A 72,089-nucleotide genomic window follows, 5' to 3' on the forward strand; every position below is an offset into this window, starting at 1 on the left:
TCACCCTCACTGTCAAAAAGTTTTTTCTAATATCTAATCTGTAACCTTTTAGTTTCATTCCATTGCTTCTTGTGTTTCCATATGGAAATGATAATAAGGATGATCCTTCTATACTGTGACATCCCTTCAGATATTTGTAGACAGCCATTAAGTCTCCTTCCTCTTAGCCTTATTTTTTGCAAGCTAAAAATTCTCAGATCCTTTAACAGTTTCTCATAGAACATACTTTGAAGTCCACTCACCATCCTTGGATGTCCTTGTAGCGGGGATCCAGCGGGCTGACCACCCAGTAATCAGCACTGGTAATCTTGGCAACTGGGTGCTCATTGCGCAGGCACAGCAGAATGTATTGGCATTGGCATCGTGTGCCCAGAAGCAATGACTAGGTTTCCTTGGTGGGCGGTGTATGGTCTAGGTCCTCTATATTACCACGCTCAAGCTGCTTAGAGTGCCACCCTGCTGTGAACACGGTGCCTCCTCCTCATCCCCCAAAACTGTCCCCTGCCTCTACAGTAGTGTGCCTGGCTGCTGTTGGTACAGGAACCCACCCTAAAAGCCATGATAATGCTATGAATGGTCCCTCTTCCTCCTGCTCCTCTTCCTCCTGTGCCACCACCTCATCTAGCATTGCCTGAAGTATTTTTTACAGTAGGCATAGAAGTGGTATAGTAGCACTCATGTTGGCATCATTAGCGCAGGCCATGTTAGGCTACTTTCACACATCAGTTTTTTTGCCTTCAGGCATAATCTGGAGGATCTTTTTTTTTTTGCTGGATCCGTTTTTGTTTACCAGGGAGAGAGAGAGACTCCAGAATGGAGAACAAAGCTACGGGGCATGCTCATTGTAAAAATACTGGAATCAGTAGACGGATTCACTAGTCTCACCTCACGTTCCATCCGTTTATCGCTGGAACCGTCGCTGTGCGTTTTTTCTCTGCACAGAAAAAACGTTCCTCTGTACGTTTTCTCCATCCGCCGGAAAAATAATTTTTGACGGATCCGGCAAAAAAACAGATGAAACGTGTGACCATCAGGCACAGTCCAGCACTAATACAACTCTATGAGAAAAAAACGGATCCATTTTTTTTTTCAATATTCGCCAGATTGTGCCTGACGGCAAAAACCTGATGTGTGAAAATAGCCTTAGTGGAGTATTCCAAGCACACATGTCCCACAAGGATGCCCACTCACTGGTGGTGAAGCGGTGTTGTTCCGCATAGCGATTCACTGTGTGTGCTGCATCTGAAACACCATTACTGCCTGCTGCTGCTTGCACAATCTCTCCAGCATATGCAAGGTGGAGTTCCACCTTGTTGCTAGGTCGCATATGAAGCGGTGTGCGGGAAGGCAGAAGTGACGCTGAAGCGAAAACAGGCAAGCAGCAATAGGGTGAGAACACTGAAAGCGGCACACACTGCCCACACTTTCAGCAGCAGCTCTGACATATGTAATTTTTCAGGAAGCTCTGCACCATCAAATTCAGCACAAGGCCCAGGCAAGGGATGTTTGTCAAACCGGCTAGGCCCAGAGCTGTTATGAAATTTCGGCCATTATAGCACACCACCAGCCGGGGCTTGAGGTTCACCATCACCAACTACTCATCTATCTGCTGTTTGATCCCCGTCCACAGCTCCAGCGTGGTGTGTGATTTGTCCCCAAAACACATGAGTTTTTGAACAGCCTGCTCTTGTTTCCCCCTGGTTGTACTGAAGTTGGTGGTGCAGGTGTTTGACCGGATGAGGAGGCGGTGGAGAAAGTGGAGTAGGAGAAGGAGGCAGCCTGCACAGATAAACATCCAGCAATCCACAGTGGTAGTAGGTCATGTGCTAGAACGCCTTCCGACTCTGTCCCAGCCACCACTACATTTACCCAGTGGGCAGTTAGGAAGATGTAACTTCCCTGGCTGTGCTTAATGGTCCACGTGGTTATGTGGACCTTGCCACTGATGACGTTGCGCAGTGTACACCTGATTGGGTCCACAACATGTGGGGTTTTTTTAAACTGTCCATCTCCACCAGCCCGAATGGCAGCATTTCAAAGGTCAGGAATTTGAAAATGCTATCATTCAGGGCTATGGCTTGTTGGGTATTTCCCCTTCCTTTCTTGAGGGTATACACTAGCATAAAATAATTTCTAAACCAAAACCATACAGTTAGAATCTTGCCAGACCAAGGGTTTCGTGCTTTCACTTTTTCACCTTTTACTTGAAGAGGAACATTTTAGGTGTTGTGAAGAACCACTAAGTGTAAAGATGTAATCCAACCTCTATCCTAATGAATGCTGCCTGATTATAAATACTGCAAAGCATTAATACAGAAAATGGGGGCCTGTGAGTTTTTTATGACTGTGAAGGGAGAATCACAAGATCAATTTCCCTCTAGCCAAGAAAAACTGATTATTCTGATCAGAGTGGCATCAGTTTTTCTCATCGGAGGAGAGAAAAAAAGTTCTCCACCTTCTCCATTCAAGAAGCCTTAGGGTATGTTTCCACGTTCAGGATTGCATCAGTCTTTGGTCAGGATTTTATGCAAGTAAAATCCTGACCAAAACTGCACCTGAGGTCACTGGCAGGTCACCTGCGGTGTACCTGCGTGTTTTGCTCATAGTAGCAACATGCAGCGTTTTGAAAAAACGCACAACGCATGCGTTTTCACGGCAAAAACGCATGCGTTTTTAAACGCATAGTGGAGTCTGGATTTCATAAAATCCCATCCACTATGCTGTAACATCTGGACGCTGCGTTTTTGACGCAGCAGAAAAACGCAGCGTCAAAAACGCAGCGTTTCCTGAACGTGGAAACATACCCTTAGAAAATCAGACCACACTCTGATGTCATTCGAGTGCGGTCTGATGTTTTCCATGGACTCATATTTTCCATGGACTAGTAGACTGGCACTGCAGATATTGATCTGAAACTCGGAATAAAATCGGACGTTTCTCGGATTTTTTACTCAGACCATTTGAGAATTTGGGACTATCTTAAGCATCAGTTCCTATTACTAGTCATTTCCTATTCCAGCTTTGCTCTTTAGTGTCACAAATTAGCCTTAATCCACAAGGGAAAATCTTTTGAAGTTAGTTGTTGGGGTTTCTCGTGAATAATATAATAGCCAAATGTGTTGTAATTACAGCTGATTGTAGTATTATATCCCAGGACAAGTATTATTTTCTCAAAATAGAAGGGCTTTACCATATCTGGTAATATAGCTGTGTCATAGAATAATCTGGCTTTGAGATCTTCAGATGAGTAACTGGCTATTATTTCTACCGCAATGTGTTATGTAGATAGTATTGCCATAATCCATTTAATCCCAGATATGGAGCTCCTGATCTGATAGGTGGATTTACGCAGACTTGTTGCTGAAAATTATCAGAATGTATAAAATACCATTTCACGTGTGTGGATATGCGGCACCTCTGCTTTTGGAGTGATTACATCATGTCCATTGGTAAAGAGACTGCTGCGACCAATCACTGACCCCAGCAGTCCCATGCCAAAAATAAAAATGTCACTAAAGTGCCCTGCCATAGCTATACTCAAGGTTGTAGTAGTGCGCCACTGCTGCCAGTGATTGGCGGCAGTGGTCTCTGTGTCAAACTGTTTTTGCTGCAGCAGGGAATAGCGATTGTCAGGAAACCAAAACAGGAGCTCTGGGAGATCGGTGTGATGAGAATTGCTTCTTTTTTTTTTAAACCCTATTTTGAGCTCATTTTTTGCTAATTAAATTGAGATAGTTGGTAACACATTTATTGTGGAAGAAATAAATAATGAAATTACCAGAGAATGGAGGAGAATGGATATGTTCACTATCATCATAATGAACATAAATTCTGTCACGCCTTCTAAACAACGAGGCGTCCCTGATGGTCTATATGGGTGCACTATGGTTGACCCTGCTGTAAAGTTTTAAGAACCTTGTATTGTCACATTTCAAAATTGTCAGCTAGTAAATTTATGCCACAGATATCTTTTCGGAAGTGAGAGGCAAATTTACAGCATTTTTGCAACAAAATCCAGATCAGAAAGCTCCTGTGGGAACCTGTCTTCAAGGTCATGTAATAGCCTACATGAAATAATTACCAGTAATCAACTGGCAACTACCAATGTAATCCTGTTTCTTAAGATTTACACCTATAGTTTAAACTTTAAAGCGGATCTGTCGTCTATTTAACCCCTCAGTGACCGAGCCAATTTTGACCTTATTGTCCACGCCAAATTTTACAATTCTGACCACTGTCACGTTATGTGATAATAACTCTGGAACACTTCAATGGATCCCACTGATTCTGAGACTGTTTTTCTGTGACATCTTGAACTTCATGATAGTGGTAACATTTCTTTGCTATGACTTGTATTTATTTATTTATGAAAGAAAATAAAGAAATTCGGCAAAATGTTTGAAAATTTTACAATTTTCTAATTTTTATGCCCTTACATCATTGAGTCAACTCACACAAAAAAAGTTCATACATAACATTTACCACATGTCTACTTTACATCAGCACAATTTCAGAAATATACAGTGGGTACGGAAAGTATTCAGACCCCTTTACATTTTTCACTCTTTGTTTCATTGCAGCCATTTGGTAAATTCAAAAAAAGTTCATTTTTTTTCTCATGAATGTACACTCTGCACCCCATCTTGACTGAACAAAAACAGAAATGTAGTAATTTTTGCAAATCAAAAAAGAAAAACTGAAATATCACATGGTCATAAGTATTCAGACCCTTTGCTCAGTATTGAGTAGAAGCACCTTTTTATGTTAGTGCAGCCATGAGTCTTCTTGTGAATGATGCAACAAGTTTTTCACACCTGGATTTGGGGATCTTCTGTAAGCAGGTTGCGGGATGCAGTGACAGACAGAAGGCAGAGCAAGGGTTAACAAATGTAACAGTTTTAATTTAACATGGGGTTAACTCCTCGCAGGGAGGTACAGGGTTAAATGGGGAGAATAACAGTCCAATTGAACGGATATGCAGAGTTAAGGAACAATGAATCAGATAACAGCAGTCCTTGTGAATGCTGCGGGGGAGTCAATAGCGCTGCAACGGTTGGCGCGGTGCTTGTACAAGAAGGTTCAGCTGATAATGGTGGTCCGTCTTCTGGCAGCAGCGGTCGGTATCCGGTACCTTCAGCTAAGCCCCTAGTCCATGAACATATGCAGCCAAAGCAAACAAGGCCGCAGCACAATCAGGGTCTCCCGTGGGCGGGAAGGTATATGCTGGTAAGGTGGGCTGAAAGCGTCTGTCCCTTACCCGGTTCTCTCTTTGCGGCACGTACACTGCACTCATGGTCACGAAGCACACGGCACCTCGCTCTCTGCCAGCTACTGGGCACGCTGCACTTCTCTATGTTGCACGCTGCCTGTTCCCGCCAGGTCTGTAGCGCCGACAACAGCTGGCGCGATGTTTCTCCAAAAAGGTCCTGTAGACAATGGTCTGATGAGGGCAGCAGCAGACGGTCCTGAACTCTGCCCGGGCTCTTAGGCTGGCATGCGGCGCTTAACTGAACAGGGCTCCCAGCTCTTTCCTTATTACTGCGGTGAGCTCCGGCAGTGTCCCGGCATCGCATAGGCCGCGTGTTGTTGCAGCCCGGCTGCACACCCTCCCGGAGCCTGCTGCACACGCACCTTGCCTCTGTCTCCACTGGCGGGAAACTGACGCTGTGCGCGCTCTTACTTAAAACCGCAACCCTAGCTTCCGGGTCAGGGAACCTGTCTGGGACTTTTTGCCTTCCCCCGGACAACATGGGATGCAGCCTCAGCAGTTTCGGACCTGGTCTGGCACAGTCCGTTGGTGGACAGCTATTTTCAGGTCTCTCAAGAGATGCTCAATTGGGTTTAGGTCAGGGCTCTGGCTGGGCCAGTCAAGAATGGTCACAGAGTTGTTCTGAAGCCACCCCTTTGTTATTTTAGCTGTGTGCTTTTGATCATTGTCTTGTTGGAAGGTGAACCTTTGGCCAAGTCTGAGGTCCAGAGCACTCTGGGAGAGTTTTTCATCCAGGATATCTCTGTACTTGGCTGCATTCATGTTTCCTTCAATGGCAACGAGTCGTCCTGTCCCTGCATATGAAAAACACCCCCATAGCATGGTGCTGCCACCACCATGTTTCACTGTTGGGATTGTATTGGGCAGGTGATGAGCAATGCCTGGTTTTCTGCAAACATACCGCTTAGAATTATCACCAAAAAGGTCTATCTTCGTCTCAAAAGACCAGAAAATCTTATTTCTCATAGTCTGGAAGTCCTTCATGTGTTTTTTAGCAAACTCTATGCTATATGGTTTTCATATGTCTTGCACTGAGGAGAGGCTTCAGTCGGGCCACTCTGCAGTAAAGGCCCGACTGGTGGAGGACTGCAGTGACAGTTGACTTTGTAGAACTTTCTCCCATTTCCCAACTTCATCTCTGGAGCTCAGCCGCAGTGATCTTGGGGTTCTTCTTTACCACTCTCACCAAGGCTCTTCTCCCACGATTCAGTTTTGCTTTACAGCCAGGTCTAGGAAGACTTTTGGTGGTCCCAAACTTCTTCCATTTAAGGATTATGGAGGCCACTGTGCTCTTACGAACTTTGAGTACTGCAGAAACTCTTTTGTAACCTTGGCCAGATCTGTGCCTTGCCACAATTCTGTCTCTGAGCTCCTTGGCCAGTTCCTTTTACCTCATGATTCTCATTTGGTCTGACATGCACTGTGAGCTGTGAGGTCTTATAGAGACTTTCCAAATCAAGTCCTATCAGTTTAATTAAACATAGCTGGACTCCAATGAAGGAGTAGAACCATCTCAAGGAGGATCACAAGGAAATAGACAGCATGTGACTTAAGCTACGTTCACATTTGCGTTGTGCGCCGCAGCGTCGGCGACGCAACGCACAACGCAAACAAAAACGCAGCAAAACGCATGCACAACGCTGCGTTTTGCGACGCATGCATCCTTTTTTTGGTTGATTTTGGACGCAGCAAAAATGCAACTTGCTGCGTCCTCTGCGCCTGGACGCGTGCGCCGCAGTGACGCATGCGTCGCAAAACGCAAGTGCAACGCATGTCCATGCGCCCCCATGTTAAATATAGGGGCGCATGACGCATGCGGCGACGCTGCGGCGCAGACCGCAAATGTGAACGTAGACTTAAATATGAGTGTCTGAGCAAAGGGTTTGAATACTTTTGACCATGTGATATCTCCTGTCCTGTATATATGCACTGCATAGTGCCACTCTTCCTGTCCTGTATTTAAACACGGCACAGTACCACTTCTCCTGTCCAGTATATATACACTGCACAGTACCACTTCTCCTGTCCTGTATATATACACTGCACAGTACCACTCGTCCTGTCCTGTATATATACACAGCCAGAAAAAAAAACAGAAGTATTCAGCTCACCCATGAAAGTCCAAAAGCTGTGGTGAGAGCATCCGAGCAGGGAAAAGACGTCTCCGCTGTGACGTGGATGAAGCACCAAACAAAGCAAGATTTCCAGCTCCAGGACGTAAATATAAAAATATTATATCTTTATTCCATACTTTAAAATAGCAAAGGCTGACAAAAAAACGGAGAAAAGATCACACGGCAGTCATAACTGAACGCGTTTCGAACACTAGGTTCTTAGTCCTCAGTACCGATATATACACAGCACAGTACCACTCTTGTCCTGTTGTTGGAGAGGCAACATTGGTCTTTGGAAGGGTTAATATTGGTTTATTATTTTCAGTATTCCTATGGAAAAATTAAAAAATATATATTGGAAAACCCATTTAAATGGATTATGCCAAATAATCCCCTATCCTGAGAACTTTGTAGTCACTGGGGTCCAACCGCTGGGACCCTCATGATCCCAAGAACCGGCGCTCTAAAGAACACCAAGTAAATGGACCTGTGGTCAATCTTGCGCACTGCAGTGCCATTCATACATGGCTCTTCAAATAAAGTCTGTAAGGGTATGTGTCCACGTTCAGGAAACGCTGCGTGTTTGACGCTGCGTGGGGCCGCAGTGTCAAACACGCAGCGTCCAGATGTTCCAGCATAGTGGAGGGGATTTTATGAAATCCCGTGTCCACTATGCGTGGAAACACGCATCCGTCGGCCCTGCGTCTCCGGACATGCTGCGCGTCTTTTAAGATCGCAGCATGTCCGTGTTCTTTGCGGCGACGCTGCGCCGCCGCAAGGAATAACACAGGGCCCTATGCGAGGGGTGCGATGATGCCGGATGTGTGCAATGAACACATCCGGCATCATCGCATCCCAGAAGGGGGCGGGGCTTAGCGCAGAGCGGGTTTGCCGCTCCGACGATACCGCCGGCCATCCTGAACGTGGACACGTACCCTTAGAGGAGTGTTGAGGGGCACAACAGAGTATAGCAAAATCCACTTATTGGGTGTAGGTGGAGTGTTATAGTGTGAAGGGACAAATTAAGAAAGATTCTCCATTTTGTGCTTTTCGACTCCATTTTGCTGTTTTAAGATAAATTTTGTTACTAGGCTAAAGTTTACAGCTGTTATGAGACCTTGATTGTTGCAATCTGAACACAACATGAGACTGAGGGTGTATTGTTCTACGAGACTTTGACGTACAGATTGTTCTTACATTCTTATAGGTTAAGAATTGTGAGCGTGTTCTTATGCTGATTGGTTGAAGTATAATTTCTATGACTATGAAAAGGCATACACAATAAACGGGGGCGCAGAGATCTGCTTGATCCCCCCAGAGACACACGTCTCCGTCTGGTCATTTTCAGTTGCCGGCAATGCCCTGTAGATTAATTTGGAAATCACTGAGTTAACCGTGAAAGATCACTTTAGATCCTCCCTCAACAATAGTATGTGGGCTGGTGGGGTTTGTGTGGCGTGGCTGCTTTTCTATCCCAGTCCGGCCCTGGTAATAGGCTCTATCACAGTGATCAAAATGAACCAATAGCGAAAATAACCTATTGGTACTGGCAGTCAGATCTCAGTGGGCGCCCTGCCCATGCGCAAAGCATTTTTTTCTGGGAAGATGATGCGGAGAGCCATATCAGAGGAAAGAGAAATTAATTTTAAATTCCCAAAATACAAAAGCAGAAGTGGGTGATAAATACAGAAGTAGTGTCGTGTTTCTATGCTTTTCCTCTGATTGTTCCACTCTTGGTTTTGGCTTACAAATACTGAGGTAAAATACTGACCAAATACTGAATGTGTGACCGTGGCCTTATGGAACAGAGCTTGTGCACCTCCAGCAATAAATGCAATACATAGTTATCAAATGCTGCAGGGATCCCAAAACTGTACCAATAATAATAACAAAAAAAAACAAAAAAAACCTGAATATCGGCTATTCCACACCTGTTCCTGCACGGAAGAGTTGAGCACTCAGTCCACAGAAAAATCGATGAATCCAGCAGGAAGGTAGTAAAATCAGTAAATTTATTTCATTTTTTAAAAAAGGAAATGGTTGTAAATAAGTTATAATTTCTTACAGCATTATGCACACATTGCAGCGTTCTTCCGATGCATTTTGACTAACGTCTTAATCATGGTGAGAAAACTGTACCAATAATAATAACAGTTCTTCATGCTAAAAGCACTCTGACACCGCTCGATGAACAGAAATATTAGTTATGGTTTTTTTCCCCACTTAGTTCAGATTTTTTTCTTATTCTTTATTTATTCCTTATAAGAAACTTATAAAGACAATATAAATAATTAACCCTAATATTTCCCACCCACCCTTAAAAAAAAACCAGCCTTTTTGTATCAATTTTTTTGCAATAAAGGGGTCCACATCCTACAACATGTTCTTGACCTCTCTCCCCACACGATCTGCTCAGGACTGTTCGGATGTGGTCGCAATGTTCATCTCATCTTTTGCGCCTTTATTGCCTATGACGGGCGATCTGTGTCCTCTGCTGTTTTTCGGGGGCATCTCCATGTATATTTTGCCATTTATCGAGCCCTCTATAGCTGGCGAATTCTATTTCACCACAAAAATAATAATAAAAGAAAACAATAGACGTTTGGGATCGCTGTGATCGTACGGCCCGGAGAATCATTGTTACCACACACTGAGCACAGAAAAAAGCAAAACCCAAAACCCAATGGGGCAACTGTGCTTTCTTCACCGTTTTACCCCAACTAGATATCTTTCAGATTGTTTTGTACATTTATGGTAAAATGAATGGCGTCATACAAAACTACAACCAAGAGAAACAAAAAGAAAAACCAGGAAGGGTTAAACCCCGCAATAACTGATATCCCAGCACTAATACTCATTCACACCTTCCGCTTTCTCCCCCTTTACAGCAGAGAGCACAGTATGCAGTTAGTGCAATGACTCTACAATAGGCAGCATGTTGTGCGGTGATATAATCAGTGCGGCCCCCAGCACCGTCCTGCCAAGTACCCCGTCACGTGACCGGGAGAAGGTAATGTCACCGCCGACCTGCCTGTCCTGGAGGGGCGGGGCAGTCCGCTGTACCTGCTGCCGCCCTGCCCTTGGATCAGCCTACTGCGCATGTGCGCACTCCTCAATCCAGTAGCAGCGCTGAGATAGTGCGGAGATTGGCGGATGCCGGCAGAATACAGCAGCGGCTGCTGGAGACGGAGGCTGCGACTACATTCCCGGGCTGAGGAGTACATGTACCGGACACCTCCACTGAGCTGCAGGTAGGAAGTCGCTTTCTGTAGCAGTCAGAGGTGCCGTCCTCCCGGGGGATGAGACAGGTGCACCTGCAGTCATCTCTCTAGTGCTGGAGATGCAGCAGAGCCGAACTTGGCATTTGTCACAAGCTATAGAAATAAGTGACGAAACGTAATTCTCCCTTATTAGAGAGTGGTCCTCCTGTGCTAATTAAAAGTGTGGGGAACACCCCCATTATCAGGACTAATAGACCGGGGAGTGACCACTTCAGCTCTGCTACATCTGTAGATCTGGTTGCAGCTTGCACTTCTGTTACTAATGAAATATTGATGTCCCATGAGTGCTGGCTGATGTCTTGGCTAATATTACACATGTGTTGTTTGTTCTGCCTGTCCGCTGTGCATCGTGCGTGGTGTCGCCGTGCATCGTGCTTGGTGTCGCCGTGCATCGTGCGTGGTGTCGCCGTGCATCGTGCGTGGTGTCGCCGTGCATCGTGCGTGGTGTCGCCGTGCATCGTGCGTGGTGTCGCCGTGCAGCCTCCAGTATAGTATAATGACTTATTGATTGAGGCTACACCTCTGCACACAGGAGTTTATCAGGCGTGTACATAATGTGCAGCTGATGAGCACATCCTCTGGTAGGGCGGTCATACATGTTACCACAGCGGGGTCCTCACTGATGTCATGCAGAGCTGCTGCTGAACTTCCTTGGTTTTAGTCCTATTCTGGGATATTGAACAGTTCCATCTACAGCGCCCGGTTACGTGCTGGGACTTTCCTTGATTATTACGGCGAGTCCACACCATTCCGCAGCAGAATACAGTGCTAGGAAAGTGAGTCTGGAAAGTTTATGCACAGAATTTGACCGGCCGTATGGATTTCACAATCCGCCTCACATCCCTCGTTTTGACAGTTGATCCCCTCCCCCTTGTCCATTCGCATAGAGTGTATTTGCTGCGAACTGTGGTGTGGAAAGTTCTGCATCCATCCCATTCATCTGTAATAACCCCGCTCAAGTAACTGGAACTGATTTTTCAGCTGCAGAATTTCCTGCATCAAAATCTGCAGTGTGGGAACTCTCCCTAATTAAAGTAGGAATTGTTGCAGATTTTAAAGCCATTTACTTCTTATTCCCATCACACTTCAAGCTTTTAAGGGGAAATCAAATGAAAACAGATTTGCCTGGTAATTTTCTGCAGAAATAGTTTCCACAAAATCCTAAATGTTTTGAGGTTTCCCGTAAATGACTACTTGTGGCAGATCTGTTGCTGACGTTTCAGTGACTGCTCCTTTTCTCTGGACCTGCTGTGGACACAAGTCTACTAGTATCTGTGATCCGTGGCTGTGCCGCACACACTGCTGTGGTATTTGTCTGGCAATGATGTTCATATTGCTGAATCCTATCACATCTTGTATTGTGGGCACTTTTCTATAAAGTAACGCTCAGAATATAGACTGTGTCCAGCATGTCATTGTGTGTGTGTTGTGCCATTGTCCCTGGAGTTCACACACTCTGCGGTCAGTGATTGATACCCTTTGCATGCTGGAGCTTTGGAGTCCTGGAGCCATGGTTGCAAGTCTTTATTCCCCATTGATTCCAAGTATGAGCTATAAACTCCCATTATAACTCCCAGCCTTGGAGACTGAGTGGCTTTGGAGGGGGAGGGACGCTGGGTACTAACCGCCACCCAGGATCATTCAATGGGAGCGCTGACAAGTGACATCAAATAAGGTTTGCATTGTAAAATAAAGGGAGGGGACAGTGGAGAGTGTCCTGGGTGGGAGGAGGGCTGGGGAGGCTGATCTCATCCCCACACGATCACAAGCATTACTAATTGGTTTTCCCAGGGAAGCTGTCAAGCAACCTGTTGTGTTGCCTGTGTCTGTGCAAAGGTGACTTTTCCATTTCAGTAGTGTGGAGCAAAATAATTGGGGAACCTGGGGTGCCTGACATGTCTCAGGATGAAATTGGTGTAGAAGTGCGGAGATACTTGTGGTCCGTGTAACCCGTCAGTGAGGTACGTACGGCTCTTCTTGGGCTACTAGTACTGTCCGTATTGTGGTAATGTAATTCATACATCTTCTGTGTTCAGTGTGTAGCCTCGCTCAGCCCAGATTATGACAAGTTTACCTTTCACTGTTTTTATTGTTCTGCCGTTGTGTAGCGGAATTACAAAGTGGTTACACATACATTAGTCTGAAATGATGATAAACGATAAATATGTAATATGAGCAGATGAAAATGAGCTTTTTGTCTGGCCTCCCCAACCTGTGACTCTGGAGCCACCTGTGGCTTGTAGGCCCATGATGTGTGGCTCACAGCTCTCTGCCAGCTTGGTCTAGTAACTAGTTATGAAGTGAAGGTCTCCAGATGGTGGCCTTTGTGAGTTGCCCTGCACAGAAGAGTAGATCTGGGTGTGTATGTATTGGCAGTCAAGACTGGGAAGAGAGTTGTTGTAAGCTGGAGATAGGATGATACTGATGGTCACACCAGGGACGCGAAGCTTGACTGGACGGCTATAGTGTGGCGAGTGTGTGAGACATGGGAATACCGAATGGGTGCGAAATGGGAACCCTTGGAGGTAAGTACACTGCCTATATGGGAGGGGAACACAAGGTCTTAATTTGCTTTCTCTGGGGAAGCATCATCACATCGGTCATGGTGGGTTCTACTGTTGAAGGCTGGATGTGTCTCACGACCATCTCTTAGAGTTCAATGTGGCTCCCAAAGTAAGAAAAAAGGCTTTGGGATCGCCTCTTTATATTGACCCTTATCATATAATCTGCACGTGTACTGAGGAAGCCTCGACGTTAATTTACTATACAGATACGCTGGTCGTGGGGCTTCTCCTAATGATCATTTGTAGACGGATCTTTAGTATCATTAAACCAAATATTAGAAACCTTGAAATCTCTATGCCTAACTCTTAACAGGTGAAAGTTAGCAAGTATCCTCCTGTCCTGTAGGAATGCAGTGTTGCTGTATAGAGCAGACACATGGTGGTATCGGCGCAGTCATCAGGAGTGGGCTTTTATATCAGGCATGTGTTATGTTCAGATTGGATGTAATTGATTGCTCTCAGAGAAAGTCTTCCACACGCACAGCCTGCTTCATCCACGACCTGACAGCATTGTTGTCATTAGGCGGTTTTCCATGTTGTGGTCGTGTGTGGGAAGCCTTCCGTCTGCTGTTTCCAGTCTTTATCACACATCTTTTACATTTTGTGCTGGGGCTCTGGTGCACGCGATGAGTGCACCGATGTAGTTACATTCGTTTGCATGCTGTCGGGTTGAATTTATTCCTATGGGGTTGCATGAAATTGTGAGATTCTATGCATAATAATGCGACTGTAATTTAATGACCATGAAGCATTACCAGTGATGATCACAAATAGCTTACAATTGTTTCTGCCATAGAGCAATCATATTATATTTATGTTTCTTCAGAAAGCTTCACCACTAAATTGCAAGTAAACATTGCAAGTATTTTTCATGGGAGATAAGTTGCCTTAGAGGCTTTAAAAGGGGTTGTCTCAACTTCTTCTTTTATTAATAAATAATCCTTTCCATTCTCAAACAGAGGGATTTTTACTGTTATTGTTTACAAGTCACTGTCTAGGTTACTAGTTACCGCTGCAGCCGATCAGTGGTGGCCAGTCTCATTGGTAAAGAGGGGCAGAGCTTGTAAGCGCTGCTCTCAAGCTGGATCCAGCCATTACCTTCATGTCTCCGATGCTGCAGAAGTAAATCTTGCAGCATCGGAGAGAACACAGTTCGGAACAGCGGCACAACCATATTGCTGGTCCAAACTGTCAGTAAGCGCCAAGCTGGGAGGCTGAGGAGGAGTGTGCTCTTGATGGCACGTGGGACAAAAAGGTATTTTCAGTTTGAGAACCCCATTTCACATGATTGGTTCCACTGAGATTGGTTGAGGTCAGGGACAATTTTATGTGACATTGCAAAATGACTGTACCCAATTTTTGTCTTACAAAATGACAAACAAAATCTAGTTATGGAGCCATTTAATTAGCTCCTATGAGAGGCGCTGTGCTGCAGCACTGAGAATGGTCACTACACTGTCTGAAGCTATAGAAAAATTCCAATATGCATTTTTGGTGGTGGACAATAATTAACACAATGAAAAGACCATATATGTATATCTATATATAGCTATATACATCGACATATCCATATGTCCAAAACACCACCTATGCATGGATATAAGGATAACTGCAAAACACAATTCAATAGAAAGAAAGCAGCACGCAGTCATAGAATCCAAAACCAAATAATATTTTATTTAAACTAGACACAATAACAAGCCAGACAAACGATGCTAGACAGGGCTAAAAGATGACAAAGAAAGCCATCAGCAACATGTTTAAGCCCAAGGTACGGCAATCCCTAAGTAGAGGTAAACTCATATAGGTGAGCTGTAAAGTGCAGCGTGCAGTATATAGCAGCAGTTATAATTACCAATAGGCAAACAGTACAGCCAATATCACTAACTCCTCAAACATACAATAATCAATAAAGTGGCTGTGAATATAAAGAGAGCAAAAGCGTGCACATCACCTGATGATGATGATGGTAAATAACGTAGGGACACCGGTCCACCATCGGTGTCCCTACGTTATTTACCATCATCATCAGGTGATATTGGCTGTACTGTTTGCCTATTGGTAATTATAACTGCTTCTATATACTGCATGCTGCACTTTACAGCTCACCTATATGAGATTGCCGTACCTTGGGCTTAAACATGTTGCTGATGGCTTTCACTCTGAAGCTGCGGTGCCCTGGCACTGTACAGTGTAGGTCCTGCAGAAACTGGATGTAAGCTGATGTTTTTGACGGTTGTCGAACTGCCAATAATCTGATGTTGATGATGTATCCCAAGGATATGTCATTAATATCTCAAGGCTCCCATACACTTCAGGTATGTCGACTGAACTTGATTTCTGCAGGAAATCTGTCAACCATCTATGACAAGTCTGACCAGTTCATGAGATATAGCCATCTAGCAAATGATCGCTCAGCTGACAACTCTCTGATGTTCACATGTCCAGTAGTGATAAGTTAGGACAGATCCAGCAGCAATCTGTTGGCAAAAAAGTTGTGCAGACACTACTCTAGTCCCTTTTTTAAATTACTGATCTCTGCTGAATCTGCAGGTTTTTTTTTTTTTTTTGGGGGGGGGGGGGTTTAACATTGAAGTCTTTGGAAAATGGTTCTTACTGGATACAGTAAGCAAAAAAAAAAGGATCTATTACAAATGAAAAAAAAAGACGGATGGCTAATTAACAGATCCATTTTCCATAGCCTTCAATGTTAACAAAATGCAAAACGCCATCTCAGAAAGGAAGAGCGCATAAACTCTGGTCACGTATTGGAGGTAGCTAACCTAATGGTCCATATCAAGCCAGATGACTTAGGATAAGAAGCTAAACCAGAAAATCTATTTGCATATTTAATTTTCCAAAGGAGCATTGCATGATCAATTTCTTGCTATACCAACTTGGCGTTTTCCACAATGAGAAACTTAACCTTTGGATCCTCTGTCAGCAGCTTTTCAACCAGCAAAATCATTTCTGATGCTTTGCACTGATGAGGGGCAAATGCCCAGAAACACATGTCTGCAAATTGTGTTTCTGGTTTGGATTCTTATCCTAAGTCATGTGGCAAAGACTTTAAAGGGTCAGTTTTGACTTTTACGATTGCTACATCCAATAAGTAGCAAAAGTTACTATCCTCTTCTCTGAAAAGGCTTTTTGCATGTTTTAAATCCCCCCCCCCCCCCTGGAACATTATATGGCCCATAATTCTCCCTATGCTAGCTCTTTCCACAAGGAAAAAATGTACCCCTGAGGTCGAGTTTCTTCATATCATTGAGGGTGACCAATTTGGGTGGGTGTCAGATCTTCAAAAAATAATCATGACTGTGTCCAACATGGATTAAATAACCCTATTAGGCTACATGTTTGTATAACCAATGATTTACTGTTAATCTTGTTGTACATGGTACACGGAAGACAAGGTAAAGGTGCCCAGAAGGGTTTCCAGCTCTGGCATGTTCCGATTACCATGCTCTTTATGTGATGGTACAGGTACTCTTATGTAACCCACGCTAAATTAACATTGAGGTGTCATTTATTAAAAAGCAGGGAGATTATAAAATGTGCTGAAATATCATAACAAAACCTTAGAAGCCCCTCAGGCGAAAACAAGTGGCTTTATTTTATGAGCGTCTGTGTGCTTTTTTTGATGGATTTCATTAATTTCTCATATTAGCCGTTTGTGGCATTGTTCGTTCTTCACAACTTCCATAGCCATGTAATCACAGAAGGCTTTAAAGACTTAGCATTTGTTTTTCAAGTGTCTTCTTGATGGGTTTTTCCATTGTTTGTTCCACTCCCTGAATCAGCACTTCTTTCTTATCTGAAGGCAGGATGTTATAGAATTGATTTGGGGTCCTGGATGAGAGGTTTTTCTATACCTATGCTATCACTTTTCTCAGGATGTAGCCATGATTGCAGAAGTGCCACAATGCTTGATTATAAAACCAGAGGGTTAGTTAAACATTGCCCTATACATCAGTATTGTCTTAATGTTTGACATTCATCGGATAGATTTCAATAAACCCATTATAGCTTTTATGATTCGAGATTAACACAGAAAATCAACAGATTGGCACTTTTAACCCATTTCTTGGATATTAATATGGTATCTACAGGACAGATTTTTAACTTTTGGCCAACCCTTACAAATATTTAGGACTAAGGCTATGTGCACACTTTGCGGATTTTGCTGCGGATCCGCAGCGGATTTGACCGCTGCGGATCCGCAGCAGTTTCCCGTGAGTTTACAGTACAATGTAAACCTATGGGAAACAAAAAACGCTGTGCACATGCTGCGGAAAAAAACGCGCGGGCTCACAATCTAAATTCCCTATCAGTTTGTCTTTGGAGTGTGGGAGGAAACCGGAGAACCCAGAGGAAACCCATGCAAACACAGAACATACAAACTCCTTGCAGATGTTGTCCTTGGTGGGATTTGAACACAGGACTCCAGCGCTGCAAGGCTACAGTGCTAACCACTGAGCCACCGTACTGTCCTAATGCTTGTGATTCAGAATATGTAACCCACTAAGACAATAAAATCATTAAAGAGAATCTGTGACGCCCAAAATCGCGGGTGAGGTAAGCCCACCGGCATCAAGGGCTTATCTACAGCATTCTGTAATGCTTTAGATAAGCCCCCGATGTATCCTAAAAGATGGGAAAAAGACATTAGATTATACTCACCCAGGGGCGTTCCCGCTGCTGGTTCGGTTCCGGCACCTCCCATCTTCATCAGATGACGTCCTCTTCTGGTCTTCACGCAGCGGCTACTGCGCAGGCGTACTTTGTCTGTCCTGTTGAGGGCAGAGCAAAGTACTGCAGTGCGCAGGCGCCGGGTCTCTCTGGGCGCCTGCGCATTGGTCATACAGACAAATTTCTGGTTATACAGAGAGCATATCAATGGCATTTAAAGACAATCTACATTCTCTAAAAGGAATCGGTGTTCAAACTAAGTCACACCGCTTGGTGCTTCACAGTGGGGCCAACCCCTTAAATACACCTTCCCTAATGCTCAGTTACTGTCAGTGTGGGGCTGCGGCTACAGCCACCACTCTCTATAAACAAAGTCAAGTCTGAAACCAGAACGCTACTTGGAGGAATGAAGTTAATTTTTGCCAGCGCTGGGGAGGTTCAAGAACCTCTATTAACCTACAGGTTAAGGCCGGCCTCACACTCAGCGTATGTAAATACGGTCCGTTTTTTACGGCCGTAATACGCAGAAAAGTCCCCAAAATAGTGATCCGTATGTCATCTGTAGGCAGGGTGTGTCAGCGTATTTTGCGCATGGCATCCTCCGTATGTAATCCGTATGGCATCCGTACTGCGATATTTTCTCGCAGGCTTGCAAAACCGACATCTAATGGATTTATGGGCTCAAATGTTCGTTAAAATATATATATATATATATATATATATATATATATATATATATATATATATATATATATATATATATATATATATATATATATATATATCCTGTACTTATATTTAATTCAGCACGAGATATGTGAATAGCCGGTAAGTCAATTGCCGGCTTTTCATTTCTCCTTCCCAAACCCGACAGGATATGAGACATGGTTTACATACAGTAAACCATCTTATATCCCTTTTTTTTTGCATATATCCACACTACTAATGTTAGTAGTGTGTATGTGCAAAATTTGGGCACTGTAGCTTGTAAAATAAAGGGTTAAATCGCAGAAAAAATTGGCGTGGGCTCCCGCACAATTTTCTCCGCCAGAGTGGTAAAGCCAGTGACTGAGGGCAGATATTAATAGCCTAGAGAGGGTCCATGGTTATTGGCCCCCCCCTGGCTACAAACATCTGCCCCCAGCCACCCCAGAAAAGGCACATCTGGAAGATGCGCCTATTCTGGCACTTGGCCACTCTCTTCCCACTCCCGTGTAGCGGTGTGATATGGGGTAATGAAGGGTTAATGTCACCTTGCTATTGTAAGGTGACATTAAGCCAGATTAATAGAGAGATGTCAATTATGACACCTATCCATTATTAATCCAATAGTATGAAATGGTTAATAAAACACACACACACATTATTACAAAGTCCTTTAATGAAATAAAGACACAGGTTGTTGTAATATTTTATTATTCTTTTAATCCAGCTGAAGACCATCGTTCTGTAACAAAGTAAAAATAACAAATCAACAATATCTCATACCTTCCGATGAGCAGTCATGTCCCACGAAGTAAATCCATCTGAAGGGGTTAAATCATTTTACAGCCAGGAGCTGTGCTAAAGCACTCGCTCCTGCCTGTAAAGCCCCGGGTACTGAATGGAAAGCAGTTTGATCTGTACTTACCTTGAGTTGCGGTGATGCGCCCTCTACTGGATGTCCTCATATGAACTCGAGCGTGGGAACTTTTCCAAGGCTCCAGTTCATGAGGACATCCAGCAGAGGGCGCATCACCGCAACTCAAGGTAACTACAGATCACCCAGCTTTCCATTCAGTACCCGGGGCTTTACAGGCAGGAGGGAGTGCTTTAGCACAGCTCCTGGCTGTAAAATGATTTAACCCCTTCAGATGGATTTACTTCGTGGGACGTGACTGCTCATCGGAAGGTATGAGATATTGTTGATTTGTTATTTTTACTTTGTTACAGAACGATGGTCTTCAGCTGGATTAAGAGAATAATAAAATATTACAACAACCTGTGTCTTTATTTCATTAAAGGACTTAGTAATAATGTGTGTGTGTTTTATTAACCATTTCGTACTATTGGATTAATAATGGATAGGTGTCATAATTGACGCCTCTCCATTATTAATCTGGCTTAATGTCACCTTACAATAGCAAGGTGACATTAACCCTTCATTACCCCATATCCCACCGCTACACGGGAGTGGGAAGAGAGTGGCCAAGTGCCAGAATAGGCACATCTTCCAGATGTGCCTTTTCTGGGGTGGCTGGGGGCAGATGTTTGTAGCCGGGGGGGCCAATAACCATGGACCCTCTCTAGGCTATTAATATCTGCCCTCAGGCACTGGCTTTACCACTCTGGCGGAGAAAATTGCGCAGGAGCCCACGCCAATTTTTTCCGCCATTTAACCCTTTATTTTAGCAGCTACAGAGGCCAAATTTTGCACATACACACTACTAACATTAGTAGTGTGGAATATGCAAAAAAATAAGGGATATGAGATGGTTTACTGTATATAAACCATGTCTCATATCCTGTCGGGTTTGGGAAGGAGAAATGAAAAGCCGGCAATTGAATTACCGGCTTTTCTCTCTAACACCGCTACGTATTTCTCGCAGGTCACACTGCTGGTCCGTGTGTAATCCGTATTTTTCTCGCCCCCATAGACTTTCATTGGCGATTTTGTTTTTGCGCAATACGGTGACAAACGCAGCATGCTGCGATTTTGTATGGCCGTACAAGACCGTATAATACGGATCAGTAAAATACGGCTGATAGGAGCTGGGACATAGAGAATCATTGGGCCGTGTGTTATGTGTATTTTACGGACGTAGTTTATGCGTTCATACGTCCGTAAAACTCGCTAGTGTGAGGCCGGCCTAATACTGTTTTTTTTTCACGTGACCGGTTCACTTTAAATGTTTGGCCACGACATGATGCACTGAGCACCTGTACTTGGTTTGAGCAGTCATTCTGTGCTTACAGTCCCTTTTTAAAGAGAGTCCACCTGTTTGGTTTTTTTATTTATCTCCATGGCTCAGGCAACATGAATCTTCTGCCAGGTTTCTTTTTAAGGCCCTTTTACATGGGCTGATGCAAACTGTATAGGGACTGAAAGATCATTAACACTATGACTTGGTTCCCATACAGCTTGCATATTGTGGGCAGCATGTCACCTATTTATATGTGGGGATGTGCTATTGACAACAATGATTTTTAGGCCACATACACAATTAGTTCAGCCAGTGACAAAGTATTATTCGTTCATAGGCTAATTTGTCAGGTTTCCATGGCGCGATGAGCATAGCATGTGTTAAGAATTTGTCTACACTCCATCCACTTCCCAAATACTGTAATCCTCTGCAGATTTTCTGTCAGAAAATCCACCACATTTCTGACCCATGGTGATATAGCCGAATAGCCTATTCACTGGCGGCCTGAGATGGGGCCGTCTGTTGCCTAATCACATTAATAATATTGTTCTCACCAAAGCTGATCATACTCAAGATAACTGGACATTCCCCACTCTCCCAACTCCCCCCATAAACTGAGTTCTGATCATGTATTTTCCATGGGGGAGGGGGCGTGAGAGAAAATCACAGCTTATCTCCCCTGAAAAGGAAATGATCAGCCATTGAATTTCCATCTGCCCCTGCCTGATCATTCCCTTTCCCGACTTCTATCGGGGAAGAGTCAGAAGGCCACTATACACATCAGGTGGTTGGCCTGTCCTGTCCAAATTATCCAGTCTATTATATGTGGGGTTTTAGCCTATCTATTGAACCTCGTGTTGATCATAAAGGCTAACATCATCAGTGCTAGATTTGTGGTAATAACTGCTTGTCATTCCTTAAGTATAGGCTACTTTTTAATCTTGGTTAATGTTGAAAGTTTGCCCTATATCCACTCCTCCTATAGGTGCTGGTGAAGAAGGGAGGTTGTCATTGTTTTACCTAGTTATTATGATGAAACCTATGATTACAGTGCTGGCTTCATATATCCTGACTTGATTGTAAGGATGTACTATATATTGTTCTTAAAGTAGCTCTAAAGTTGTAAATGAGGTGACCTGATTGCCAGTCACCTTAATATTCGTGTAAGTATTTACCTGAAATAACATGTAGACCTCAATTATCAAACCATTGTGTGCTGATTGACTTCAAGAAATATGGGAGAACAGTTTCTATGTGATAACTCCTGCAGATTGTAGGCTGCTGTTCCCACTAGCAGCCTGTAGTCAGGGGGTTAAATGGTTGTATCTGTAGGGAAGTCAAGTGACATTCATCTGGATAATGATTTACTCTTCAGAGTGGCTCCAAGATGGAGCTTTACTGTTTGTGACTTGCTATGGAGATTTTACACCTTTTGACATACCCTATCGACACATCTCCTCCCCCCCCCCGATAATCAGTTGGCCAGCACCTCCATACAAATTGGTGTTAGCCGAATCTTTTGATATCTGTGTGTATGGCCAGCATTTATCGAAAGTGTATGGCGGGGCTTTAGTGAGCTAGGAGTAGGACTTTTCCATCTGGGTGGTTAGTCTTCTGGTTTTTGTCACTTAAAGGTGAATTGTGTTTGTCTTTGTGTCTGTACCATAATTACTCCATCATTAGACAAATAGATACCACTCACTAATTGAGATGTCTAAAAGGGACAAAGGGAGTCTATTTGTTTTAACAGGATACAAGTACTCTGGATTGTGGCTGCCATGCTAAGACCCCTTCTACTTAAGTTCTAGGTAGATTATTGTAGGTTAGTAGTGTAGGAAGTCATTTATTTTTTTTCTATCCCAGTGGTATTTGAAAGCTCAGTTTTCTGTAGGTAACTGATACTACTGGAAACTGTACTTCCACTATTGGCTTGCTATGAGAATGAGATGGGTCAGGTATGGCCACACATGGAGTTGTAGGGGTGACGATTTCACAAAGCATGACAAAGACAAGACTGTAAATGCAAGGCCTCCGCTAGATGAAAGTGCTAGTAACCAGATGTTTCTAGGTTCCTCGGTATTTACTTAGTGTTTTAGAATAGAAACCTCCCACCTATAATACTAAGTTGTCATCAAGCCATCATAGATCAAGAAATGGCTGACACGTAGTCACATATATCATCATATGTGCGTGTCGGAACAGCTGTAGCCTGAGTAACCATGTTCAAAGTGCTGAACTGATGATTGCATTGGCGATAGACCCTATTATTCATAAGGCTCTGATCACACTTGCATTTGTGGGTTGTTCCGGTTTTTGCATTTTTGTTCACAAGGAATGTGTAGCCCGCAGCTCTAATCTCGGCAGAAACCCTAACTCAATCTATGGATGAAATTGGGGGCCATGAGCATTTGCCAATATATGTTGGCAAGCATGCTAGCATAGTTATTGCAATCTGCAGACATGACTTGGGCCTCATTCAGGCGGATGTTTTTCACATACAAGTTCTATCTGCGACTTTCACTTATGGCGCTCGTACCTGTGATAGTCTATGGGGCCATTCACGTGTATGAAAAATGACGAGGACGTCTGATTTTGATCTGAGCGTAAAGTCAATATCAGCAACGCAAGTCTGAGTCCGTGAAGAAACAGGCTTGCACTTGGACAACTGCAATCCGATGTTCATTGACTGTCACATAGGAGATGGAGAAGTTTATTTATTTTATTTTTCTCTCCACGTTCAAGAAAAACTGACACTGACCAAATAAGTCTTCTGTTTTTCTCACAATTGAGATAATCTGACATCTGAATGAGGCCTAAAGTGTGAACAGAGACTTAGCTGCTCTTCAACAGGTGGAGCATTCCTAGAAACTCTCAATCCCTAATATCAGAGTGTGTAATCATAATGGCGATCACATGATTAAATGATCAAAAAGCTCCTTCGTCAGATCATCTGATTGTCTGTGCCAGAAAAATAATCGTTGTTGTCGGCAGCACATCACCCTGTGTAAACTGGGGATTTACTGTCAATAACATATGTAGTGGGACAGAACAATCGTATTAGTGATCTCTCTGTACACAGTTAGCCTGTGAAAACGGGCCAAAAACAGAGTTCACCAATAATGGGATTTTTTTTTTTTTCTTGATCATTCTTATATTTTTGTGTGTGTGTTTCTTCTTAGATTACTGAAGGTGTGAACGTAGCCTTATACTTTCTTTAAAGAAAATGGCTAACTCGTTGTAAACCAAAACCTCAGGATAGACTAGAAATGCCTGCACAACTGAGGAATACCTTGGAGCTATACTATTTGCTTTGTTCATAGCTCCGCTCAGGGAAACATGGCAGCAGGTACATTTCCAGGATGCATATGTGTTTGTCTAAAAATAATCCAAGTAAAGAGATTCTCTATCATGGAAAATATCATAGCGGGAGGAGTAATTTAACGTCACTGTAGCCTTTGTGTCCAATATCCTTTATCCTGCTGAAAAGTCAACATGTAGGTGGGTGAGGAAACATGAGGCAGCTAAAGAGTAATGAAGGTAACTGTTGTCATTGATGTCCTTTCGTACCTTCTCTGAGATAGTGGAAACTCTCTAGTAAAAGGTTTTGCTCTTACCAAGAAGGGAAGGTATGAAACGTAAAGGTACCGTCACATTAAGCGACGCTGCAGCGATATCGACAACGATGCCGATCGCTGCAGCGTTGCTGTGTGGTCGCTGGGGAGCTGTCACACAGTCAGCTCTCCAGCGACCAACGATGCCGAAGTCCCCGGGTAACCAGGGTAAACATCGGGTTACTAAGCGCAGGGCCGCGCTTAGTAACCCGATGTTTACCCTGGTTACCAGTGTAAATGTTAAAAAAACAAACACTACATACTTACATTGCCGTGTCTGTCGCGTCCCTCGCCTTCAGCTTCCCTGCACTGTGTAAGCGCCGGCCCTAAGCACAGCGGTGACGTCAAAGTCGTTTAGTATGAAGGTACCTTAAGCAAAAATATCATGAGTGGCCCTACAGCAGTGGTCTCCAATGTATCATTATCCAGTTCTTTCAAAACTACAACTGTGCGTTTACTACTGTTTTAGAACATGAAAATAATTGTATTGTTGGTCCATTTCAGGTCTGAACACGTAACATACATGGGTTTGGCGGTGATGTTATGGACTAGGATGCTTTTCTACGGCCCCGAGGTCCAGCATTAGTGATGCCCCTTTTGGCGACAAGTCTGCATGAAGATGCATGTTATGAACTGCGTATCCCTGGTCAACGATAAAGAGAATGGAGACTGCAATGTGGTCATTAGTGACTTAATGCTTGATAACAGATTAGCCGATACATCAGGACCACCACCACCTCCTCCCCCGCCTCCACCTCCTCCACCACTTCTCTTTCAGAATCATGGTTCCCACCCAGGACCACCACCACCACCTCCCCCGCCTGGGGCTCCCCCACCACCTCCTTTTTTACAAAACGGTATTTATGGACATGGCAGTAACAACAAGAAAAAGAAAATTAGGAATTTTTTCTGGAAAACCATCCCTGAAGAGCAGGTGAAGGGTAAAACCAATATCTGGACTATAGCTGCTAGACAACATCCGTACCAGATCGACACAAAGACCATTGAGGAATTGTTTGGGCAACAAGAGGATCTAAAGTCAGGAGCACTCAAGAGAGCGGGGAGCTCGAGGTCGTCTTTCCGTGAGCTGAAGGATGAGGTAACTTATTAATTAAACTGTACAAAGGATTACATTAATTGTTTGAGGAGCTTATTGATTTAGCTTACAAAGACCATAATTAGTATGAATTAAAGCTGCAATAGTCATGTAACATACCACAGTAGATATTCTTTCTCTCATATTCCTTGGATGCAATTTTCCTATCTGAATACTATTGGTTCTTAGTCCAGCAAAAAAAAAGATGGCTGCACGTTTTTGGGCAGTACAGAAGAAGTTGCAAAAACAATGCCCCCTTCTGCATTGTTCGCGTAGCTGCTACAACTTGAGATATTGCTGCAGATTCGATAAACATCATCTGAACCCAATGATTTCGGTTGGATCGACCACCCATCTAATGTGTAATGGGGGGCAACAGACTCTTTCTGATGTCCAATGGAAGATGAACGGGCTTGTTGAACTATGTTAGTATTATTGCTGAGCTTCTGTCATAAGGTCAATTTAAAGGGATTCAGTCACCAGGTTTTTACTTCCTTATCTGAGAGCATTATAATGTAGGAAGGTAGACCCTGATTCCAACGATGTATCACTTCGTTTACTTAGTGCAGCAGTTGTGACTCAATTTATAGGTGTAGCTGAGTTGGACCATGGCTCACTGTGATCAAGGCAGTGATAATCTCCTGGTGATAAACCATTGTATGGAAACAGCGCACAGTATTATAAGTGTCGCATCACTGAAATCTGAAGGTGGACACTCAGGGTACCGTTACACTAAACGATTTACCAACGATCACGACCAGCGATACGACCTGGCCGTGATCGTTGGTAAGTCGTTGTGTGGTCGCTGGGGAGCTGTCACACAGACAGCTCTCCAGCGACCAACGATGCCGAAGTCCCCGGGTAACCAGGGTAAACATCGGGTTACTAAGCGCAGGGCCGTGCTTAGTAACCCGATGTTTACCCTGGTTACCATCGTAAATGTAAAAAAAACCAAACAGTACATACTCACATTCCGGTGTCCGTCAGGTCCCTCGCCTTCAGCTTCCCGCACTGACTGTGAGTGCAGGCCGTAAAGTAAAAGCAGAGCGCAGCAGTGACGTCACCGCTGTGCCCTGCTTTCCGGCCGGCACTCAGTCAGTGCGGGAAGCAGACGGCGAGGGACCTGACGGACACCGGAATGTGAGTATGTACTGTTTTTTTTTTTTTTTTTACATTTACGATGGTAACCAGGGTAAACATCGGGTTACTAAGCTTGGCCCTGCGCTTAGTAACCCGATGTTTACCCTGGTTACAAGCGAACGCATCGCTGGATCGATGTCACACACACCGATCCAGCGATGACAGCGGGAGATCCAGCGATGAAAGAAAGTTCCAAACGATCTGCTACGACGTACGATTCTCAGCGGGGTCCCTGATCGCTGCTGCGTGTCAGACACAGCGATATCGTATGGATATCGCTGGAACGTCATGGATCGTACCGTCGTAGCGACCAAAGTGCCACTGTGAGACGGTACCCTTAGACTTAGTAGCCTGTGTCTGAGGGTCTGCCTCTAGTAGGAGTACACACTCGAAAATGATGCACAGTGGAGCGTATGTTTGCTCTGCCGGCACAATTATAGTATATGGGCCCCATCGGCACATACGTCCGAATTACGGTTTGTGGAGGGGGGGGGGGTAGTTGGACATAAGCCCCAACAGGGCTTCTGAACCAATGTCTGAACGCAATGTGAAAGCACCGAAACTTGGGACAAAAGGTAACTTGTCAGATTTCAACACCCCTTTAATGGATGGAAAAAAATATATTGTTGATAAAGGTATAAGATGCGATGAGATACTAATTCCTAACTTGGCATCCAGCTGGTAGCAAGAAATACTATTAACTCATCCCATGTCCTGAACAGAAGTAGAACAAGTATATGCTTGTGATGATGATTAATACAGGTAATAAATGTTGATAGTTAAATATTACAAACATAGTGAGGTTTGCTGGCCGGGTGTCTCTGTTCATTCACTGGAGTGTGTAGAAATCTGGGGGTGTATTGTTAATTGTGCTGCATTTACTGAAAAGGGGGAAACCCCCATAAAGTAGTTTGTTTATTTTAGTAAATCCATTTTCCCAAGGCTGTGTAGCTGATAACCAAAACTTTTTCCAGATCCCAGTCTTTATAAATGTTTTATGTATAATATTTAGACTGTTTTATGTATAATATTTAGACTTTAGTATAATTTTTAGCATCAGGTTTTCACGTATATTTCTACTGACTCGCCTGCGTCCAACACTGCCCCAGCTCTAATTCTCAATGAGGATGCTAAATAACCTGTCTCTGCAATGCCATAAAGTCTCTGTGGCGCCATCCATATTCAATAGTTATAGGATCCCAATCCATCTTAGGCTACTATCACACTAGTCGCAAATGCGTCGTTTTGCCGAAAAAACACATCCTGCAAAAGTGCTTGCAGGATGCGTTTTTTCTGCATTGACTAACATTAGCGACGCATTTGCGACGCAATGACACACGTCGCAACCGTCGTGCGACGGTTGCGCCGTGCTGTGGCGGACCGTCGGGAGCAAAAAACGTTACATGTAACGTTTTTTGCTCCCGACGGTCCACTTTTTCCGACCGCGCATGCGCGGCCGGAACTCCGCCCCCACCTCCCCGCACTTCCCCGCACCTCACAATGGGGCAGCGGATGCGCTGGAAAAATGCATCCGCTGCCCCCGTTGTGTGGCGGAGACAGCGCTAGCGTCGGGGACCTCGGCCCGACGCACTGCGACGGACCGAGCCCGACGCTAGTGTGAAAGAAGCCTTAGGCAGATTTAGGCCATGTTCACACAAAATGTAAATGCTGCATTTTACTCTTCGGTGCACATAATGTAACAGTTCATGCAAAGTGGACGCGATTTCATGGAAACTCCTGCCCACTGTTGAACGGTGTATTATTTGGTGCATATTTTTTCCCTATAGGCTTCTATGGGGAACCTCAAAAAAGCATGTAAAAACTAGATTGTGTTTAAGTGCAGAATTCCACCGTTTCTGTACTAACAAAGCTTGCAATAAAAATTGCATCAGATTTGCACCAAAACAAAAAAAGGGACAAATCATTGAAAAACATATTAATCACAGCAGATTGTGATTGCCCATTTTGATGTGGGCACATGCAAAAAAAAAATGCTTTCTCATGTCAGAACATGGCCTATATTGCTAGTGGCTTTGCCTTTTGATATGTGGGTTTTTTCCATGTATAAAGTGCTGTTTTGTATGTGACGTTAGTTTTTTGTTCCTCTATCAGGGAGATGACCTTCGATTTCATTTTGCAATAATCTAATTTTCAGCTTGTAAAGTATGTAGAATATCTTGTCGCTGCAGGAATAAAATTGCTATTACAGTAAAGCCAGTAATTGGGAATATTAGTCGTTTTTGTCAGTGTATTGTCTCTTTTCATGGTCTGATCAATAGAAAATCACACTTGAAATGCTACGTTCCAACGATGAGCTTTTTGGTGAGTTTTTGATGTTGCAGATTGTATGCAGCATTTCTGCAAATAATAAGTGTAAGATATAATACTTGAATTTAAAAAAAAAAATGCAGCATCAAGAACTCTCCAAAAACTCCTTGTGGGAACGTAGCCTACAAGGCTGTGTATCCAGAGCTCATCCCTGTAGCCCTCAGGACAATTGGAAGGATGGGTCAATTTTCGGACAGCCTCGGGCAGGTAAATAAACAAATCCCACCATTAGAGCCGGCCATTGTAAAGATTGTTGTCATGAACAACAATGCTGAAAGGTAAAAAGACAAATTGCAAACCAGTCTCTGGTGATCTTTGGCCTGGTCTGGACTGATGGGATGCAGATTTAGCTTTCGCCATGAATGAATTTACAACTACAGCAAATGAAAATAACCCCCAAAAAATGAAACAGCAGATCAACTATGCAATAGATATTTGCCATTGGCTGGCAATATGTCCAGCTCATCACGAAAATACCCTAGTGGTCTTTAGAAAGTTGACTGTCTGTTCACACTAAGGTTTGTGGGGGATTTTTCAGGAGTTTCTGGAACAAAATTTCCAAAAGCCTTAAGGATTTGAAAACCCGCAAGTTTGGTTTCTACTTCAAGAACTCTTGAGTGAGGGGGGGAATTCATTGTGACCATTTCTCTTTTGTCCCCCTTGGAATTTTTTTGCTCGTTTTTTATGCTGTGTGTGGAAAAATAAATACATCTCCGTGAAACAAAAAAACTTCATATTGATATCTAGACAGATACTCTTGGAAGAAAAGGTGGAACAAAATGAAAGTGCAAAAACAGTGTGAAAATACCGTAAATCATCCTTTTCAGTCTTACAAACGGTGTACTATTTGGCCAGCTTCACTGTCATGTTCCAGGAGCTGGTGTGCTGGACGGGACACGCGGGGATGCTTGGGACTATTTGTACAATTTGAAGAGCCCTGGGCTTCCCAAGACACACGAGAGGTGTTTTTCGTCTGGGTGTTTTGGTGCAGACTGTGGTCTTAGGTGTGATCGTGTTTGAAGGTGGAGATAATGACAGGCGTTGCACATGTCGGCAAGCGTACAGGGTGTAAGAACAATTTATTCTGGCTTGTGCTGCTAGGTGATTCATGCTTTTCTTTGCATTTCCCAGATCCGCCGGTTACACTACCAAATGGTTTTATTGCCACAAAAAGATGTAATATTGAAGCTACGAGACGTTGTATTTAGGACGTGGCTATTTTACAGACGTGGTGTAACAAGGCTCCCCTATTACTTGGGTAGGCTGCTCTGATAGTCATTGCCCTGTTACCATGGGTACGAGCCAGTTTTGTGCTCCAGACTACCAGTAACTTGTCCTTGTTCATTGCCGTGCCATAAATGTGCAATAAAGCTTTTTCTTTTTGTGGAGATATGGTAAAATAACAGTGGGTGCAGACCTCCATGGGTGCTTAGCAGTCCATGGAACATCCCTTTGTTTTGTTCATGCGGCAGACCCTTGTTTTAGTAAGAGACGGCGGCTATAAATCAGAGGAATGTCACCAGACTCCATTAAGTCTCCTGCTGACGTAGTGTCCGAAATGTCGTCCTCTGCCCCTTTCCACTGATGGTAGTTTGTGTATACGCACATTTCAGTTCGACAAAGAACATGACCATTTCGGCATTGGTTTTTCAGACTCTTTTCTGTGTTATTTTTGGTAGTTACCCAGTGGCTCCATCATCTTATGATAATGGGCAGTGTGTATATTACATAATGTACCTGCCGCCATAACGGAGTATGCAAAGTGTTGTCCTCTGGTTACTCAGCGGCTCATTGGTCTATTTATACCAACAGAAAGCGACAAGATGGTGCACTAAAGTATCATCAAAACTAGATCCTTTATTGAAGATAATAAATATAAAACAACAATTAGATAAAACGCAGAGTGGAGGGCCACAGATACAGATGTACAGTAAAGGCTTATTAGTGGCTTAGTTTGCTTCCCAGTGCCTGTAGGATGTATCACAGTGGAAAAAGCAAAAACTAAGTCAATAATTAAAAGCACATCATGTGAAGAGCTAATTGCCATGTGGCCCTGTCTCACCCTAGCTTTGTGAGGAGGCATCATGTAGTATGTGATACTGAAGGCACTGGGAAGCATTCTAAACAACTTGTAAGCCTTTACTATACATTTGCATATGTTCTCCTCCATTGTGGCACTCTGCTTTTTATGTACCGTAATTTTGTTATTTATTGATTTACTTTTATAAAGGATCTAGTTTTTATAAAACTTTAGTACTCCACCTTGGTGCATTTTGTTGATAAAATTAGTATTTGGGTGCGTCTCCACCATGGTATTCTATTACTTATGGGCTCAGTTTTGTTTCATTGGTCCATCTGTCTGATTCTATGTCCTAAGATACTGGACTCCGAAGTTTAGAAATTGCAAGGTTCTTTCCTGATATAGAAAGGGGAAGCCGTCTTATCAATCTGGGTTACTGAAAGCGAGTTGTTAAACCCTTAGCCATTGTAGTAAAATTTTTTGTTTTTGCACTTTCATTTTTTTTTACCCTCTTCTTCTTCTTCTTCTTCTTCTTCTTCTTCTTCTTCTTCCAAGAGTCATAACTTATTTTCTGTCTACATACCATCCCTCCCTCAATGTACTGAAGAACGAGCAAACAAAAATTCCAAGTGGGGTGAAACGGTGACGAAAGCAATTCTCTACGGTAACACCAAATTTGTGTAGGTTTTTGTTCATTTTTTGAACCATTAAAACATTTAGGTTTATGTTTGTTTTCTAAGACACCATAATTTTTTTTCTTCTCCACCAAAGAAGCTTTTTGAAAGCTGTAAACTTTATTTTTTTTTCCTGACTAAATCCATATAGGGTATATCACAAAAGTGAGTACACCCCTCACTAAGGGATGTGCTCACTTTTTTTGCCAGCGATTTTAGCTATTTAGAGGCCCCACCAAATTCACACTGGGATACAAGCTGTACACTGACTATTGTGCATTGTATCAAGGTGTCATATCTTCAGTGTTTTCCCATGAAAAATATAATATTTATAAAAATGTGAGTGGTGTACTCACACTTGAGATATTCTGTATTTCTAAGTAAGTCCCTCCTCCCCTCGAGCTACAGAAGCAGTCCTGACCTGTAATGACATGGACTGTACCAAACGTATAAAATAAAATATCCCTACACCAAGACGTGAGTCAGATCCTGTACATTGTGAGGTGGGGCCTCCATGGATCAGACTTATTCTTCTCGCACATGTTGCACTAACCATTCATTAGACACTGTCACCAGTTTTCATTTATTCGTGGTCCAGTTTTGATTATCACGTGCCTATTATAAGCCTTTTTCACAGTGGAGTGGGGTCAGCAATGGTCCTCTGACCACCCTGCAGCTACATAGCCCAACAGGAAGCAAGATGTGATGCACTGTTTAATGTGACAGCTGTCTGTCAAAGCCGATACTATGGCCACGTGCACACGTTGAGTGTTCGGTGAGTTTATTTGTAGACCAAAACCAGGAGTGGAACAATCGGAGGAAAAGTATAATAGAAACACGTCACCGCGTCTTACAAATATTGAGGTAAAAAAACTCTCCAAATATTCAAAGATTAAACTTATTTCAGCAATTTGTCCTACAGTAGTTTTCCTGTAGGATTGGACCAGATGAGTTGGCCACCACATCCCACTTGCATTAATGGTCCTTGCCTTTGGTTCACAAGTTGTCCTTCCTTGGAGCACCTTTGCATGCTGCTAGCCACTGTGTACTTGGAACTCCCTTCATAACTTGGCATTCGGAGGTGCTCTGATGCAGTTGTCACCATAGGACCCTTGTCAGAGTCTCTATCGTTATGCTCGCCCATTTTTCCATTTCCAACATCTTGACACTGGTAACTGACCACACATGCTGCCTAATATTGTCTCCCCCCTCGACATGTGTATTTGCAATAACTGAACATTATGCTATGGCTGACGTGTGTAGAGATGTATATACACTTGCCCTTGCAGTAAGTTAACATTACACTATGGCTGACTGAGGAGCACCTGTGGCCAGATTGTGATCTATAAAAGATGAGGTTTCCCTGTACAATAATGTTGGTCCATTGTTTCATTAGTGAACTATCCATCATTCCCATTGTGTTGTGCCGCTCCTATTTACAGATCCATATAAATGGCCATAGAGGACTTGATGTGGAAATATATTTTCTTGATGGCGTACTGTTCATGGGTACATAGTGGGACTTTCTCTGGGAATTTTACTCACTCCAGGCACATCAGTTAGTGATACAAGTACAAATAGATATTTGCTGCCTCTTGCCTTTGTTGGTAGAAAAGGTCAGCTTTATATTCTGGCATGGACTCTGGGCTGGGACTTTCTCCCCATCTGTAGTGGGTTAATGAACGGTACGGTGTGTACCCACTGTGACGTAGCAGCTTCTGAACCTGGGTGCAATACGCGGATGTTCTCTGAGTATTTATTTACTGTTTATTGTGTGATCCTTGGCATCCGCTGACGACACGTGACTCCACCGAGAAGCTTTGCTACTGTATGCCTAGAGCCAGCCCCGTGATGTGCCAGTGAAGGCATTGTTCAGGTTACAAGGAGAGCCCCGATTACTTCATATGTTTTTAGTAGTAAGAGAAGATGACCTCTAATCCGGTCATCAGCACGTGAAATTAGGAGAACAGATTGAGGGGTGTGAGGCTGCATGGGCTCTACTCGTGAGTTCTACTCCAAATTGCAGGGTGCAAAGGAACTTCAATATGTTTTCCAAACACTTAACATTTTCATTTCTCACCGGGGACTTGTGGATCTTGGTTGGTTGGCACGTTGTTGCACTGTGGCCATGGATTCAAAGCAAACCTAAGGTCAAATTTGGATTATGTTCTTGCAGTGCATTCATAGATTTTTGTTTTGTTTCTGGCTACTTCAGTTTCCTCACTTTTTTATTATGGTCTGGATAGTACAGTATCATAAAAAGCATTGGGTTGTCTGATTCTCAAGCGTTCCTAGATATATCTCCCGTTATTCTGGATAAAATAAGATTGCTTTTCATCAGGAATAGTTTTCTATAGAGAACGTACATCCTGTGCTTTTGTCCTGCTGCCCCAGATAAAGACCTGTTTTCAGAGACTATACATAGACGGAATTAGAGAGTGCTGATGGCGCGGCAGGAAGATGATAACGCAGGAGGGGCACAGACTCTTTTAATTTACGTGGTACAAGGCTCCGCCATCATGTGATGGCTCCTGTAACTGATAGCTGCTGGGTGATGTTATGGTTAGTACAAGTCCCGCACTAATTATATGTATCGTCACTTTTCCAAAGTTGTTTGCTGACTCTTGTCCTGTAGGACATTTATTGGGTGAGGACACGTAGAAGGCACAAATGGTGCCAGAGAGAATGTGCAACGTGTTTATAAGAATGTGTCATTTGTTACTTCCCTGTGGATTAATTTCATTTTTATTTTTGAGTCTTAGATGCAGTGTAAAGCATAGAGGAGGGGCAGTGCAGTAGGTAAAGCCTCTGACTTTACTAGGTGTTTTGATTTTTAATTAAGACTATTTAGGATCACTGGATACATTGTAGTGGAATAGAAGCAAGAAGCAGGGAATATTTAAGAAACTAAATAGCAGTTAATGGAGTTTTCCTATTACCTAAAATGGCTGCAACAAGGTCCCTTTAAAAAAAAAAAAATTTAGAAAAGGAGTTTTAATTCAATTAAAAAATCTTAAAGGGAATCTTTCAGCAGGTTTTTGCTGTGTAATCTGAGGACAGCATGAGATCGGGGCTGAAACAATGAGTCTGGGGATGTATCCGTTATTATGCGGTGTGCAGTTGTTTACTTACAGTGTAGGTTTTATCACTAAGACTTTATCAATGCCAGGTCTGGTGCTCAGGTAAATGCTAATCTGACTCCGCCCCTTCCTCTGATGAGCAGCTCACTGTCAATAGACAATGTACAAAGAAAACTGGTGTGGGCGGGGCAACGTTTTTTTTTTTTTTTTTTTGCGCTTCACCTTTTATCTAAGATCTCGGATTGTGTTGCAAATGCTGCACGCAGTAAACGACGTGATAAATCTCTGGAATCTGGGTCTCTTTCTTTCTACTTTTAGTGCACATACACACGTTCAGGATTTCTTGCAGAAATTTCCTGACCAAAACCGGACATTTCTGCCAGAAATCCGCATGCATTTTTTTGTGTGTGTGTTTTTTACGCCCTTTTTTTTTGGCGGATTCTTCACTTTTTTTTTCCGGAGCTTTCCCTAGGCATTAAATAGTGGGAAAAATGCAAAAAACCCCACAAAATTAATGAACATGCTGCTTTTTTACCACGATGCGTTTTTTTTCACGGAAAAAAAACCGCATCATGTGCACAAATTGCGGAATGCATTCTAAATGATAGGATGCATATGTATGCGTTTTTTTATGCGGGTTTTTTTATGCCTTTTTATGTGTTTTTTTTTTTTTTTTTTTTATCGCGAAAAATCCTGAACATGTGCACATAGCCTTATGCTGCTCTCTGATCAGGTAGAAAATACCTGGTGACAGATTCCTTTTAAGTCCTTGGGAAAAATTCAGTAAATGCGTCCCCAGCAAGTATGTTGTCCTGCTCTTGAAGTCTTCCTTACTTTTTCCTCGACTTAATTCTATTTCTTACATTGAGGTTGGCGGAGCACATACAGTAGAAGTCTAAGATTGCTACTGGGTATGTGCTGTAACTGCTTGTTCCTGAAAATTGTCAGCTCCTCATAGTTTTGTGTTCCATTTACTTTAATGGGAACCATTGTCTGTGATGCTGAGCGTCTGTAAATCCCAACAGAGTGCTGCTCCGGAAGGAAACGGGAAACTTATACTGCAAAGACGGAAGAAGGTGCAGGTCAAAATCTTCATAAATGCAGAAGATATCACTTTAATTGACAAATGGAACAATCTTTTTAATTGAAGCAAATTGCTAACTAGTTATATTTTTCTAAATTGACTATTATTTTAGGTACCTGGAGAGGACCTGACAGGAGATTCATGCTGCCCGAACCATGTGATGCAGACACTGGTGGCTGCATTAGAACAGTTGTGGATTTTACCCTGAAATACTGCTGCAGTTCAGAAAAGCCGGCTGGCGACTGTGCGTCCAAGGCCGATCCTGTTGGTTTCTCCTCTCCCAGTTCCATTTGATTGACAGTTCTCTCACTATGTATATGTAAAGGGAGACCTGTCAGAGTAAAACATAGACCGCTGCAGTGAGGCAACCAGTGTCTGTCATGTTCCCTTTAATTGGGTAGGAGCATTTATCGCCTGTACAAGAGAAAGGTGATAAATGCTGGCTTGTTTCTCACCCTGCCATAGGGAGCAGCGGGTTGCATGCCTCGTCTAATTGAGACCTTGAAGGCCAAGTCCCCCATGTTCTGGTGATTGGTGATTGGATCGGAGATTAATGCTTTATGTTTTAAGAAATTCTTGTAAGAAACTGGTGTGTTTAAGTAAAGGTGTCCGGTGGCTAAAACTCCTCAATAGAAGAAAGGTAGGTTTATCATGGAAGGGAAATCTTCTGTTACCTGTATCTATTACAGGACCGTCTGCTGCTAGATTCTCAATAATGAATGCGTCTGTCGCACACCGTGCCGCAACGTGCACATCGCCTTACGCTTTCCACCCAATACAAGTTGTATATTGTGGATGTTCATTTCTAGAGATACTTTGCTTTCTGTTTTTCTAGGTTTCTCTGCTGGATTCCAAGCGAAGCATGAATATTGGGATATTCCTGAAACAGTTTAAAAAGTGAGTTCTGCCATAGTTTGTGCACATAGGAAACTACACTCACTGGCCACTTTATTAGGTACACCATGCTAGTAACGGGTTGGACCCCTTTTGCCTTCAGAACTGCCTCAATTCTTCGTGGCATAGATTCAACAAGGTGCTGGAAGCATTCCTCAGAGATTTTGGTCCATATTGACATGATGGCATCACACAGTTGCCGCAGATTTGTCGGCTGCACATCCCTGATGCGAATCTCCCGTTCCACCACATCCCAAAGATTTCATGTTGTTTACGCCAAATTCTGACCCTACCATCCGAATGTCGCAGCAGAAATCGAGACTCATCAGACCAAGCAACGTTTTTCCAATCTTCTACTGTCCAATTTCGATGAGCTTGTGCAAATTGTAGCCTCAGTTTCCTGTTCTTAGCTGAAAGGAGTGGTACCCGGTGTGGTCTTCTGCTGCTGTAGCCCATCTGCCTCAAAGTTCGACGCACTGTGCGTTCAGAGATGCTCTTAGGCCTACCTTGGTTGTAACGGGTGGCGATTTGAGTCACTGTTGCCTTTCTATCAGCTCGAACCAGTCTGCCCATTCTCCTCTGACCTCTGGCATCAACAAGGCATTTCCGCCCACAGAACTGCCGCTCACTGGATTTTTTTTCTTTTTCGGACCATTCTCTGTAAACCCTAGAGATGGTTGGGCGTGAAAATCCCAGTAGATCAGCAGTTTCTGAAATACTCAGACCAGCCCTTCTGGCACCAACAACCATGCCACGTTCAAAGGCACTCAAATCACCTTTCTTCCCCATACTGATGCTCGGTTTGAACTGCAGGAGATTGTCTTGACCATGTCTACATGCCTAAATGCACTGAGTTGCCGCCATGTGATTGGCTGATTAGAAATTAAGTGTTAACAAGAAGTTGGACAGGTGTACCTAATAAAGTGGCCAGTGAGTGTATTTTATTCATGACGGCTTCTAATTGTTTGTTTTTGATATCCGCTAAAAGGAAATGCGATTAAAAAAGCTAATTTAAAATTAAAAAATAAATAAAAGCTATTGTACAAACGTGTGACAAGTGGTCGTAAAGGTGCCTTGTATATAACATTCCTCAGTGTGTATGAACACCCCAGGCTAAAATACCAAAGGGTATCAAGTGTACCAAGGATGTATCATAATACAGCTCGCACTAAATCTGAGGTTTCCAAAACGTCACATCAGAGGCAGCGCTCCGAAGGCTCCAGTGGACGAAAGTGAATTTATTCACCAATATGCAACGTTTCTGCTGTCTCAATGCAGCCTGTATCAAATAAACAATACAAGATAAAGAACACAATGAGACAGCTAGAATATTGTATATTTAGTGAATAAATTCACTTTCTTTCATTGGAACCGTCACAATGCTGCCTGTATCTCTGCTTGTAATTTTATCAGCATTAGGCTATGTTCACACGTTGTATAATCCATTATATAATTATAAAATATATAAAAATAAATATTATTATTTATTATTATTATTATACATTATTTGGACCTATGTCAAAAATTATGTTCACACGTTATGTTTAATGCTAATTTGTAATCTGCGTTTTACAGTATCAGCCAAAGCTGAGATTTCAGAAGTGTTATGCACACTTTTTTTTTTTTTCCTGACTAGTTTTGAAAACTACTGCATGTCACTTTCAGCGTTTTGTTTTTTTTTTCACCCATAGAAAGCAGTAAGTGCAAAAACACAGTTATCAGGGTTTGCTGCCTTTATGGGGAGAAAAGCTAAAGGAAGTTGCATCATGATTTTTTTTGGGGGGAGCACTAAACTTTATCAACATGCACAAGAGACAATAAAAATGCAGCAAAACCTGCTTTTTGTAAGCAGCTTCTTTACTGCTGAGAGAGCAAGTTTGACTGCAGCAAAAACGCAGCGTGTGAACATAGCCTTATTCCTGGGAGGATTATTTATGCACCCACCTTTGAAGGCCGCTATACGCCATGGTGGATGGGTGGATAAATCCGTGTGTGTGTGTGCAGATAGATATATTATATGCTTTATGTAAATATTCTTTTGACTTTCTATTAGGTCTGCTGAACATATTGTTGAAGATATTCGAAAGGGAAAGTGTGATTTGTATGACTCTGAAGCCCTTCAGGAACTTCTAAAGATGTCTCCAGAGGCTGAAGAGGTACGACTAACTTATCCAAGTACTGTACGTTGTAAATCTAGTCATGTTAAAGAGAACATGTCGCCATGAAAATGCCGGCCAATGTGCAAGTAACCATGTTAAAGAGCAGGAGGAGCTGATGTATCGTAAACCTGGATGACAATTGGACAGTAACCGATATAGAAAACAGAACCCTTCACACAATACTATAATAATAATAATAATGCAAACATTTTTAAAGAATACATAGAATAAAAATGACAGTGTCCCGCCAACTGATAAGGGAATCGGTTACAGCTCACAAGCAAAAATAGTAAAAAATGAAAATACAGCTCATAAGATGGTCATGATGCAATATAGATCAGGTTGCATGGGATGGCATAAGAGAAATACATATTATGTAAACCATTAGATCTCAATAAATAAAACCTTTATGAATCAATAGAAAATTGAAAAAAAAGAAAAACAAACTGTAACACAACAATAGAGTATTCGTATAAAATGTTCCTGTATTTTTGTTCATGAGCTGGTACCAGTTCCCTTATCAGACTCTCTTTTTGCTCTTCATGACTTCTCTTCCTTGTGTCGTTTTTTTTTCTATGTAGTCTTTAATCAAGTTTTTGTATTATTATTATTATTATTATTATTATAGTATTGTGTGAATGGTTGTTTTCTATATCGGTTATTAGATTGATATATAGATTTGTGGGAAGATTCAGTATAACGGGCGTTTTTTATTTAATCCTCTGCTGTTTCTTGGATTTTGGGTCCAGTGAGCGGTGCGATCAGCGACTGACAATATCTCTGTCTTCACACTTCTACTAAGAATGCCGCACAGGTTATACTGCATTATTTTCTCACAAAACCATATATCTACGTACTCTGCAGTATAATAGGTGGCATGTAAAGGGTTACTACTTCTCCTGCACAGAAGGTAATGGTGATAAAGACTTTGTGACCGCATTAGTGACGTGACTTTTTCCATTGATAGACGTGTCCAGCACACTTGGCTATTATTCCGTGAACTTGGGAACTGTATATATGGTTACAGAGGGCAACAGGATCACATGTATTATTCAGGCTTTTGTCTACTTAGTTAACTTTCAATAATGACAAATTTTTTTTTTTTTAAGTAGTTTCTTATTCAGAATGATGCACAAATTGGAGGAATAACCTTACCCATTGGCACCTTTATAGGGATGTTTTTTGTGATTGAGTCCTCTCAACAATAATTTGGTGTTTACCTCCTGATGTTCAGGACCCCATAACACCCCCCCCCCAGTGCTTTGTTTAAAACGTGAACTAACATACTGAATATTTAAGTTGGAAAAATCATATCCTGCGATGTCACAACATTCCACTGCCAGGGTTTCCATTAGCTGCTGCCACCCTTCCTGCTGGGACTAGATAATTTCTGTCAGCGACACCAAAGCTAGTCATTAAAATAAAGGACTAATTTGACGGGGGCTTAACCTTTGCTGCTATTACATAGTGTGTTTACAGACCGTGTATCACAGTGTGACATGAGGGCTAAGATACTGCAAAGTACGATGTCAATACTTGGGTACGTGTTTGCACTCATTGGGGATGTTGGTTAATTGAGGACCAAATCGGACAAATGTGAGCCTAACCTGCCAATTATCATCGGGCCCAGTTGCATAAGGGTCTCCCAACTCTCCTCCAATAGATGTGTAAGGATCTGGCAAGTCTGATTTCAGATTGACGACAGAGGAATAGTCAATGAGATAAGCCATCACCAGAGACGGCCCAGGCGGCCTCGACCAATCAGAGATGCGGGATTTCCAGGACAGAAGAAAAACCCCTAGACAAATAAATATATATATATATATATATATATATATATATATATATATATATATATATATAAAAAATCTCTATCATATGTATTTTATAGGAGTTTTCTACAACAGGTAAACTATAACATCTGTGATTTGCTGACTCCCACATAGATGTGGAACAGATATGTAACAGTGAGACCATTGGGAGCCAAATCGGCACATCACTTGGTTATGTAATTTGTGAGAATGCAAAGGCAAATCAACAGAGTAAAAGCCAAGCTACAGTACCCGGCAGCAGCCTCTGCACATTGAATGGACTTGCGCATTACACCACTGTTCAGTGTGCTTGCTCCAGTGGTGGTCAGATGGAGAGGATAACTGGTCTGTACCTGTGCCGGGTGTCTGACCACACTGATGTGATATTAATGATTTATCCTTCGGATTGGTCATCAATATCTTTTTCACAGTACGAGCCCTTTAACTTCACACTCGTATGCACACAGTGGTCTGTTCTAAAGGGAAATAAATAAAAAATGAATATACAGTATTCCCCTTAAAGAAGTGGGAAACTGTAGTAAGGGTTGACTTTGGCCATGATCTAGGCCTGGTGTAATGCGGTTACACCTAAGATGAAATACTTGGTATTACTGCTAATGAGGGAGTGAGATGAGGAGTATTTCTGTGGGATCTTCTATCTGCGGTGGTAATCCCTTCCTACAAAGCTGTTGTTTAGCTTTGTTATACGTGCAGGCAGCAGCCTTGCCCCGCAGCTTCATCTGTTATCGCTGTCCTGACAAGCGTGTTCCATAGCTGCACACAGCGCTGCCTGCATCCGCCTGCCTCCCTGATGCCAAATGCTTCAGCAAGCTTATAATGTGAGCCTGAATTATGACCACATCCCACTATTCATTTTCATAGCTTTTCTTTGAAAAACCTATAAATATTTGAAGACATTTATAGTCTGTCTATCTTAAAAGAATTGTTAAAGCGGCTCTACATATTTTATTAAATGAGCATTAAATTACAATGTGGTTTAATTTGCGGCTGTATACTATGCACATTTATGAGTTTACTTTAGGGGTAATCTTTCTGCAACCTTCCTGGCTGCTCCCTGTGTAGGACACAGAGCTGTACGAACATATCCCATCCTACTTGTAGACTACATGCTACTAGTTATCAAGATTTTATTTTGCTGGAGACCATATAAAAAGTATATACTAGATAGAGTTAAAACAAAATACTAACTATTTCACATCTATACAACAGAAAAAGCTTCTTGTCCCAAATAATAAGGCAATAAAAATATATACTATTAATAATAATAATTATATATATATATATATATATATTTCCATTGGTTTGCTATTGTATGAATGCCACTATGTTTTTCTATAATGCAATTGATTCAGAAGTACTTGAGTGCTGGGTATTATCCTGTTAAATAGAGAATCTTTTTGTACAGAGAGGAGAGGATTTGTCACTTCAACCCGTATAGTAAAATCACAAAAACTTTATTCCGGCAAGTCAAGCCATATTAAAAACCTAGGAAACACCTGACGCGGTTCTGGTGTGTTAGAAGCGCCCTTACTGATGGCAAGCGAGTGTTCATAGGAAAGTGAGTTCCCAATTTTCCACCTGAGAGGCTGCAGTGCTTTGTTTTTGGGGCAATCGTGTGCAAACTGCAACATTTTTGCCGTGCCATGAATTTGGTAGATACTGCCAAAACCAAGTGCTTTTTTTTTTTGCAATTTTGGAAAATTAAAAAATGCAACGCTGCCACAAATTTAAGCATTGCCGAAGCATGCCAGCTATTGCCTCACAAATGAGCAAAATACTCGCTTGTTGAGTGTTCGGATCAAGCCTGTTCTCCCGTGGGCCAGTCCAGGCCTGGCGGTGGCTAAGAGAGGGAGGAAGTAGGTGGCATCCGTTGTTAATAGATAATAATTTGTGATCACCTCTGTTACTGTATTACTGCAAAAAGGATTAGCTGCAGTATATGAAAGTGCCGTGCTCAAAAAATATTGGTAATGCTAATAAAAAATACCATAGCAGTTAATTTTTTTTGTCCAGAATCCTGCAATATTATTCCGTTGCCAGGAAACATCCATTTACTTTTCCGTCAGAAATGTCCTGTTCTGCTTTCTTATTTTTTGTTCTCTAATTTAGCACGTTGCGTGCAGCATATCTGAATTTGTTCGTAGATTTGTAAAAGATTTGCATGTCAAATATGACATATACCTGTATAGCTAATTCTTTAATAATACGCTGTGCACAAATCCTATTATTGCAGCCCATTGTGTTTTTGTATACTATGTGAGGGATTAGGTACAATTATGTGTATATATTTTGTTTCTACTTTTATACCCTATCTTGTCTTAACATGCTGTGTTGGCTACATATGGGATTACAAATAACCTTTACAGGGTTGTCTTTATATAGAAATTAAACAATTTCAGAGTTATGTGGGGGGAAAAAAGGCATTTTGTAGGACTATTATCGGCTTAGCGTGCTGTACGATCTGGGAGTGTCTTTTCATATTGGGAACAACTGAGCTATCCTGTTTCGATGGAATAAAATAAACCACCTGGAATTGATAGCTTTTAGTCTGGATACCTCTTATGTTTGTGCTTATTCTGTCTGATTTTCCTGTATTGATGTGCATGCAATAATATCTGTCTACATTTTGTTTCTGTAGGTGAAGAAGTTGAAAGCCTTCAATGGTGAAATCACAAAATTGTCACTGGCAGATTCCTTCATGTACATGCTGATTCAAGTGCCAAAGTAAGTTAAAACCAAAATATCATGTTGACTTATGGTGTAAATTTGTTGTATTCTGGGTCATTTATCTCTTGTATTTCATTTTGTTTTGTCATTGGAAATTAGATTTTCAAAAACCCTTGAAAACATTGAGTTTATTGAAGGGTCCACTTGTTTAGGACAATGATCTACAAGCCAGACAAAAAAAAAAGTGTTGAACTGGTCACAACTATTACAGGGACGGGCTATTAATCTCAATAATAAGGTGTAATAGTATATTTTGCCTGTGGTGGCGCTGCCATCAAAATGAAAATTTATTCTAAGGTTCCTCTAAAGTGTACAGGTGGTCACTGGGGGCCCTAGCAGTGGGACAACTTGTTACGATTTCTTGTAAATAGGCAGATTACATAAATCATCCTGCAGTTTAGGCTAAATAAGAACTACTGTACTTTATCATTATCATTACCTTTCACTGGATTTTTTTAAATTTAAACTGAGTACTGCCTCCAATTTTCACAATTCCACTGATTTTTGAACAGTGTTTTTGTTCCAAACTTAACCAATCCCACACCACCCCCCAGAAATAAAGAAGTAATTCAACGAAGTGGGCGTATTCTAGAGATCTTCTCTATAGGCATCTGCTTTTTCTCCTCCGATGCTGGCCAATGAAAAGACTGCCACACCCACAGAAGTTCTGTGGTTTACGCCCAGGCGGTTCCTGAGAACTTTTATTCCTGGATGCCATAACTTTGGAATTGAGGGCCACAGAAAACAACAAAAAAACTGTTCCGGAATCAATGGAGCATCACCCGTTGGAGGAGGTACCCAGTTTAAATTTACAAATGAAGCGAGAGAGGTTCTTGTTTAAAAGTAGCTTTCAAATCCTGAGTAGATTGTCTTAGTTGTATTCCTTGTAAAATAACAATTTTTGAGTAGCTTTTCTTAGAACTGAACATTGTACAATTTCTCTGTATTAATCCTGATAAAAGCGAATGGCAATACCCAGTTGTAAATTTTTTTAAATTGGGTGTGTCCCTGCTGAGACTGCACTGATTGGACAATGTCAGATGATGCAGGGACACCCCCCTTCCTGGTAGCTCCCAGCTGTCACTTTATTCCTAAATTTCCAGGAGGTGACAGTAGAGGAGCCTCACAATTCGGGGTCATTAGAAAAGCTGCTCTAGAACTGGTATTTCATGGGGAATGCAATTATTTTCTGAAACTGACATGTCAGGGGTGGTGACCAGCTTTCTTTAAATTGGGCAAGATCTTGCAGTTCAGGCTAGATCAGATAGTTGGATTGTTTCTGACTTTAATAGATTTTTGTGTAGACCTGAGACAGAAATTACACGTGTTGACAGTCCAGGTCTGTCCACATCAGGTGATGGCAGTGTAGAAGATTTACCAAGTCTTCCATAATGATTTTTCTGTAATACAAAGAACAATGCAGTCCTATGCTTATTTGTATGATTGACATCTTGTGTTATCAACACATGTCTTGCATCAGTTTCCATATTACTTTGTGTTCAGGGCTCTACAAGGCGTTGGTCTGTGACTCAGTCAGGGTTGGCTTGGCTTGTTGATGGATACTCTGGCATTTCCAGAGGCCCTGAGATGCTTGTACTTGTGCTAATCAGCTAAACTCTTTGTTAAAGTACAAAGAAAGTGTTGGAGTTCCTATTAACATTTCACCAGACAGATATGAGGCTCCTGTCCAAGTGGCTAAGAAGGATTGTTATGTAAAATACCTGTGTGGTAATGTCTCATTGTGCTGCCATATTTGCTAGTAATGCAAATCTGTCTCTATGCAAAACCAACGCTTCAACACAAATAAGCCTTAAACAAAGATGTTTATTTTTTTCTCCAGTTATTCCTTGAGAATAGAAGCCATGGTGCTGAAGAGAGAATTTTCACCCTCTTACTCGTCTCTGAATCAGGATATGATGATAATCCGATTAGCTACAAAAGGTGAGTGATCAGAAGCCGCTCATATTGTTCCTTTCATTCTATATCCTCCGTTGTGTATTAAAAGGAACAATCCGTATAAGGTATGCTGGTATCGGGGGACCTGGCTCTATTGCGCTGGTATTCACACTGAGCTATGGCGTGTGTAGGTTTTTTACATTTCTCTAATATTTGGACTCCTGGGAGTTCTTGTTCTCCCCGTGTTTGTTTGGGGTTTTCTCCAGGTTCTCTGTTTTCCTCCCACTCTCCAAAGATGTGCTGATAGGGAATGCAGATTGTGAGCCCAATGGGGACACTGATGTCTGTAAAGCGCCGCGGAATACGATGGCGCTATATACATTTTAATTATTTTACATGGATAGTTCTGTCAGGAAACAATGTGCGCAATCTAGCTTGTGATGAGAGAGCAACCATTCCAACGCTTCTGAAGATTCTGTGTGTGGTTTCTTGTCTGCGGCTTACTATAAAAATCAGTCTGGTTCCCAGCTACACGCCAGATACATAATTAACTAATTTGCTTCAAACTGATGCAAAAAAAGGAATCCCCTCCATTATTACAGACAAGACGCAGATCTGATGGACACTGGTCTGTTATTTGTCCACCTGGATGTACAATGTCGGGGCTCCACTTTACACAGATTTCATTCCAAAATGGCAAGTTCTCCTCTACCTGTAACCAAGCTATCGATATTCCCTCAGTGATCTTCCTCTGACCTGTGCACCTAAATGCTCAGCTGCGCACGCGTGGTTATTTTAATGGGAGACTATGCGACCCCCCCATTATATGATGTGTACAGCAACTTTAGTCCCATCCCAGCCTGAATTAGTTACTGTACATGCTTGGAAAACTAGCTTCCTTTTAAAGCATAAATGTAATCCGAGTTCACTATGCAAACTGCAGGCATCATTACGTAGCTCTCTCAGGACTGATGAGGCTGATGTACTTACTTTGAAATTTAATGACTAAACTGCTGTGTTTTGAAAGTTTTCCTGTCTGAGATTAAAATGAGAATATTGAATTTCAAAGTATGTGCTATTTCTTTTTTTAACTTTACAGCTAAGAAATATTTAAAAATGTGTAAAGGAAACCAGTCAACAAATCCCAGATTGTGCGGTTTGCTTTGTATACAGATCGTTATACCTCGTATACAAAACACAAGCCACAGGTTCCTATGGAAGCCTGCTTTCCCTAGACAATAACTTTGTGTTGGGCTTATTCTGGTCTCCCTAGAATACAGCTGCTTCAGTAGAAAAGGCTGCCAAGTGTAAAGGCTTGTAACTTAGAAGAGATGTCTTGTCAGAAAACGACTTATTGTTTCAATCAGGTTTTTATGTTGCATGTGTTAAAAAAAAAAAAAATGTGAATAACATGTTCTGGAACTAATGGAGAATATTTAACTTTAACCTACCGGATCCCAAATTTCCATGACGTTATTTAATGGAGGATCGGGTGGCCAATATGCACATAAGATGATCAGCTTGTCCTCATGGCTTTTGTGTTTTTGTTTTTGGTTTTTTTGGAGGTTTTCATCATGTTCCTGGATAGTTGCCTCCTTCCATGTCTGTGCAGGCCATACATACATTTATTTACTGGGGGAATTTTTAGCATACAAGTGCTTATTTTAACACTAAGGCAGATTTACAGATGGTAAAGCACACCCATATGTGGACATAAATGCTGCTAACCATAGTAATTAGCTATTGCAAGAGATAATTTTGGACTGTATTATGGTTCTGACCCACATTTGTGCGGGTGTGTGTATTGTAATGTGGGAGGGTAGAAAATACTGAATCACACTAAATTAAACATGCAAACAACTTGGATGTATACAGTAAATGTATATAACTTTGTGTAACATTAGATATTGAGGTCATGAGCAATACCGGGGCTTTTCAGAGTATTTCTACTGAGACCCCACCAAACAATCCAAGATGAGGACTCTGCCTCTCCATCTGTGATGAAAAGCCTTAAAAATCATTCTTGTTAGTTTACCTTATATAGGGTACAAGAGACAAATCAAACACTAATCACTAAGGTGATTATGTGGCTGATCCAGAGATTGATGCACCCATAGAAGACTGTACAATTTATAATCACTTCTGTAAAAATGGCCTCCTCATCTGGTGGCCATCGGACTGGTGAGGCCGCCACACAGTTTACGAAGCACTGAGCTAAAGGATAAAGAATCTACCTTCAATGACACAAAATTTACACTAAATTATCTGCCGTATTATTGAATAGTAAAGCTTATTTTTATAAGGTCAGGTTCACACAGCCGTACTAAAGCTTGGGCCTGTCAATCTGCAGCTCCATGTGCTTGTCAACATGGCAGACAGCTGCAGAAACTGCCTGCTATTAATACTGTATGAGCTACTCATGCGAAAAGCTGAAAATTGAGCTTTACATTATACTCACTGTCACATTAAAGATTTGTTAAAAAAAAAAAAAAAAAAACTAAAAATCTATTGGAGTGGCCAAAAGCTATTTGTTTGTTGTTGGTTTTTTTTATTGTTTTTTTTTGTTTGTTTTTTTACTTATTAGCCAGTTAGGGACCAGGCCATTTTGTCCTGTTCCTGAGTGGCACATTTTGGGGTTTTATCATGCATGCACTTTCAATGGTTTAAACTTTTTTTTTTTCTTATTTGGATTTTCAAAGAATTTTTCCTACCAGTTTTCATATGTGGGGCTTTAATCTTTTTTTTTTTTATACTCCTCACTTTTTTATTTCCCACTTTCTACTGTCCTTTTGCCTTAATCCCCCCTTTTCTTTGTTTTTTGTTTTGTTTTCCCTTTTTCTCCTCCTTTCTACCCCCCTTGTTTTTTCCTATTTTGCAAAAAAAAAAAAAATATGTCTATTTTACAATTTATTTTAACAACCACAAAGAATCACTAGAAAATCTATTCCCATTTACGTAGAGATTATTTTTAGATATTGGCCACATCTATTTATTTATTTTTCATGGGTGAGCAGCTAGAAATTATGATTCATGCTGGCATTTTTTAATTTAAGCCTTTTTTTCCCTCCAATTTTTATTTTTGCATATATTAAACATGCCTCCCCCCCCCACCCCCCGTCTGCTAGGGATGTAGGGTGGGAAAGGGGAGCATTGTGGTATATTAGTACATTCTTTTGACTGCCAATTGCCCCTGTAATTGAGGTTGTTACATCAACCTCCTGACTGTGTCTCCTGGGACCCAGCGGCTCTTGTTCTCTCCCTAAACCCAGCAAATCACATGATCACTGCGTCTGCAAGAGGAAGGACTGACAGTCATTCATAATCTATATATACAAGCACTAGCTCAACTTATGTATACCGTTACTGAGAAGACAGATGTGGTAATAAACCATATTGCTTCTCTATGGGGAGAGCCTATGCAGCTGTAGGGGTTGTGCGCCGACTGTAGGACTCAGCCAATCTCATGTATTCTGATTTCTCCGCACTGACGTTCTAAAATGTCAATGCAGAGCAAAGTGAGGACTTTCAGACATTTGTAGTCTCTAGGCAGTCTAGGAGTATATTATTATGATTATTATTATTATTATTATTATTTTAGATTTGTGTTTTCTGTAGGAATGTGTCTAATGCTGAGTGCTCATAAAAAAAATAAAAAAAAAAATCACTATTACGCATGTGGCTTCAATAAGCTGCAATTATAGTCTTGGTTTGGTGAGTAATATTTTGCACTCTTAAGGATATCATCAAACCACAGCAGTGAATTGAGACAAAATGTGTAGGGAAATTATCAGATTTACACCTACAACAATTCTAAAATTCTAATGGTGGACAAAAGGACAAGTCTTCCTGACTTCAGCTCCCAATTACCGGATAATGAGATGACCCTGCACAATAGGTGATGCACTGATACATAATGAGTCATACTGACTGTACAGAGACAAGAGCAATGATATGTTTCTGTTGGATTTGTAGCTCCATTTTCTTATCTTACTATAGAAGCTGCTTCTCTCAGTTCTGCACAATTGTTTTTTCCCTATTTGAACCAGGAATTTGAGAAGAGATGATGCCATTGTAAGTAACGCCGACCACAGTAGTGTTTACTACGGCATTAGATCATCCGGTATCGAAAAGCATTGTGCTGTCATGAAACTCATGAATAATGAGCTGGGGATAAATTACAGTCAACACAGCAGAGCAGAGAGTTGTATTACATAGGCTTGTACAGAAGTGGGACAAGGATCTAACAAAAGTGTGGATTGCCCCTAGCGTGATTTTTTTTGTTTGTTTATTTTTATTTTTACACTATTCTTCTAGGCTAGGCTTTATTTGGAGTCAAGTTGCCACAAAATCCACTCATTTTTTCTTTTTTTACTATGGTTTCAATTCCCAAAGACCATAACATCTCATTGAGGTCCTATTTAAGCACTCCTTAATTACTTATTCTTTTCCTCTTTTAGAACTAATGTCATGCGAGCAGCTACACTCCATCTTGTTCTTGGTTCTGCAAGCCGGGAACATAATGAATGCAGTAAGTGTGAAGCCTCCTTATTATTACCATTGTCGTTACCTATCTCTTACATAATACGGCTTGTGCCTCCTCAGTTCCCTGTAGAATTCCCATTTGACGTGTTTTCTGAGATCTTCCAGTGCTTACGTTGCCTATGTTTTCTCTCCAGGGTGGATATGCTGGCAATGCTGTGGGTTTTAAATTGTCATCACTGCTCAGGCTGGCGGACACAAAGGCCAATAAACCGGGAATGAATCTGTTACATTTTGTGGCTCTGGTATGTGTAGTCCAGTCTTGGTCATTTTCTAGACAGATATTTGTTACTCATTGTATGGATCTAATGAATGCACCATGTTGGATCATCGTAACAAGATATCCGGGAGTTTTATAAATGCAAAAAAATGTGCCTAAACACTAACAGGTAGTTGCTACCTACCTTCCCGTTGTCCCCACCACCGTTCTTCTCTGGTACAGACTTCCGCTAACCTCACATCAACAGAGCGACCGTTTGTCTTGTTGACGGGACTATTGGTGTCATGCTGATTAGGCAGCAGAAAGCCAGCTGTCAATTGGTGGAAGCCAGGTGCTAATCGGCAAGATGCCAGTTATTCTGCCCTGTCAACAGGAAGAGAAGCTGCTGCTCTGGCAGGGAGCAGCTGAATCTCTGGCAGGAGCGGTCAATGACCGGTGCTGGGTACAACAGTCAGGTAGTTGCCTCGGATAGCAATTACATTTTTATTTAAAGGGAACCTGTCACCCCGTTTTTTCCGTATGAGATAAAAATACTGTTAAATAGGGCCTGAGCTGTGCATTGCAATAGTGTATTTTGTGGACCCTGATTCCCCACCTATGCTGCCAATATACGTTACCAAAGTAGCCGTTTTCGCCTGTCAATCAGGCTGGTCTGGTCAAAAGGGCGTGGTGTCTTCCCCCAGATCTTGCTTAGTTTTCCGTTGGTGGCGTAGTGGTGTGCGCATGTCCAAGGTCCCGAATCCACTGCACAGGGGAGTGAAAAGAGCGCGATGTGCGCTATTTCATTGGTGATCGGTGGGGGCGGCCATCTTCCTTTGGCCGCGCGTGCGCAGAAGCGGCGCTCTGCTGGCCGCGGCTTCAGGAAAATGGCTGCGGGATGCCGCGCGTGCGCAGATGGAGATCGCGGCGGCCATTTTCCTGAAGCCGAGATGCGAATTCTGCTTCAGGAAAATGGCCGCCGCGATCTCCATCTGCGCACGCGCGGCATCCCGCAGCCATTTTCCTGAAGCCGCGGGCAGCAGAGCGCTCCATCTGCGCACGCGTGGCCAAAGGAAGATGGCCGCCCCCACCGATCAACAGGGAAATAACGCACATCGCGCTCTTTTCGCTCCCCTGTGCAGTGGATTCGGGACCTTGGGCATGCGCAAACCACTACGCCACCAACGGAAAACTAAGCAAGATCTGGGGGAAGACACCACGCCCTTTTGACCAGACCAGCCTGATTGACAGGCGAAAACGGCTACTTTGATAACGTATTTTGGCAGCATAGGTGGGGAATCGGGGTCCACAAAATACACTGTTGTAATGCACAGCTCAGGCCCTATCTAACAGTATTTTGATCTCATACGGAAAAAACGGGGTGACAGGTGCCCTTTAAGTCCTGGGTATCCTCTTTGAATCTTCAAGTAGTCAGTCAATGGAACAAAAATAATTGTGAATGGGGTCAGTATGTCCGCTTTTAAAGCTTTAGTGGGCCCATAATTCTCATTAGTGGTCTGCATGGTATGTCGTCTTTGCTGTTTTACCAGATGTATATTTTTTTTTTTTTTTTTTTTTTTTTAGGAAGCCCAAAAGAAAGATGCTACATTACTTACATTTTCTGAGACCCTGCATCATGTAAATGAAGCTGCCAGGTAAATGGAATAATCTTTGTGGATGTCTGCACACATTGCCTTTACTGTTCTCATAGGGATAAATTAAATATATCGATTAAAATCTGACTCAATTTATCGTATAGTATTAGTGTTAATACATTCCACAGATCAGTGCATGAGGCTGTGACAGGTTCTACCTCTAGCTGTGATACTGTATAGAGCAAGTAGTTAAGTAGGCCTTAGAATACCCCCAGGTTTTATGTAGTAATCATCCCCTGCGTAGGGCATCCCAATAATCGTAAGCATTTGGTTGAAAAAAGTGTCACAGCACGTATATGTTTAGTATGTTAATACAAACCCACCTTTTTGGCTTGAATTGACCTCATTAGTAGAGATGAGCAGACCCCTGGATGTTCGGGTTTGGACAAACCGTTGAAAAAGAAAAAAAAAAAAAAAAAGTTCAGGTACCAGAAAAGTACTAGGACCCCATTCACTTGAATGGGGGGGCCCGAACATCCAGTTTTTGCCACACTGTTAGGTGCATGACAGCACGGCAAACACTGCCTCTGATCAGCGGTAAAATCATTACCGCCGGTCAGGCAGCTGCGGTTCCCATGCTATCAAATGACAGCGTAAGCCCACAGCTGTGATTGGAGGTAAAATGTTTATGTCCGGTCACTGGCATCAGCTGATGGGACTACTGCTCCCATCAGCCTACACATGCTACCGCTGATAACAGCGACAGCAGGCGGCGGCTCATGGGAGTATTCATCAGCCGGAGTCTGTGCGCTGTTATGATCCGGTGACCTTGGAGCCGCATGAAACTTTCTCTGGAGTAGGTGGAAACTATACTGACCGCAGATCCTGAACTAACACCGCAACTAGGAGTAGCCGTGGGGTGTGCCTAACAAACCCTAAACACCTCGACACAGCCGGAGGACTAAATACCCCTATAGATGGAAATAGGAATACTACCTTGCCTCAGAGCAGAACCCCAAAGGATAGGCAGCCCCCACGAATATTGACTGTGAGTAGGAGAAGAAAAGACACACACAGGCAGAAAACAAGATTTAGCAAAAGAGGCCACTCTAGCTAAATAGGAAAGGATAGGACAGAATACTAGGCGGTCAGTATTAAAACCCTTCAAAAAATATCCACAGCAGATAATACAAAAAATTCCACAATCTAACTAAAGACGTGGAATGAATATCTGCAACCCCAGAGAATCCAACAAGACTGAGAAAATACTGACACAATCTAAGCTGGACAAGAAAACACAAAAGAATAGCACTGAATCATGAAGCACACAGCATGTGTGCCACAGAAAAAAAAACCAGACACTTATCTTTGCTGATTTGGCAGAAAGGCAGGAGGAACCAGGCAGAGGTCCAACACCTCCCAACAACAATTGACAACTGGCAAGGACTAATGAATCCTGCACACCTAAATACCCCAGTCAGAACTGCAATCAGCAGAAACACCTGACCAGGACTGCAACTCAGGGACAACTGCATTACCACCACCGGAGGGAACCCAAAAGCAGAATTCACAACAGTGCGCTAAATAAATAATTAAAAAAATTAATTAAAAATATTTTTTTAAATAACTGGGGAGATATTACTGATAACTGCCAGGCAAAACTGATAGTTGCGGGCTGCAACCGTCAGCTGTTTTCTTTAGCAAGGCTGGTTATCAAGAATGTAAGGCCCCCCTTCATTTTTGACAAACTACCAAGTTAAAGCAGACAACTGGGGGGCTGATATTCACAGGCTGGTAACCCCCAGTCTAAGATTAGCAGCCTGCAGCCGCCCTGAAAATGCGCATATGTGGCGGTGGGATTCATATTTGTGGGGTTGATGTCACCTTTGTATTGTCCGATGACATCAAGCCCACAGCTTAGTAATGGAGAGGCGTCTGTAAGAAATGACCCCACAGGAGAAGGCTGGTAGTCCGGGTCTCTTGGCATAATAGGAAGTCAATATGAAGGTGATTATGCTTTTCTCTGCACATAATCATAGTTTCATGCTTTTGGAGAAACCCCTTTTAAGATAAAATGCTCTAGTTCTAAAGGAGTGTGCAATATGTTGTTAATAATAATACAATTTCTTATTTTCACAGGATAGGTCATTATACGTTTGAAACTATAGTGTTATATTTTTATTCGAAGTTACTTTAAAAAATATATATATTTATATTATAAATGCAAAATGAATGACGTATGGTGCTAGTAAGCAATCTGGTGCACTCCCTTGGAACAAAATAGCAAAGGGCAGAATTTTCTGTTTTATTAACTAAAATGCAGCTTTAAATTCTGTTAGTCATGGCTTGCCAGTGGGATTATGTTTTAGTTTCTATGCCCAAAGCAGAATTGCAGAACATGAAAAAGAGCAAGAATTTAACCTTTTTGTGTCAGTTGCTTGGCTTTCCCACATTACTACTGGGGTTCCCTTTCACTTGTTACTATGACAGAGAAAGCCAGGTCAAAAGGCTGATTCATGCACAAAAGCTTAACTTGTACTTCAGTCCTGAGCAAACTAAAGTCTTCAGAAAAGCAGCACCATGTAAACTGGCATGATGAAAGAATCGGTTGCCTTTCTTCCATACATCTGCTGTTTAGCTGCACTTATCCTGTACTGAGAACTTGTGTGGTTTTACCAGTGGTGAGATTGGAAAAACAAGCAATCATACAGACTAAGGGTTCACTATAAGTGTCGATCCACTCCTGTTTATAAATCTAAGGGACCATTTTGATACTTTCCTTCAGTACTAGCCTCTTCAGTTCAATTTGTGCATCTTTTAAGAAACTGTTGATAATTTCAATCCCATACTGGATGCCTGACCAGGGTAGAACAGATAGAAATGTTTGTCTCTAACCAGTCTCCTGAATAGAATAAGTTCAGTATTAAAAAATATTATTTTTATTACATATTAAAGTAAGTTATTTGTAGCTTTAATATTGGACATTGCCTTCAGCTCACAATAGCCATTTGTTAACTTGTCAGTCAGCACTTGATTGCCTTTGTAATGTAGACTGTGTTCACATCACCTTTTGTGAAGCTGTTGGGCTCCTGTGTCCTAAAATACTTCTACTGTATTGAAAAGCGTAGTATCTAGTAAACATTCCAACGCAATTTGCACACAGCATTATAAAACTTTAATAAATGCAACCACATGTAGCATAGATTTAACCAGTCGCTCACGTCAGCTTGACTTTCTAACCATTCCACAAGAGTAAGTGACCTCAGAACAGTATGGCGTGGTGTATTCTGTGAGACATTAGTCATTGATAATCCTGTAACAAGCCTTCTTTTCCTGTGAGATAACTCGCTTCCACCCAATTTATCCGCTTTATGAATTTGACAACCAGGCATGGCTGTGTTTGACATTAAGGTGTTTGGTGAACTGTTCAAACATTACAGAATGATGCCTCAACACAGGCTTTGAACATGTTGTGTAACTTTGTTTCTTGACCTTACAGGTTGTCTACAGAAAATATGGAGGCAGAGTTCCGTGCACTATTAACAAAAACGAAAACTCTCAAAGACCAGATCAAGAAGGACGCGGAGTTGTTTCAGCAAATGGAACACTTTCTTCAGGTACGTAATTTATCAACATGCATGTAGGGCAGAGAGCCTCATCATAAGAGTGGCTTGTAAGGAAGGTTTGATTGATAAACAAACAGAAATGGTAGTACATATTGCTATGTAGTGAATGGTAATGGCTTATATTTTATATGCGACGTTAATTTGTTGTATTTCAGAATGCTGTGAAAGACTTAAAAGAGTTGGAAAAACACAAAGTAGAATTACAGAAGGAGGGCAACACTCTAATTGACTTCTTCTGTGAAGACAAAGAAACCATGAAACTTGATGAATGTTTCCAAATATTTCGAGACTTTTGTGAAAAGTTTAACAAAGCTGTTAAGGTAAGACCCTCATATGTAACTGTAATCGTAAAGTGCTCAATTGGTTTAGATTTTTTATTTTTTTTTCCCTTTAAATTTTGGGTACAAAATATCTCTCTGGATTGTTAAATCGTATTTCGAAAACTCCTTTTAGGCGAGACAGGCATATGGATATGTTTCTAATTTTGTTCCTTTATTTGGATAGGAAAATAAAGAGAGGGAAATTCAAGATCTTCGGCTGCAGAAGAGACAAAAGGATATGGAACTTAAAAGACGCTCCTGGATCTTTGGAGAGAACGGAGGCTTTGGAAGGAGTAGCAGTGAAGGCGATGTAGAGTTATTAACAAAAAAAGGACTTGAAGATGTTTTGCCTTTTTTGCAACAAAGACCACAAAGTCCATTAAGCAGAAACTCTAGCTCAAGAAGATCCCGACTTTCACTAGGAGTTACAGCAGATCGAGAACTGCAGATGTACTTAGAAGCACCACATGATGATAAAACCAACAAATTTAACAGTCTGCCCAGATCTCACTCTCACCAGCCAAGACCCACGGTGGCATGGATAGAAACAAGGGAGATAAAGGACCAGAACGTTAATATTATGGACTTGAATAAGGTTGATACCACTCAAAGTCCACATCCATTGCCTACTGTTGTTATTAGTTTGGAAGATGAGGTACCTGACTACACTGCCATTTCTAACTTGAATTACAAACAAGATAAAACAGACAGAAATAACAACAAACCACAACTAAGCTGCCAGAATATGGTGGACAGCAAGCACAATAAGGCAGCATTAAATCCTCTAACTGTCACTGTAGAAGAACGAGAGCTGGTTAAAAAGTTGCATAAATTTGACCTCCAAGGATCTGGAAACAAAAACACTAATTATTCATGTGTCACAGACATAGAAATACCTGACGAGTTAAACTTGGGTTCCTTTAGCTGTATAGATGATAGTATGCCATTAAGTGAAACTACCAAAGACAATTCATTTATTTCATTAAGCACTTCAGATGAAAAAGCTGGAGGTCCTCTATACAGCTTTGGCAGTCGGAAGTCCGAACACACAGGTAACAAGCAAGAGCATAGGCCATTGTTTTTTGTCGAAGATGGTACAAATAATTCTTTAACACTGGATGGTTCAGAAAGCAAAGATATGTATGAGAAAGAAAGTGTCCAGATAGATGAATCTGATGGTGGAATAGGATCAAATACCTCTGTTTCTGATCAGTCTGAAACCTCAGAACATGGTTGTAGAAAGAACAGCATTTCCAAGGAGAGTACCTTGAAAAATAAAGTTCCTACAGACCCCAAGAGGCATAACTCCTTGAAAGAAAGAATCCCAAGCGTCAGTAAGACAACTGCTACTCGGCCAAGTAACATTGGCACTACAAAACCTGTTCGTATGTTGAATGACTCTGAGCATATCACAATGAGAAAAGTTGTACCCATTTCTAAATCCAACAGACCTGGAAGTATAAAACGCACAGAACTCAGGAGTTCAGTTAAGGATGAGGCAAAATCAGATGAGCTCAGACAGACACAACGTCATTCTCTACGCGCAAAATCTGATAATACGCAGAAGTCTTCACCAAGATCCAGTATTGCTACTGAGGAACCCAAGTTTCAAAGGGGAGCCAGTTTTACTTCCAGCAGTGGTCGTTTTCAAAGAGATCAGATTCAGAGAAAAAGTTCTGTCAAAAAACCAGCTGCAAAGCCAGTTAGAAATATTAGTAAGCCAAAACTTGATGAAACTAAGATCTGTAGGACAACTCAAAAACAAAATCCACCACCTGCAGAAGTAGGCAAAGCTCCGCCAACCAATACTCTGAGAACTTCATCATCTACTCCCAGTTTTGCCAGAAACACTGTGGCCTCCTCCTCCCGCCGTGCAAAGCCAGAACCTCCTGCCCCTTCCCCAATAAAATCTTCAACAATAACTAGATCAACATCCCTGCGCCAAGGAAAGTCTGAACCAGTAATAAGAGAGTCTACTTTAAAAGAAAATGGAAGTGTTGGTACCTTCAAAAGGACCAATAGCATAAGGTCAAATGGGAAAGTGACAGAGGCTACTAATAATGGAAAATCTGAAACGGCCCAAAAAGATAAAAGTATAGTAGAAAGATCTTCTTTGAAACTCAAGGATACAGGCAAAGCAACATTAGGTAAAATACTGAAGCCTTTGCTGAAGTAGGTGTTTATTTAAAGAGACTGTTTAATTCGACAAACCCCGTTTGGGTGAAGTTAAATCTTCTGACAAGCTGTGCTCATGCAGTGCAGGTTTTTTTTTTCTATAGACTATGATGACTATTGGGACCATTAACTACTTTTTATGGCAAGTGCATTATGCGGCCTCATGAAGGAATTTATGTTGATAGTCTTTGAGCTGGCCTAAAAGAGTGCTTAACTGAAAATCTATATCTGCATTAACCACTTCCTGAAAACATTTTTCGAAGAACTTTTGAGGACTCTGGTTAGAATTTTTTTCATTTTCCAAAGGTACAAGTTAATCATTAGTTAATATGGCTGGCTAAAGGAGTAGTGGATCATGCTGCCTTTGTCTCGATGGTTTGGACTCTGCTGGGTGGAGTCTCCTAAATGTCTGGATTCTATGGCATTGACTGGCACAGGTGTTTCTCTACACTACAAGGAAAAACAAGAGGAAGACTCTGAGATGCTGTTACTTAGAGAACTATCTACTTTGAACACAGAAGTGCCATGTATTTATGAAGTATATGAATGGGGTCACCTTTCTGTACTTAAAGATTGAACTTTTGTTGACAGCACTTCGTCCATTCATTGTGTACTCGCTGTGACTCTTGCCTTTACTGTTCACACAGGAATTCTGCTGCTAGGCTTCAATCATGTAAGCTTCTAAAAGAGTCTGTTCATTTTCCACTACCTGATGGGCAAATATAGTTGGACATATCATGAGTACTGATTATATTCTGATAACAATATCTTCTAAGTTTTTGTTCACGTCATGTTAGAAATATGAGGAGAATTTGATCCATAGCTCTGGAAAAGGATAGACACTATACAATATGGTTTGACAGATATTTTACAGTTTATGCTTTGTATCTATTTGACCATTTTCCTATCTAAGGAAGTCCTAAAATCCCAAAGAAACAGATCTCACACACCCAGTGCCAAAAGTATGCAAGTGACTTAAAGGGGTATTCTCAAGTTTGGAAGTTATTCTCCTGTCCAGGTGATGGGAGTATAACTTGGTGATCACTGGAGAGTCTGTCCTCTGGAACCTCCAATGATGCCAAGAACTTGGGACTATGTAAATGCAGTGATGGTCGTTCATAAGCACTACTGCTCTATTCAGTCTTATAGCAGTGCCAGAGACTAGCCAAGTGCTGTGCTTGGCTATCTCCAGCAGTGTCTTCAAGACTTAATGGCGCAGTAGGGCACATGATAAAGCACTGCTCCATTCACAGTATGCTCTTCAGCGTCCCGGCTCTAGGGATCAGTGAAGGTTCCAGCTGTTGGACTCCCATAGATCGGGAAGTTATATCCTATCCAATAGGTAGGGGATATTTTACCAAGCTTGAGGTGATCTTTGAGTCTTCTTGCCTCTTTGTCTTTACAAATGCTTTTACAACCTAAATTCGTTTTAATATATTCAAATTGTGGGTGGAGCTTTATTTTCTTATACAATGCTCCAAATCCTCTGCATAGAGATGTTCACAAAATAACATGCTGGTTACCTGTTGTCTCCCCTACGGAGGGCAGGAAGTTAATGCTTACCATTTGAAGGGTTGTCTGGTGAGTAAAAATGTACAAAATGCTGAAAATAAATGAAAAGCAATAGTCTCCTCACTAATTTTATTGATCCAATTTCAACGCCTGCTGCAGGGAAGTGATCGCTGAGTGTAGTGGACCGGTGATTAGCTGCAGTAGTTCCATGTCCCTGTGTCAGGTCCTCAATACAGCTGGGCAGATTGGTGAAGTGAGTCTTGCTCCTATTTGTTTTGTTTTTTTTAACCCATTGTGAGCATTTTGTAAAAGAAAAACCGTTCTATTGTGAAATAAATAATGCGTCAAGTATGAAGGCAATGAGATGGGACGCCCAAGTGCCACTTTTTTTCCTCCAGGGTGAAGCCATAAGGATTTAAACATCTATGCTTTGATGTCTTAATGCAGTTGAATTTTTGGGGGGGTTTCATCCTTTTTATGCCCCAAAGAAAGAAAGCTTTAATATTGATTAGGAAAACCTCATTGCTGGAGTATTTAAAGAGAACCTGTAACATTAAACACTGCCTCTGAAATGCCAGAAGAATGTTCTAGAGCAGAAAAAAACGGACAGACTAATATGTAGGTGTGTGGGAACAGATTATGTAGAACTGGTACTTTAAACATTGAAATGCTTGCTGAATCTGGGCTTAGCAGTCAAGGGAATGGAGGAATGGTACCTAATCAGGAAGGGCTGTCGCTGATTTGGACCACATCCTTGACTGGTAAGCCTAGAGTGTGCAGGTATGTCAATGATGAAAATACAAGATCTGCTGAATCTTAACTAAGTATCAATCTGAACATCCTCTCCTGCTCTGTAACATGTCATCCATAAACTGCGCAATATTTCCTGGCTGACCAATTCCCTTTAATTATAAATTAGTAGCACAGACGTTCAGCCACAGCATATAATAGACAACCCTGGGATCTTGATAGGTTAATGTGGAGGGCCATATATTATGCATTTCAATAAGCAATAGATATACATACATTTTCATCTGCTAATACAATATTTTACGGTAATTCAAATATTCATTTTGCCAAAGTGGATGACATGAACACCTTTATAACGTGTACTTTGCATTTGCACATAAGGTCATGATATGTAAATGGTATCATTTGTGCAAAACAATAGTAGCGAGTATGATAAAAGAATTGGCTTTTTTTTTTATTAAAGTTGACCACCTGTATTATATCAGTATACAGGCCCTTTTTCCCCTTGTGGAGGTATCAGACATACAGTGTATATAAAAGCAGATATTCAGGATTCAGTGGTAGGCTGTATGTGTTTTCTTATTTGTCTGTATATTTACTACTATTTTCTGATGGAGAAGATTTATTTAAGTATGTTTAATAATGTAAATTTGTATACTAGAAGGTACAATGTACATAGCCAATATGTATTTAAAGGATCTTTACATATTTCAGAATAGTTTGCTAATAAATTTCTCAACTGAAGTTTTTGTGTTGTCCTTTTCTTCCCATTTTAATGGTGGGGAAAGGTTGGACTTGATGGACCTATTTATTTTATTTATATTTTTTCAAAGTATGTAGGCTATGTAAAAAAAAAAAAACATCTTAAAAAAAAAAATGGGGCCAAGGCCATGTTTGTAGCATCCCATCTTCTTTTTACAACAATCTGGGAAGTTTGGAGACCAATTGTTGGAGGTTTAGGAGAAGAATATTGTCCCATCCTTGTTTGATATAGAATTCTAGAGGGAACAATGTATTACAGTATATTAAAAAAGTGATTAGATTAGTACACTAAATAGACTTTTGAAACCATGAGGAAAACAAAGGGAATATAATTAGAAAAACTTTACTGATAATCCTAACACCTCATATAATATGGAATAGTAATAAGGTGCTGTGCACGGAGAGGGAAAGCATCCAGGAAGCCTGCATCAAATGCATGTAATAGTCTAAAGCTTGTGTCTCATAATGGATATCCTAATTGTGCTTAAGGAGAATGTCCCCTAAACTAGTTATTTAGATACATGTGGACAAAAAGAAAAAAAAAGGACCCTTACACTCCTCAACACTCATCACCTACACTCAACAATTTGAACTCCTCTCGGAAGGGAAGATTGAGAAGCTATGTCTCACAATCTCTATTCTTGTTCATACCAAGGATGTTCACTGGTGTTGAGTGCAGGGCTCTGGTGGACCAGTCAAGTTCTTTTACACCAGACTTGCCCAACCATTCCTTTTATGGACCTCTTTTTGCAGTAGGGCACAGTCCTGCTGGAACAGAGAAGCGCCTTCCATAAATTATTCCCACAATTCTCCAGATACTCGTGGTACGCTGAGGCATTAAGATTTCCATTCACTGGAACTAAGGGGCTTAAGCCAATCACTGAAAAATTGCTGAAAAACCACCCCATAACATTATCCCTGGACCAGCAAATTTTACAGTTAGCATGGCACAGTGCAGCCAGGTAATGGTTTGACAAATGTCAAAAGACCAAGACTCAATGATCAGTCTGCTAGATAGTGAATGCGATTCGTCACTGCACAGAAAACATTTCCAATGCTCCAAAGTCCAGTGACTGTGCTTTACTTCACTCCATATGCCATAAGTTTGCATACAGCTGATGAGCTATGTAAAATTGTCGTTAAGCTCCTGGCACACAGTTTTGGGGCTGATGTTAAAGAGGTTGTCTAGCCTAAGAATCGGTCTGTAGTCACTTTATGCCACTACAGAATTTGACAGGGTGTTATGTGCACTCCGTCACGATTTGCCTGCACGTGCGGTGGTCACGTAATCTCTTCTATGCAAATTGCATACTTGGGATTATGTGCCGACTAGTCTCACCCGACTTCTCTCAATTCACTTCTAGTAATAGCATTGGCGACTTTTATGTTTTTTGCGTCTCAAAACTTGGCAGTGCCTTCTGTAACTTGTCTGCCACATTGAGTTCCAGTGGTTCCTAAAATGTTTTCTATAATGCCACTCAAAGTTGACCATGGAATATTTAGGAGGAAGGCAATATCATGATCTGACTTGTTACAATGGTGACATCCTATTACAATACCACCTCGCTGGAGTTTTAGAATGTGTCATTCTTTCCCATATGTTAGTAATGACACACTGTGTGGAGATGTGCCGGATTTTATATGCTTGTGGCAATGGGACTTGGTTCATATACACTGTGTTCCAAATTATTATGCAAATAATATTTCCTCATATTTTGCATCTGAATTGCAGTCATTGTTATTTTCCAGTCATCTACTATTCCAGTATAATTGCAATGTTTTGGAACAAACTGCCTATGAAAACAGTATCTTTTTAACCCCTTCACCCCCAAGGGTGGTTTGCACGTTAATGACCGGGCCAATTTTTACAATTCGGACCACTGTCCCTTTATGAGGCTATAACTCTGGAACGCTTTGACGGATCTTGGCGATTCTGACATTGTTTTCTCGTGACATATTGTACTTCATGTTAGTGGTAAAATTTATTCGATATAACTTGCATTTATTTGTGAAAAAAACGAATATTTGGCGAAAATTTTGAAAATTTCGCAATTTTCCAACTTTGAATTTTTATGCCCTTAAATCACAGACATATGTCACGCAAAATACTTAATAAGTAACATTTCCCACATGTCTACTTTACATCAGTACAATTTTGGAACCAAAATTTTTTTTTGTGACGGAGTTATAAGGGTTAAAAGTTGACCAGCAATTTCTCATTTTTACAACACCATTTTTTTTTAGGGACCACATCTCATTTGAAGTCATTTTGAGGGGTCTATATGATAGAAAATACTCAAGTGTGACACCATTCTAAAAACTGCACCCCTCAAGGTGCTCAAAACCACATTCAAGAAGTTTATTAACCTTTCAGGTGTTTCACAGGAATTTTTTGAATGTTTAAATAAAAATGAGCATTTAACTTTTTTTCACACACAATTTATTTCAGCTCCAATTTGTTTTATTTTACCAAGGGTAACAGGAGAAAATGGACCCCCAAAGTTGTTGTACAATTTGTCCTGAGTACGCTGATACCCCATATGTGAGGGTAAACCACTGTTTGGGCGTATGGCAGAGCTCGGAAGGAAAGGAGCGCCATTTGACTTTTCAATGCAAAATTGACTGGAATTGAGATGGGACGCCATGTTGCGTTTGGAGAGCCCCTGATGTGCCTAAACACTGAAACCCCCTACAAGTGACACCATTTTGGAAAGTAGACCCCCTAAGGAACTTATCTTGATGTGTGGTGAGCACTTTGACCCACCAAGTGCTTCACAGAAGTTTATAATGCAGAGCCGTAAAAATAAAAAATCATATTTTTTCACAAAAATGATCTTTTCGCCCCCAATTTTTTATTTTCCCAAGGGTAAGAGAAGAAATTGGACCCCAAAAAATGTTGTGCAATTTGTCCTGAGTACAATGATACCCCATATGTGGGTGTAAACCATTGTTTGGGCGCATGGCAGAGCTTGGAAGGGAAGGAGCGCCATTTGACTTTTCAATGCAAAATTGACTGGAATTGAGATGGGACGCCATGTTGCGTTTGGAGAGCCCCTGATGTGCCTAAACATTGAAACTCCCTACAAGTGACACCATTTTGGAAAGTAGACCCCCTAAGGAACTTATCTAGATGTGTGGTGAGCACTTTGACCCACCAAGTGCTTCACAGAAGTTTATAATGCAGAGCCGTAAAAATAAAAAATCATATTTTTTCACAAAAATGATCTTTTTGCCCCCAATTTTTTATTTTCCCAAGGGTAAGAGAAGAAATTGGACCCCAAAAAATGTTGTGCAATTTGTCCTGAGTACGCTGATACCCCATATGTGGGTGTAAACCATTGTTTGGGCGCATGGCAGAGCTTGGAAGGGAAGGAGCGCCATTTGACTTTTCAATGCAAAATTGACTGGAATTGAGATGGGACGCCATGTTGCGTTTGGAGAGCCCCTGATGTGCCTAAACACTGAAACCCCCTACAAGTGACACCATTTTGGAAAGTAGACCCCCTAAGGAACTTATCTTGATGTGTGGTGAGCACTTTGACCCACCAAGTGCTTCACAGAAGTTTATAATGCAGAGCCGTAAAAATAAAAAATCATATTTTTTCACAAAAATGATCTTTTCGCCCCCAATTTTTTATTTTCCCAAGGGTAAGAGAAGAAATTGGACCCCAAAAAATGTTGTGCAATTTGTCCTGAGTACGCTGATACCCCATATGTGGGTGTAAACCATTGTTTGGGCGCATGGCAGAGCTTGGAAGGGAAGGAGCGCCATTTGACTTTTCAATGCAAAATTGACTGGAATTGAGATGGGACGCCATGTTGCGTTTGGAGAGCCCCTGATGTGCCTAAACATTGAAACTCCCTACAAGTGACACCATTTTGGAAAGTAGACCCCCTAAGGAACTTATCTAGATGTGTTTTGAGAGCTTTGAACCCCCAAGTGTTTCACTACAGATTATAACGCAGAGCCGTGAAAATAATTTTTATTTTTTTTCTCAAAAATGATTTTTTAGCACCCAGCTTTGTATTTTTACAAGGGTAACAGAATAAATTGGACCCCAAAATTTGTTTTCCAATTTGTCCTGAGTACGCTGATACCCCATATGTGGGGGGGAACCACTGTTTGGGCGCATGACAGAGCTCGGAAGGGAAGGAGCGCCATTTGGAATGCAGACTTAAATGGATTGGTCAGCAGCCGTCACGTTGCATTTGCAGAGCCCCTGATGTACCCAAACAGTACAAACCCCCCACAAGTGACCCCATATTGGAAACTAGACCTCCCAAAGAACTTATCTAGATGTGTTTTGAGAACTTTGAACCCCCAAGTGTTTCACTAAAGTTTATAGCGCAAAGCCGTGAAAATAAAAATTCTTTTTTTTTTTCACAAAAATGATTTTTTAGCCCCCAGTTTTGTATTTTCACAAGGGTAACAGGATAAATTAGACCCCAAAAGTTGTTGTCCAATTTGTCCTGAGTACGCTGATACCCCATATGTGGGGGGGAACCACTGTTTGGGTGCATGACAGAGCTCGGAAGGGAAGGAGCGCCATTTGGAATGCAGCCTTAAATGGATTGGTCTGCAGGCGTCACGTTGCATTTGCAGAGCCCCTGATGTACCCAAACAGTACAAACCCCCCACAAGTGACCCCATATTGGAAACTAGACCTCCCAAGGAACTTATCTAGATGTGTTGTGAGAACTTTGAACCCCCAAGTGTTTCACTACAGTTTATAACGCAGAGCCGTGAAAATAAAACATCTTTTTTTTCCCACAAAAATGATTTTTAGCCCCCCAAATTTTTATTTTCCTAAGGATAACAAGAGAACTTGGACCCCAGAAGTTGTTGTTCAATTTGTCCCGAGTACGCTGATAACACATATGTTGGGGTAAACCCCTTTTTGGGCGCACGGGAGAGCTCGGAAGGGAAGGAGCACTGTTTTACTTTTTCAACGCAGAATTGGCTGGAATTGAGATTGGACGCCATGTCGCGCTTGTAGAGCCCCTGATGTGCCTGGACAGTGGAAACTCCCCAATTCTACCTGAAACCCTAACCCAAACACACCCCTAACCCTAATCCCAACGGTAACCCTAACCACACCCCTAGCCCTGACACACCCATAATTCTAATCCCAACCCTAATCCAAACGTAAATGTAATCCAAACCCTAACCCTAACTTTAGCCCCAACCCTAACTTTAGCCCCAACCCTAACTTTACCTCCAACCCTAGCCCTAACCCTAACCCTACCCCTAACCCTAAACGTGACTGAAATACGTGGCACTGAAATACGTGGCACTGAAATACGTGGCACTGAAATACGTGGCACTGAAATACGTGATACGTGGCACTTAAATACGTGGCACTGAAACACGTGGCACTGAAATACGTGATACGTGGCACTGAAATACGTGGCACTGAAATACGTGGCACTGAAATACGTGGCACTGAAATACGTGGCACTGAAATACGTGGCACTGAAATACGTGGCACTGAAATATGTGATACGTGGCACTGAAATACGTGGCACTGAAATACGTGGCACTGAAATACGTGGCACTGAAATACGTGGCACTGAAATACGTGGCACTGAAATACGTGGCACTGAAATACGTGGCACTGAAATACGTGATACGTGGCACTGAAATACGTGGCACTGAAATACGTGGCACTGAAATACGTGATACGTGGCACTTAAATACGTGGCACTGAAACACGTGGCACTGAAATACGTGATACGTGGCACTGAAATACGTGGCACTGAAATACGTGGCACTGAAATACGTGGCACTGAAATACGTGGCACTGAAATACGTGATACGTGGCACTGAAATACGTGGCACTGAAATACGTGGCACTGAAATACGTGGCACTGAAATACGTGGCACTGAAATACGTGGCACTGAAATACGTGGCACTGAAATACGTGGTACTAAAATATGTGGCACTGAAATACGTGATACGTGGCACTGAAATACGTGATACGTGGCACTGAAATATGTGATACGTGGCACTGAAATACGTGGCACTGAAACACGTGGCACTGAAATACGTGGCACTGAAATACGTGGCACTGAAATACGTGGCACTATGACTGTCAGAAAATGTTCATTAAACGGTTAGGGGTGAGGTTAGGGGTAGAGTTAGGGTTAGGGTTTGGATCCCTTTATCACCTTGATGGTGGTGGGTGGCTTTTCAGTGTGTTTAAATGCATGCGTTTTTAACGCAAACAAACGCATGTGCTTAAAAACGCAAGAAAATACTGCAGGTTGTATTTCTGAAAATGAACGCATGCAGAAAAAAAACGCATGCGTTTGAAAACGCGACCAAACGCGTACAAAAAAACCACATGCGTTTTCAATGTTAAATATAGGGAAAAAACGCATGCGTTTTTTTGTGCAAGAAACGCTGCAGACAAAAACGCAAGTGTGAAACCAGCGACGCTTTTTATAGCAAAAAAGTTTTTGCGTCTCCACATTTTGAGACCTATAATTTTTCCACATTTTGCTCCACAGAGTCATGTGAGGTCTTGTTTTTTGCGGGACGAGTTGACGTTTTTATTGGTAACATTTTCGGACACGTGACCGTTTTTGATCGCTTTTTATTCCGATTTTTGTGAGGCAGAATGACCAAAAACCAGCTATTCATGAATTTCTTTTGGGGGAGGCGTTTATACCGTTCCGCGTTTGGTAAAATTGATAAAGCAGTTTTATTCTTCGGGTCAGTACGATTACAGCGATATCTCATTTATATCATTTTTTTATGTTTTGGCGCTTTTATACGATAAAAACTAAAATATAGAAAAAATAATTATTTTCGTATCGCTTTATTCTCAGGACTATAACTTTTTTATTTTTTTGCTGATAATGTTGTATGGCGGCTTGTTTTTTGCGGGACAAGATGAAGTTTTCAGCGGTACCATGGATATTTATATCAGTCTTTTTGATCGCGTGTTATTCCACTTTTTGTTCGGCGGTATGGTAATAAAGCGTTGTTTTTTGCCTCGTTTTTTTTTTTTTTTTCTTACGGTGTTTACTGAAGGGGTTAACTAGTGGGGCAGTTTTATAGGTTGGGTCGTTACGGACGCGGCGATACTAAATATGTGTACTTTTATTGTTTTTTTTTTTTTATTTAGATAAAGAAATGTATTTATGGGAATAATATATATTTTTTTTTTATTATTTATTTAGGATTTTTTTTTTTTTTTTTTTTACACATGTGGAAAAATTTTTTTTTAACTTTTTTACTTTGTCCCAGGGGGGGACATCACAGATCATTGATCTGGCAGTGTGCACAGCACTCTGCCAGATCGACGATCTGCTGTGCAGGGCTGCAGGCTTACCAAGTGTCTGCTCTGAGCAGACACTCGGTAAGCCACCTCCTTCCCTGCAGGACCCGGATGCCGCGGCCATCTTGGATCCGGGACCTGCAGCCAGGAAGGAGGTAGGAGACCCTCGCAGCAACGCGATCACATCGCGTTGCTCCGGGGGTCTCAGGGAAGCCCGCAGGGAGCCCCCTCCCTGCGCGATGCTTCCCTATACCGCCGGTACACTGCGATCATGTTTGATCGCGGTGTGCCGGGGGTTAATGTGCCGGGGGCGGTCCGTGACCGCTCCTGGCACATAGTGCCGGATGTCAGCTGCGATATGCAGCTGACACCCGGCTGCGATCGGCCGCGCTCCCCCCGTGAGCGCCGCTGATCGGTGATGACGTACTATCCCGTCGGCGGTCATACGGGCCCACCCCACCTCGACGGGATAGTACGTCAAATGTCGGGAAGGGGTTAAAATAAATAAACACTCAAAATGCATGTTCCAAATTATTATGCACAGCAGAGTTTTCAACCTTTTTTTTTTTTTTTTTTTTTTTTTTTGAATAAAAAATGGTCAATTGTGAAGTTATAAGCATTATCCGCTTATTACAAAATGAAATCAAACAGTGTTCAAGTGAAAACTTTATTCTAGGTGATGTTACATTTGCACATAGGACCCCTTGTTCGAAAGAAGCTTCTGAACTCTCTGGTCCATTGAATTTGTCAGTTTTTGGATGGTTTCTGCTCAGAGGCGTAGCTAGGGTTTCAACTTAGGGGGGCGAAACATCTGAGCGGGCCCCTAACCAGTTAACCCTGATTACAGCTACGGTTGCGCACTCTAATTGTGAATATAGTGGAAACTCGAATATGACCCTACTGTTATTGAAAATAAATCTATATGCAAAAACGAACATTGATTTTACCGCCATATTGTGACGATATGCAACTTTGATGGTCGCAATACTCTGAGTCCCCCTATAACAATACAGTAATGCTTAAGTGCCCACTTTACATTTAATAATGTCCCCTAAGTTCCCTCTTGTACTGCTCCATTATACACAGTATAAGGCCCCCACAGCTCCCCTATACACAGTATGATGATTCTATAACTCCCCGATACACCGTATGATGTTCTCACTGCTCCCCTTTGCACAGTATAATGCTGACAGAGCTCCACTATAGAAAGTATAATGCCCCCCAGAGCTCCCCTATATACAGTGTAATGGGCCAACAGCTCCCATATGCCCAATATGCCTTCACAGTTCCCTATACACAGTATGGTGGGTCCACAGCTCCCTTATAAACAGTATGATGGGGCCTGCAGCTTCCGTCAAACAGTATGATGTCCCTCACCGTTTCCCTTTACACAGTATGATGGGGCCACAGCTTCCTTATACACAGTATGATGGGCCCACAGCTCCCTTATCACAGTATGATGGGCCCACAGCTCCCTTATCACAGTATGATGGGCCCACAGCTCCCTTATCACAGTATGATGGGCCCGCAGCTCCCTTATACACAGTATGATGGGCCCGCAGCTCCCTTATACACAGTATGATGGGCCCGCAGCTCCCTTATACACAGTATGATGGGCCCGCAGCTCCCTTATACACAGTATGATGGGCCCACAGCTCCCTTATAGTATGATGGGCCCGCAGCTCCCTTATAGACAGTATGATGGGCCCGCAGCTCCCTTATACACAGTATGATGGGCCCGCAGCTCCCTTATACACAGTATGATGGGCCCGCAGCTCCCTTATACACAGTATGATGGGCCCGCAGCTCCCTTATACACAGTATGATGGGCCCGCAGCTCCCTTATACACAGTATGATGGGCCCGCAGCTCCCTTATACACAGTATGATGGGCCCGCAGCTCCCTTATACACAGTATGATGGGCCCGCAGCTCCCTTATACACAGTATGATGGGCCCGCAGCTCCCTTATACACAGTATGATGGGCCCGCAGCTCCCTTATACACAGTATGATGGGCTCACAGCTCCCTTATACACAGTATGATGGGCCCGCAGCTCCCTTATACACAATATGATGGGCCCACAGCTCCGTCATGATTTGGCAGTCTGCAGTCACATAAAGCGACTGCAGACATTTATTCCAAGCCTTTATCAACTTTATAGTAATAAATTGCTTATTATTAAATTATTAAAGCACCACTCTAGCAGGGTTTTTTTCACCGCTGGAGTGGTGTTTTAAGCGCAAGTCCCCTGCCCCAGTCATTTACTCATCCGTCGGCGTATTCACTATTTTGTGGCACTGCTGCAGTCCCACGGCTCAAACTTGTGAGCGCAGCTTCTGACAGGCCAGAAGTGAGAAGCTATGTCACAAGCGCTCAATGTAAGACTATGAAGCTATGTGCACACGTTGCGGATCCGTGTGCGGATTTTTCCACACCGTTTTTGCAAAATCCACAGGTAAAATGTGCTGCGTTTTACATGCGGATTTACCGCGGATTTCCTGCGTTTTTTTTGTGAGGATTTCGCCTGCATTTTTACACCTGCGGATTCCTATACAGGAGCAGATGTAAAACGCTGCGGAATCCGCACAAAGAATTGACATGCTGCGGAAAATACAATGCAGCGTTTCCGCGCGGTATTTTCCACACCATGTGCACTGCGGATTTGTTTTTCTATAGGTTTACATGGTACACCGCATGGAAAACTGCTGTGAATCTGCAGCGGCCAATCCGCAATGTGTGCACATAGCCTGAGAGTGAGAAAGAGGCCAGAACGAGGCTCCCATAGACTCACATTGATTAGTGGCCTCTGCGCTGCTCCATGAAACACTGGAGCCTCGGACAGGCCACAAACTGCAGAAGACGGAGCCGAGCAGAGACAAAAACAGATGAAGACGCCAGAAGGTGAGTATCAGACAGGGGGCAGGGGACGCGGATTGTCAGCACCGCTCCAGCAATGAAATAAAAAATAATGCTGGAGTGGTGCTGTAAATGTGATGCAGCTCTTAGTTACTATATGGGGGCTTCGTATACTAATACTCATAACAGACCCAGGTGGTACGTATCAAAAGCCCCCTACCCCCCCATATCCAGCCGCCTCAGACAGCAAATATTACATGTGATGGAGTACATCCCACCTCACCTGTCCCACCTCACCCACCTTCAGCCCCCACAACACCCCCATGGTCTTACATCATACCTCCCAACCGTCCCGATTTCAGCGGGACAGTCCCGCTTTGGCACCGGGGTCCCGCTGTCCCGCTTCGGGCATTTAAAATCCCGAATTTGCGGCCGCCGGTGAAGCCCCGCCCACTTCCGGGACGTAGAGAGAGCCCGATTAGGTTTGTGGCTGTTTTTTTTTTCTTATACATGCTGGGTCTCCTCCCGACCGATTCCCTCCCCCGCCCCCGCCCCCTGTGTGTGCCACGCTGAGGAAGAGAGCCAGCAGCGATCAAGATGAGAGGTCAGCGACTCACTACCTGAGGTGTGTGCACAGAGCTCTGGCGTCTCCTGCTCTTAGCTGCTATCCCGGCAGAGAAGGAGAGACGGGGGAGGTGCCGGGACAGTGCAGAGCTGTGAGCAGCCGGAGATTAGAAACTGAAGAGCTGCAGTGCACATGGACAGATCAGCCGCCCCTGCACCACAGAGGAGATTGTGTGTGTGTGTGTGAGATGTGTGATGCTGCATTTGTGTGTGTGTCATGTGTGTATGAGGTATCTGGTGTGTGTGATGGCTGGGTGTGTGTGTGATGGCTGGGTGTGTGTGTGTGATGGCTGGGTGTGTGTGTGTGTGTGTGATGGCTGGGTGTGTGTGTGATGGCTGCATGTGTGTGATGGCTGCGTGTGTGTGTGTGTGATGGCTGCGTGTGTGTGTGTGTGTGATGGCTGCGTGTGTGATGGCTGCGTGTGTGTGTGTGATGGCTGCGTGTGTGTGTGTAATGGCTGCGTGTGTGTGATGACTGCGTG

The 72,089-nt window shown here is 42.2% G+C and overlaps 1 protein-coding gene across 2 annotated transcripts; it reads left to right on the forward strand.

Annotated features, from left to right (window-relative positions):
* The first annotated feature begins 10,421 nt into the window (after positions 1–10,421).
* Positions 10,422–58,161, forward strand: FHDC1 (FH2 domain containing 1). Of its 2 annotated transcripts, none has more exons than XM_077279329.1 (12): positions 10,422–10,634; positions 24,939–25,533; positions 36,692–36,753; positions 38,804–38,906; positions 43,380–43,465; positions 45,309–45,409; positions 49,822–49,892; positions 50,041–50,148; positions 51,687–51,757; positions 55,197–55,314; positions 55,479–55,643; positions 55,828–58,161. In XM_077279329.1, exons 2-12 carry the CDS (start codon positions 25,048–25,050, stop codon positions 57,817–57,819), a joined length of 3,363 nt encoding a protein of 1,120 aa, XP_077135444.1. In that variant the 5' UTR covers positions 10,422–10,634; positions 24,939–25,047; the 3' UTR covers positions 57,820–58,161. The 2 variants fall into 2 exon arrangements, with proteins under 2 accessions (XP_077135444.1, XP_077135445.1); XM_077279330.1 differs by lacking the exon at positions 10,422–10,634 and adding an exon at positions 12,384–12,625.
* Positions 58,162–72,089: the final 13,928 nt, after the last annotated feature.

This window comes from Ranitomeya variabilis, chromosome 1 (genome assembly GCF_051348905.1).
Source record: "Ranitomeya variabilis isolate aRanVar5 chromosome 1, aRanVar5.hap1, whole genome shotgun sequence".
Classification (NCBI taxonomy): domain Eukaryota; kingdom Metazoa; phylum Chordata; class Amphibia; order Anura; family Dendrobatidae; genus Ranitomeya; species Ranitomeya variabilis.

Coding starts and splice junctions, on each gene's coding strand:
- FHDC1 (XM_077279329.1), top strand. CDS start 25,048: ATGAAGATGCATGTTATGAACTGCGTATCCCTGGTCAACGATAAAGAG. Junction 45,410..49,821: donor AATCCGATTAGCTACAAAAG/GTGAGTGATCAG, acceptor TTCCTCTTTTAG/AACTAATGTCATGCGAGCAG. Junction 55,315..55,478: donor AAATGGAACACTTTCTTCAG/GTACGTAATTTA, acceptor GTTGTATTTCAG/AATGCTGTGAAAGACTTAAA.